The 69,196-nt window shown below is 44.9% G+C and overlaps 5 protein-coding genes across 6 annotated transcripts in view; 1 reads left to right on the top strand and 4 right to left on the bottom strand.

The window, feature by feature from the left end:
- The window catches only part of LOC140278500 (stonustoxin subunit alpha-like), a 4,935-nt gene extending 2,620 nt beyond the window's left edge, over window positions 1-2,315 (bottom strand). The window contains exons 1-2 of the mRNA XM_072373522.1: window positions 2,224-2,315; window positions 1-953 (exon numbers count right to left, since the gene is read on the bottom strand). The exon at window positions 1-953 is cut by the window's left edge and continues 517 nt beyond it. Of these exons, the coding sequence (XP_072229623.1) occupies window positions 1-953; window positions 2,224-2,299 (1,029 nt within the window). The 5' untranslated portion in view covers window positions 2,300-2,315. The remainder of the gene's footprint in view (window positions 954-2,223) is intronic.
- Window positions 2,316-12,088: 9,773 nt separating this feature from the next.
- On the bottom strand, window positions 12,089-15,854 carry LOC140278506 (uncharacterized). The gene is made up of 4 exons (XM_072373529.1): window positions 15,443-15,854; window positions 14,780-14,875; window positions 14,547-14,680; window positions 12,089-14,025 (listed from the first exon to the last, which is right to left on the bottom strand). Exons 1-4 carry the CDS (start codon window positions 15,625-15,627, stop codon window positions 12,605-12,607), a joined length of 1,836 nt encoding a protein of 611 aa, XP_072229630.1. The 5' UTR covers window positions 15,628-15,854; the 3' UTR covers window positions 12,089-12,604.
- Window positions 15,855-17,093: 1,239 nt separating this feature from the next.
- Window positions 17,094-51,834, bottom strand: abca5 (ATP-binding cassette, sub-family A (ABC1), member 5). The gene is made up of 38 exons (XM_072373511.1): window positions 51,650-51,834; window positions 49,561-49,713; window positions 47,036-47,228; window positions 45,752-45,925; window positions 43,936-44,033; window positions 42,926-43,152; window positions 42,701-42,842; window positions 40,470-40,658; window positions 38,976-39,123; window positions 38,713-38,890; window positions 38,003-38,061; window positions 37,583-37,869; window positions 37,104-37,223; window positions 36,869-37,007; window positions 35,471-35,561; window positions 35,234-35,373; window positions 34,032-34,151; window positions 33,736-33,937; window positions 31,687-31,853; window positions 31,472-31,599; window positions 31,202-31,339; window positions 31,002-31,115; window positions 27,983-28,153; window positions 27,784-27,897; window positions 27,552-27,683; window positions 25,701-25,769; window positions 25,512-25,603; window positions 23,916-24,039; window positions 23,712-23,829; window positions 23,531-23,622; window positions 22,659-22,834; window positions 22,265-22,340; window positions 21,773-21,867; window positions 20,233-20,352; window positions 19,994-20,146; window positions 19,614-19,693; window positions 19,472-19,527; window positions 17,094-18,980 (listed from the first exon to the last, which is right to left on the bottom strand). The coding sequence occupies exons 2-38, from the start codon at window positions 49,681-49,683 to the stop codon at window positions 18,840-18,842; spliced, it is 4,986 nt and encodes a 1,661-aa protein (XP_072229612.1). The 5' UTR covers window positions 49,684-49,713; window positions 51,650-51,834; the 3' UTR covers window positions 17,094-18,839.
- Window positions 51,835-52,019: 185 nt separating this feature from the next.
- asb3 (ankyrin repeat and SOCS box containing 3) lies at window positions 52,020-57,275 on the bottom strand. Of its 2 annotated transcripts, none has more exons than XM_072373295.1 (9): window positions 57,067-57,275; window positions 56,280-56,450; window positions 56,071-56,183; window positions 55,842-55,974; window positions 54,218-54,395; window positions 53,901-54,119; window positions 53,019-53,309; window positions 52,778-52,911; window positions 52,020-52,659 (listed from the first exon to the last, which is right to left on the bottom strand). In XM_072373295.1, the coding sequence occupies exons 1-9, from the start codon at window positions 57,266-57,268 to the stop codon at window positions 52,427-52,429; spliced, it is 1,674 nt and encodes a 557-aa protein (XP_072229396.1). In that variant the 5' UTR covers window positions 57,269-57,275; the 3' UTR covers window positions 52,020-52,426. The 2 variants fall into 2 exon arrangements, with proteins under 2 accessions (XP_072229396.1, XP_072229397.1); XM_072373296.1 differs by having other exon boundaries at window positions 56,280-56,447.
- A 734-nt stretch (window positions 57,276-58,009) lies between these two features.
- On the top strand, window positions 58,010-65,934 carry cunh10orf88 (chromosome unknown C10orf88 homolog). The gene is made up of 9 exons (XM_072373788.1): window positions 58,010-58,191; window positions 58,958-59,129; window positions 59,240-59,437; window positions 59,525-59,594; window positions 59,704-59,895; window positions 60,148-60,276; window positions 61,063-61,162; window positions 61,501-61,696; window positions 64,840-65,934. The coding sequence occupies exons 2-9, from the start codon at window positions 58,981-58,983 to the stop codon at window positions 65,036-65,038; spliced, it is 1,233 nt and encodes a 410-aa protein (XP_072229889.1). The 5' UTR covers window positions 58,010-58,191; window positions 58,958-58,980; the 3' UTR covers window positions 65,039-65,934.
- The last annotated feature ends 3,262 nt before the right edge of the window (window positions 65,935-69,196 follow it).

Genomic DNA, 69,196 nt, shown 5'->3' with positions numbered 1-69,196 from the left:
AGTCTTCTCTATGTCATCAAAGACTGTTTGCAACTCCTTCTCATCTTCCTCACCGGCCTTCATCAAGTGAAGTTTCTTCCCCATTGTCTCTTGGACTGCAGCTGTGTACATATGACACAGTTTTTGGAAACTGGTCAACCTTTCATGAATCTTTGGGAAATGATTGTTGTGCTCCAGACAATCATTACATCTCATTTTCAGCATCTGAAAAGCTTCCAGAACATCTTGAGCCTTTCTTCCAAGCCCAGAGCTGATCCGAAGCTCCACACCAGCAGCTGATGGATCTAAAACCTTCAGGGGCATCATCCAGACCTTCAGTGGAACAGCATTTTCTCCGTTTTCGCCCAGGAGTTTTGGAAGCTGTGTGTATGTCTTCACTGCATCTTCAAATGTTGCAGGGTTGCTTTGAAGGATGAAGTCTCCGTAGAACTTGCAGGTGAATTTATTAGTCAGAGCTTTTTCCTCCTCAGTCAGCTTGATGTCAACTTTACCTTCAACATTAAATGAGGGGATCTTCTTTATCACAGCTTTCATGTTGCCCTCGATCTTCTGAACATTGCCAGCGTCTTCCTTCTCACTGTCAAACACAAAAAAGGCATTTGCCCCATAAAGGATGCCAGTGACTATGTGTGTGGCCGAACTCTTCACAGCATCTTTTATCTCCTGGGTGATCTTTGTTTCAAGAAGAATCAGCTGTTTGAAGACGGTGGTCGCTTTGTACTGACACGTCACTCGACTGTGGTTGTGGGATTTCTTCATATCTTTCAGGTACTTTGCAGAGCCTTCAACTTCAATCAGTCCTGATAGAAAACTGGCTTTCAGGGAGGCATCAACATCCAGCAGAGAGGACTTCTCTTCAAAGGAGTCGGATGCAACGATTTCAAACCGACTACTGTGCTGATTGCTCTTTCCAATCATCTCTTGTAGAGTTTTCTCATCCCACAATGTGACACCTTTAAAACAGCAGATCAACTCATTTGTTAAAAGGAAACAACAAAGCCTCTGGATTTCAGAATGTTTTCTGAACAACTTTTATGCACTCACTGCACTGAACAATCAGTGTGTTTGCAGAAATGTGGGTGGATGAAACACTGAAACTGTGCTTAACTTCCGGTTGTATCGACTGTTATGTTTATGCACTTAGCAGACGCTTTTATCCAAAGCGACTTACAGGTAGGCATGTAGGGTAAGGGGGTCTTGCCTAAGGACCCCTACTGGAGGTAGCACCTTTAATGCAGGGGATTTGAACCCAGGTCTCCCACATGGAAGGTGTCAATCATACCACTACACTATCCAGTCCCATTAAGTAGACCTGCCTCAATGTTTGTGGCAGCTGGCCATGTAAGTCTCAAAAGTCTGAGGCAGTCTTTTGAGACCCGGTGGACGCGGTCCACTGCTAGTTTACAAGAGAAGCTGAAGACCACCACAAGGGAAGGTTCCATGAAAGTGGTGGGATGCCTGCCTTCAATTTTTTCTGGGACACAGACAACTCTGATGTTCTGCCTTCGTGATCTGTTCTCCTGGTCATTCACGTGAACACAGAGTTTTTCACACAGCCTTATGCTCAGCGCATTGATCGCATCATCCAGTATGACGACTCTGCCTTTAAACATCCTTTAAACATTCTTCCACCTCTTGGAGTTCTACCACATGAGATGAGACTGTGGACTGAAGTGCGGCAACCGTGCAGCAGAGCTCCGACAGTCAAGAAACCCCTTCAAATCTTCACAGGTAAGTTGCAGGTTAGCGCTGGTGTTAGCCCTAGCCTCTGTAGCTTTACCGGAGCTTTACCTATCGCTTGCTGCGGTCTTGCCCGAGTGGCTTTCTGCTCATTATTAAGTTCCACTATTTGCCAGGCTTTGTGACAAAGTCTTATACACAAGAAATGCGTGTATAGTTTGGATAACTTGATGATTTAAGTAAATAAATTTTGAAATAGGTGAGGAGCACTGGAGTTTGTTTCTTCACTCTGCCGTGACACCGAAAATTCTTGGATTTGTTTTTTCTTGTCTGTTTCTATTCTGCTTTCTTGTTTGGAGGGTTAGTGTTACAAGACTGCTCTGAGGATGCAGGATACATGTAATCAGATATAAATCTAATGTCTCTTTAGAGCAAATTTGCTATTTTTTTTAAATGGCAAATTAAAACTTTGAAGCACTTTGGCAGAAAGAAAAATGTGTCTTGTAGGAGTAAATGTAATATATCGTCGGCCTACCATCTTACCTGGGATAAGTTGATCCTTCTGAGCATTGTAGAGCATCCCTACGGTAAAAGGTCGACCCAGTGCAGCCACTTCCATCCTACCTGAAGTTATGTTTCCTACACAAAGAAAAACGTGTGATTGCACAAGTTTGATGATGACCATTCAGCATGCAGTATCCCTCATTTGATATTAAGAACAGAAATAAAGATGAGCGAGGTCTTTACTGAACCCGGCTGCAGAGTCTGGAGTATGACGCAGTCTGGTGCATTTGAGTCCAACCCGGTTACCCTGATTTTAATATTGTTCTTTTTAGTTTTTTGGTAGGATTGTTTCAGTTTGAGACATGTACACCATCATGGAACAAGCCTCTTTCTGTAGTTTAGAGCAGTGATGCAGCGGCGGGCGTCGATTACATCATCCCAGTAGACGAGTGTGTAGAAAGCCCTCTATAAGCCCCCCGATAGCCACCAATAACAACAACACAGCAGCTATGAGCTAACAGAGCTATAGCACACGTTCATTCATTCATTCTTCTTAAAGTATTGGTGAAATAAAGACAGATAATGCCTTATTTAGAGGCTGCATCCTCTAAGCCCCGTTCACTCCGTTATATGGATCTCCAGTTATCTAAATATCTTCTGAAGGACGCCGACTTTCACCAAACTGTTCTCGGTGAGTAGATGAACGTATTTCATGCCAGAAATAAGGTTTGAAAATACCGGAGTTCCCATTTAAGGCAATGTAATCATGTCTGAAAAGGGTGGCAACACCCATTCCGACATCCCACCATTCCGACATGGCTTTCCGTATAAGGAAATGTGCGTTACCTTCTTTCTGTTCATGCAATTTATGAACAGAAAGTAATTTATTAAAAACACAAAGTCTCTGCAACTGGAGGAGGAGAAGCAGAACGCGGTGGTTTTCAATCACACACTCCAATGCCACTTGTTTCATCCATCCATCCATTTTCTATACCGTCAATCCGTTAATCGGGTAGCGGGTGGGCTGGAGCCTATGCCACTTGTTTCAACTTCCGAAAATTTAATCCAGGAAAAAAAGGCTTGCAAATATGGACCGAAATGGCTCCATAACACGCACAACAAACCAAAAGAAACGAAAGTTAACTAAAAGAAAGCAAATAAACAGCATGAAGTGGTCAAAATTGGTTTTACGCATGCCTATATGCGTCTGGCACATGCGTCTTCGGGCTCTCCCTCGTTGGTTTGTGGATGAAAGCTATATGTTCAGCTGTAATGTCATGTAAAAACAATCTCTACATGACATTTACTCCCAGGTGTGACCAGTTAAGTCCTTAAGATATCAACAGGCTGTATAAAGCCTTGCGCAACGGCTGTGTGTTTGTGCCAAATGCGCAAAGCCCATCCGCGCTTCCCAAAATTGGAGCGAGTATTCATAAATCACGTGAAAAACGTTTTTACTGCATTTTGTTGTGTTTTACACGTTTTATCCTGTCATTTCTCTCCTCTCCTATTGGCAAGGCAAGGCAGAGTGCTCGCAACTGTGTCCTGTGCAGTAGCCGTGATATCTGTAATTGCAATTATTACTTTTGCATTTGATGACAGCGTGCAAAAGACACATGGGCTCTGTGGAGAGCTCCGCTCCAGCTGGCTGCTGACAGCTCACTGACTGTATTTCTGCTTAATCAGTTTCAGTCTCGCCAGAGTTACATTAATATCTGTATTTTTATATTTGAAATGTCAGGGGTTTTTGATAATAGATTATTAAAGTTTATTAAAGCTGTGGCCTCTGCATGTGCAGAGTTTGTGCGCCAAACTTTAGGGCGTATTTGCGCCGGCATATCATTAGTGCAAAATGTTTTTGGATAAAAAATAGGCTATTAAAAGGAACTGTCGGAATGGCGGTATGTTAAAAAAGAAAAAAACATACCGCCATCCAGACCATAGGAGGAAAAAACACCCCGATGATGAAATCTGGGTCTTGCAACAGTTTTTAGTGACGCACCTTGGTACGATGCAGCACAATAGAAAACTTGACTTGACTTGATCATTAATTAACTTGAACGGTGTTTTGCAGGCAGAGTTCAACATATTGCCTCAACCCGTTTCATCGTCCTCATTTGACGTTACAAACCGCGAGCTCGTTTTCCTCTTTTTAATTTGAGCCTTCTCCGCGCCACCCTTTCCATCTACTGACCGAGTGAACCGAACGTCAGGATGAGTCTGCAAAAATAAATAGATAAATAACAAACAAAACGAAAGCTGCCAGTGGGGGCGGCCCGGCAGTATTCAACCCACTGCCATGACTGCGCTATAATGAAATTATAGCGAAGGCATGTCTGATTTCGCTACAAAATACACTTGTTTTGGCCACAGCTGTAATAATTACGTAAGGTTGAACTTTCGAAGACAGATGTCTTTGGTATAATTACATTATAATGCAGTCATGGCAGTGGGTTGAATAGTGCAGTTGTGTTTCTGCATATTATGACCGTTTAATCCAGAGAAAAACAGACGGTTTTGCGCGACCGCTCAACGGGCTGACATGCGCGCTCCCGCGGGCGGAATTCTGGCAGACAATCCCTTTTTTTTTATGTTTATATCAACAAGATATAAACTGATGAAGATGGTTTAGGCCCAAAATACACCTGTGATATGTTCAGAGAACATAAACCCAGCAGAGTTTGGGTCAGCTGGTCCAGTCCAGAGTCCAGATTGAATCTGGAGAAGCAGCATTTAGCATTTAGTGGAGATTAAACTGTCACCAAATGGAGACATTTTTAAATCCAGGTTAAAAACAGTTCTTTTCTCATATCTTTTAACTTATCCAGACTGATGCTTGTTTTTATTTGAATTATTTTCTTTCTTTCGATTTATATTTTACATATTTTAATGCTTCTTCTGCTCCCCGCTGCAACGCTTTTATTTGATGTAAAGCACTTTGAATTGTTTTGTACATGAAATGTGCCACAAATAAACTTGACTTTGACTTTACCTGCTGTTCTTGTCGTCCTCGCGCGGCTGTAATCTCCGTCCGAACAGGAGGTTGTTTTACTTAATGTAGGATGGAAGCTTTCTCTTTGGTTCCCTTATCTTTATATTTCTAACTTATATCACTCTTAATGCATGAATAAAGGAGCGGAGACTGTTTTTACGCGTTGAGATGGCTTCTTTGCAGCGGTAAAATAACCGTGTCGCTTTGCCGTAGCTCCTTTTCATCTGTACCAGATTTTAACTTTCACTTTTCCAACAACGTCGCACTTCCTGTCTGGAAACTATGGAAGCATAATAGGATGGCAAAGTAACTCGAAACCAAATTCTAATTAAGCAAAACATACTCAAACTATGTTTTACTCTAAATGGTGCCTTACAGTCACTATAAAGAAGAATATATCAGCAAAACTGATGTTTATGCACATTCCAGTTTATCTCTGCTAATTTCCTTTCTCTCTTCAAATATCAAAAGACTGGAAAAAAGTGGTGAAAATAGAGAGTTCAGCTCTTCTGCTTTCTTCTTTGGATTCTTGGTGTTTTGAGCCACTGGTTTAAATTTAGTTTGTATTTGCTTTTTGTTCATAGTTACTCTGTTTCTTTTGTGTTCAGCTGTAACAACAAGACACCTTTTCCACTTTAAGATCAGGCTGAAACTTTCCTTTCTGGTAAAGCTTTTAGTTAGGGATGGCTCAGGTGAGCCTGAAACATCCCATAGTTCTGCTGCTATAGGCCCAGATTGCTGGGGGACCTCATCTGTCTCACCTTTCCTCACTTTCCTCTCTTTTTCCCCCTGTTTAATTTCTCAAATGATTTTCTGTCCATGTGACATTATTGTGGTTATTAACTTGTGTTTCCCTGTTCCAGCAGGTATCCTTTGAATGGTGTTATGGTGTTTTTCCCCCCTCTTTTCCCTCTTTTCTGTCTTCTCAAACCCCAGCTGGTCCAGGCGGATGGACACCCTTCCTGGTTCTGGTTCTGTCAGAGGTTTCTTCCTGGTTCTGGTTCTGCCAGAGGTTTCTTCCTGGTCCTGGTTCTGCCAGAGGTTTCTACCTGGTCCTGGTTCTGCCAGAGGTTTCTTCCTGAGTCTGGTTCTGCCAGAGGTTTCTTCCTGGTTCTGCCAGAGGTTTCTTCCTGGTTCTGGTTCTGCCAGAGGTTTCTTCCTGTTTCTGGTTCTGTCAGAGGTTTCTTCCTGGTTCTGCCAGAGGTTTCTTCCTGGTTCTGGTTCTGCCAGAGGTTCCTTCCTGGTTCTGCCAGAGGTTTCTTCCTGGTTCTGGTTCTGCCAGAGGTTTCTTCCTGGTTCTGGTTCTGCCAGAGGTTTCTACCTGGTCCTGGTTCTGCCAGAGGTTTCTACCTGGTCCTGGTTCTGCCAGAGGTTTCTTCCTGGTTCTGGTTCTGCCAGAGGTTCCTTCCTGGTTCTGCCAGAGGTTTCTTCCTGGTTCTGGTTCTGCCAGAGGTTTCTTCCTGAGTCTGGTTCTGGTTCTGCCAGAGGTTTCTTCCTGGTTCTGCCAGAGGTTTCTTCCTGGTTCTGGTTCTGCCAGAGGTTTCTTCCTGGTTCTGTCAGAGGTTTCTTCCTGTTTCTGGTTCTGTCAGAGGTTTCTTCCTGTTTCTGGTTCTGCCAGAGGTTTCTTCCTGGTTCTGGTTCTGCCAGAGGTTTCTTCCTGGTTCTGGTTCTGCCAGAGGTTTCTTCCTGGGTCTGGTTCTGCCAGAGGTTTCTTCCTGTTAAAGGGAGTCGTTCCTTTCCACAAGTCCCTCAGGCTCAGGACGGGAGATTGGACTGAAGACAAGTTTCGGTCCAATCTGTTGGTTTCCTTAGCTCGGATATTATTTTTGAATTGGCTCCATATGAATTAATTGGATTATGATTACAATGAATTGAATTCCAATTGGCTTGAATTGGACTTTATTACTTAAGTGCCTTGAGATGATAATTGTTGTAATCTGGCGCTTTATAAATAAAGTTGAATTGAATTGAATTGAATTGAATTCACCATGTGATTTTTTCAGTCTGTGGTTATCTCAGAAGCAAAACTGCAACGAGGCCAACCTGTAACCATGGATTTATTGACAGATAAAGTCATGGATGGTGAGATATTGGCTCAAACTTCTGTGGAACTCTGTGGTGTAACACCACCATTCACCCGTCCCACTTAGACTGCTGCCACAACATCTGGAGGAAACATCAGGCCATTAGTTACCGTGGCAGCTGTAATGTCCTGTAGACGCTGATAAGTTAATGATGATAACCAGTGATGTTTAACTTACTGAAAACAGGTAATAACTTACCAAGAGTTACCTTCCTCAAAAGTAATTAAGTTATTCAACCAAGTAAAGTGTCAATAAAATAATTAGTTAGTAGAAAAGTCCTGCTTTGGAACAACTTTCAGAAAACGTATTCCTTTTTTAAATAAAGTTGGGATTTGGGCCCATTTAAAGCTCAATATGAGGTGAAAAAAAAGAAAAACTGACTGGAATGAAAAAGCGGAGGAGCTGCAGTGTGAACTGCTTGGATGAGGCTGAGCTTCGCCACATCTCATCCTCTCAGTTTTCACCACAAGCCGCCGGTTTCTTTGTGCCGTGAGTTCTCATGTGGGTCTTTAGATTTCCTTCTCTGTTGAACCTTTTTCCACAGACTTGGCAACCGAAGGGCCGCTCTCCTCTGTGGACGCTCATGTGGGCTTTGAAATGAGGCCTCTGCTTGAAACTCTTCCCACAGATACTGCAGCTGAACGGCTTCACGCCGGAGTGGACACTCATGTGTCTCTTCAGGTCTCCTGGTTGGGAAAAGCCTTTGAAACACAGGCCGCAGCTGAAGGGTTTCTCCCCCGTGTGAACCCTCGTGTGTCTCTGAAGATTATACTGATTTCTAAATTTCTTTTCACATGCGTTGCAACTGTAGGGTTTCTCTCCGGTGTGGACTCTCATGTGCGTTTGAAGGTGAAAGTTTCGGACGAATCTTTTGCCGCAGAACGGCTTCTCTCCCGTGTGGCTCCTCTGGTGCATCTGAAGGTGTGTTTTCTGCACAAATCTTTTCCCACAAACGTCGCAGCCAAAGCACCGCTGCCCCCTGTGGGCTCTCAGGTGCGTCTGCAGATGCAAGTGGGAGAAAAACCTTTGTCCACACTCAGCGCAGCCGAACGGCTTCTCTAAGGTGTGGAGGGCTGCCTCTGGAGCCACTTTCTGCCCCTGCTCCATCGGGCCGCTGGGAGGCTGTTTTAACGGGTGAAGTCCAACAGGGCGCCGGCAGAGAAAGCGTCTGCTGGAACCGTTACGCTCAGCTGTCTCCAGACCACCGTCGCTGTCTTCAGTCTCAGAATCTGACTGAGATTCCTGGAAGTTCTCATCGTCAATGCTGACCTGAAGCCTGAAGCCTTTTCCTCGCTGTTTGGTTCTGAAGAAGTCGGAGGGTTTGGTTGTTTCGTGCGGCTGCTGCTCGGAGGTTCTGCCTCTCTGCTGCACTCAGCTTTGATGAACATGTGGTGAAGCTGTGGAAACTGAGGTTGCTCCTCCTCATCTTCACTCTTCACAGGAACAGCAGTGGTGCTGCTTTCAGTGTCCTCCTGCAGTCCCTCTGGAGGGCTCCAGGGTTCCTCCTGCTCCTCCTTAATGTGAGCAGGTTCAGTGTCCAGACTGGAGCTGCTGGACACGAAGAACCTCCTCTTTCACCGGGAGCTGCTGGACACGAGGAACCTCCTCTTTCACCGGGAGCTGCTGGACACGAGGAACCTCCTCTTTCACCAGGAGCTGCTGGACACGAGGAACCTCCTCTTTCACCGGGAGCTGCTGGACACGAGGAACCTCCTCTTTCACCGGGAGCTGCTGGACACGAGGAACCTCCTCTTTCACCAGGAGCTGCTGGACACGAGGAACCTCCTCTTTCACCGGGAGCTGCTGGACACGAGGAACCTCCTCTTTCACCGGGAGCTGCTGGACACGAGGAACCTCCTCTTTCACCAGGAGCTGCTGGACACGAGGAACCTCCTCTTTCACCGGGAGCTGCTGGACACGAGGAACCTCCTCTTTCACCGGGAGCTGCTGGACACGAGGAACCTCCTCTTTCACCGGGAGCTGCTGGACACGAGGAACCTCCTCTTTCACCAGGAGCTGCTGGACACGAGGAACCTCCTCTTTCACCAGGAGCTGCTGGACACGAGGAACCTCCTCTTTCACCGGGAGCTGCTGGACACGAGGAACCTCCTCTTTCACCAGGAGCTGCTGGACACGAGGAACCTCCTCTTTCACCCGGAGCTGCTGGACACGAGGAACCTCCTCTTTCACCGGGAGCTGCTGGACACGAGGAACCTCCTCTTTCACCGGGAGCTGCTGGACACGAGGAACCTCCTCTTTCACCAGGAGCTGCTGGACACGAGGAACCTCCTCTTTCACCGGGAGCTGCTGGACACGAGGAACCTCCTCTTTCACCAGGAGCTGCTGGACACGAGGAACCTCCTCTTTCACCGGGAGCTGCTGGACACGAGGAACCTCCTCTTTCACCAGGAGCTGCTGGACACGAGGAACCTCCTCTTTCACCGGGAGCTGCTGGACACGAAGAACCTCCTCTTTCACCGGGAGCTGCTGGACACGAGGAACCTCCTCTTTCACTGGGAGCTGCTGGACACGAGGAACCTCCTCTTTCACCGGGAGCTGCTGGACACGAGGAACCTCCTCTTTCACCTGGAGCTGCTGGACACGAGGAACCTCCTCTTTCACCGGGAGCTGCTGGACACGAGGAACCTCCTCTTTCACCGGGAGCTGCTGGACACGAGGAACCTCCTCTTTCACCCGGAGCTGCTGGACACGAGGAACCTCCTCTTTCACCCGGAGCTGCTGGACACGAGGAACCTCCTCTTTCACCGGGAGCTGCTGGACACGAGGAACCTCCTCTTTCACCGGGAGCTGCTGGACACGCGGAACCTCCTCCTGAGTCGAACGTCTCCACCTGCATGTGAGGGAAAAACTGACAGCGGGGGCCGACGTCACACCATCTGAAACCACTGCAGGGAGCGTTCGTTTCACCCTCTCAGGTGCTTTACTTCTTACTTATTTTGGAGAAACTTCCATCCATCCGATTCTCACATCCTCTTAATCCCATCGAGGGTCCTGGGGGGCCGAAGCTGATGAAGAGTCAGTCTATGGCAGCCTTAAAGAAGCACAGAAAGGAAGGAAGAGGGACAGTTTGCTGTTGGCTTTAACTCTGACACAGAGATGCTGGGGTATCTCTGCCAGGACCTTCCAGTTAGTTTGTCTTATTGTGTGTATATTTTAATACGATATCTAACTATCTGTGGGATGAAATAGCCTTTTTCTTTTTTTTTTTACCCCAGTGGGGTCAGATTGCTGTTGCCAAAGCGATGCAAATATTCTCCATCAGCTGCGGCTGTGAAAATAATAAGATGTAAACTTAAAATAACCAGTTTAACCTCGTTTAGTGACTTTCGGTCTTCAGTGAAACCCGGAGCTGTTTGCTTCTCTTCTTTCCACATTTCCTCACATGTATCCCAAATATGGCCAAATTAAATATGAAACCTTCATATTTTATAGATATATTCAGAAATAGTGGTAGAAATGCAGCTCTTTGGGGCTATGACGATACCAGGGTCCAAGACTCTTACATTGTGCCTGATATGTTCTTTGAGTGGCTGCAGAGAAAAAGTGCTGAATACTGTATATAAAGTGCATATATATGAAAATATGTACAATAAAGAAGTGTCTGTGTGAACAAGTGAAAGAGAAACAGATGTCAAACACTTTGTAGAACAGAGACAAGGTTAAAAAAAATCATTTGATCATTTCAAGCTATAATAATTGACATTTTTGGGCCTTTTTATACATTAAGTTCCACATCTGTGTATAAAGCAGTTAACTATTTAAGAAATAATTCATAATCCATAGTAGTGATATAAATGTGAATACTTTACCTGCCAGGAACGTCTTTCAGGGTGTTTTCCTTCCCATTAGCCTTCATTCAGCCCTCTCTTCCTCGTCTTTTTCTCTCTTTAATCATCTTCACTTTGCTCGCGCGCTGTTTTCTACTCATTCACGGACCATAAAATGTCTTCTCGGCACCATCAGCTGCTCTGAAAGACGATTAAAACTTCCGAAGAAACGACACAACACCAAAACACAAATCTATGCTAGTTCGTCCGTCCCTTATTTTGTCCCTCTTGCAACAAATGCGACCAAACGAAGGTTCCTATCTCCGTATTTGATCTAATTCTGCATCCCATCGCTCCTAAAACCGAATTCTCATCATTTATTAAAGTAAACAGTTTAGTTAATAACCTTTTTTTAAAAATCATTTAATTATCAGTAACTGCTACAGAGCATGAGATCCATTCAAAAGTAAGTTCTGCATTTTAAACCCCACAGTGATGATTGATGATGATTTTTTTCAGTGCACGACACACCTGCACAAGCGACTCATTTTTCTCCTCATATCAAATGTAATTTATTTCTGAAAGTACAAAATAATAAAACTTTTCCCACCAGAAACAAACCAAACCTTTGTGGTTTGATCAGAACTGGGAGCACCTGTTTTTCTTTGCTTCAGCCGTTTCAAATGTTCTTTCAAAGCGACAGTATGAAGAGTGGAAAATGCAGAGAAACAGGTTCTGCGACTGTTAACGAACGGATCAGCGCCTGTAAGGACAACATGTGGTCAGTTCCTGCTGCGGTTTTATTGGTGAATTATATGATGAATGACGTGGTCGTGAAATATCACAGAAAGTTTTCCAGAGAAATGTATTGATGTTAGCATCATTAATAAAAGTGTGTAGAGCATCAGCTGCAGTGCAGTCCATCTCTGGTATTAATTAAATAAACAGGATGGAAACACTGAAGATAACAATGAAAACAGTCTTTATTTGAAGCATCACATGTGCCTAAAAACAGGAAAAACCCATGAAAGAAATGCACTGAAAGGAGCCAGTGGGGGGGGGTGATCTCATCTATAATAACACCGTGTCGTCCTTAAGCTTCCAACAAAGGGAACTAAAACACTGAGCAACAGGTGTAAAGAACATCTGTAGCACCAGAGAAGAACAGATAAAACCTTCTTTAAGCATCCAAAACCTTTTCAAAGCGGAAAGCCACGCTATTGCTAACTGAGCTGTGATTGGGCGAGAGGCGGGCACACCTGGACAGGTCGCCAGTCCATCACAGAGACACACAACTCCCAGAGTACCCGGAGAACCCGCTAACTCCTCACGGACAGAACCCGGCTGGGAATCGAACCAGGAACCCTCTGTTGTGAGGTGACGGCGCTAATCATCACGCCACGGCGTGGTCGTACAGTCGCTGTGGCTCCTCTGGCATCACGCCGCCGTCCTCTCTGGGAGGAGGAGCTAACGCCCTCTGAACACCTGCAGCTTCCAGTTCAGCCGGAGCTCACTGAGCGTCTGTGCTGATGTGGTTCCCTGCGGTAACCGCGCGGTTACTCTCCTGCGTGCACGCGTGCGTGCACCTTCAGATTTCGATGGTCCGTATACCTTTTCCCACACAGGCTGCAGCTGAACGGCTTCTCTCCAGAGTGGACTCTTCGGTGTCTCTTCAGGATTCCGTGTTGGCTGAAGCTTTTGCCACATTCGTCACATCCGAAGGGTTTCTCTCCCGTGTGCACCCTCATGTGTCTCTTCAGAATCGCCTGCTGGATGAATTTCTTACCGCAGACGTCACAGCTAAATGGTTTCTCTCCCGTGTGAACTTTGACGTGTCGCTGCAGAGTCGCTCGGTGCTTAAATCTTTTGGCACATAAGCTGCAGCTGTACGGTTTCTCTCCCGTGTGGACCAGCATGTGCGTCTTCAGACCTCGCTGACGTGTGAATCTTTTACCACAAACGCTACAATCAAAGGGTTTCACTCCTGTGTGGAGCTTTATGTGAGACTTCAGGGTGACGTGATGTTTGAATCTTTTCCCACAAACGTCACACGTGAACGGCTGCTCTGCTGTGTGGACTCTCATGTGTGTCTGCAGGATGCCCTTCTGCCTGAAGCTTCTCCCGCACACATCACAGCTGAATGGTTTCTCTCCCGTGTGGACCGTCATGTGCCTCTGAAGGTTTCCCTGCTGGATGAAGCTCTTACCGCACTCATGGCAGCGAAAAGGTCTCTCTCCCGTGTGGACTCTCACGTGCCCCTTCAGGCTTGTCAGGTGGGTAAATCTCTGGCCACAAAGATCGCAGACAAATCGCTTCTCTTCTGCCTCGGCTGTCGTCTTTGGAGCCGAACTTTGCTTCTCGCCGAGACTTTTTGTATCAACCAAAGAGCTGGAAGAACCTTTTCCCGAGTGACTCGTCATGTGAATCTGAAGAGACCTTTTGTAGAGAAACCGTTTGCCGCAGTGGGAGCACCTGAAGGATTTTTTCACAGTGTTAAAGCCCACGTCACCGTTTTCGCCCGACTCCGGCGCCGGGCTCGCCTTCCCTCCATTCTCGCCAGCTTCGACTTCAGGTTGAGAGTCTGCCAGCGGTTCCTGCCAATCCTCCTCCTCCTCGTATTCACTGACTTCAGTCTCAGAAGAGTCGGAAGCCTCTGCATCTGAACTTGGTTGTAAACGACTGTCTGGAGCCGGGTTCTTGTGTGGTTCCGGTCCGGTCCGGGCCTCTCGCTCAGTGTCCTGCATGTGTTCAGCTGAGCTGCTGGTTGGAGGCTCTGCCCCTCTGTTGTCTTCGGGTTTGATTTGATGGAACTGAGGTTTCTCATCAGCATCATCGCCTTCACTCTTCACGGTGATGTCAGCCTCCTCCTCCTCCTCCTCCTCCTCCTCCTCCTTTACGTGAAGGAGGTCTGGACTGTGCTGCTCCAGACTCGGGCTCCATGGAACTTCCTCTTTCACCACCAGCAGCTGCTGGATGTCTGCAGGGATCAGTGGAAAACACACGGCCATTAACTTATCAGTTAAGAACATGCAAACCTTTCCATCTGACAGATTATTGAATGTAAATGCTGCTGCTCCACCGGCCCAACCCTCCACTTCCAGATGGCTGTGGGTAACGTGGCTGGGAGCACATTTTGGGACCATAAAACAGCTGTGGAGTGAGCTCCTTCCCCTCAGGTGTCTACTGAAACCCTTTAAATATTGGGACTGGATAGTGTAGTAGTATGATTGTCACCTTCCATGTAGGAGACCTGGGTTCAAATCCCCTGCATGAAAGGTATTACCTCCAGTAGGGTCCTTAGGTCCTACCTGCCTACCTGTAAGTCGCTTTGGATAAAAGCTTCTGCTAAATGCATAAACAGTTAAAATAACTAAAGCTTTGCAGTCTGAGCTGTGGTTGGGTTTCACCTGAAAGGTTTCCAGCTCCAGAACAAGAGGAACATTTCAAGTTCAATAAGGTGAAGCCAACAGAGGGGGGAGCATTAAACGTGTCACTTACCGGCGTCTGTCGGCAGCCACTCTGACCGAGCCGGGAACCTGCTGCGGTCATCGGGTGGAAGGTTCCTCCTTTCAGAGCAGTTTTCTCCAGAAATCAGGTCGCATTCGCCATTTTTCTCCCGCAGCTGACTGAGACTGGAACCACACACAACCAACACTTAATATCCAGCAGAAGGAAGGTCAGCAGGGTTCTGCTCCTTCTGCTGTTGGACTCACACCATGAAGTGAAATCACCTGTCTGCTCCACTGGAAACATCTGAGCCGGAGGCGGCTGCTGGTGCCACTTCAGAGGGTGGGGGAGGAGCCGGTGGTGTGTGAGCTCGCTCATAGCTGCAGAAATAACAGCAACATCAGGAGTGGGACTGCTACACGGCACAAAATCCATCACAACAGGCTTCATCCTGACGGAAAAACCCGGAACAAGAACTCATCAACGGACAGATACCGCCCTGAAAATCCAGCACATTCCCTGAAGGTCCTGCTGACCACCAGGGAACGTTGGGATGTCTCAGGGAACATTTGACCGATGCTCTCCACAGACCGCAGGCATCAAAGCTTTGGAGCTGCTTCATCAAATGTTCCCAGAACACTTAGTTTGGATCATTTCTGAGCTTTTAAACCTGTGAGACAGCAGATGTTTAACAGAAAACAGATGCTGTGAACTGGAGGCTGACATGAACTCTTTTGCTGTTTGCAGACTTACAAAAGAAAAAGAAAAAGCTTCAGCTGGATGTTGCAAATCTACCACATAAGTTTAGCAAAGAGCAATAACTAAAATAACGTTAATAACAACACAACAGACCAAATAAAACAGGAGTTTTGGTGCAGAAATCTGGTATTTTTCTTCATTCTCACATGAAAACAACAGAGGATGAAAACATGAACGGGTGGCATTACCTGTTCAGTAGAAAACAGGCAACCTGGACGTCAGACTGGAAACATTTGTCCCTCCTCAGTGACACCCACCTGGGAAAGGCCACACCAATGTTTACACACGTATTCTGTTGCTGTTTTTCCGCTCTTTGCTTCGGATCTGACGAAGATTCACACTCGTTTGCTTCTGTCAGCGTAAGATCCGCCATTTGACTCGTCCTCACAAGACAAACGATTTCGCCTAAAACAAAAAAAGCAAAGAGCTTTCAGCTTCACGTACTGTAGTAATGCAGCAGAGCTCCTGTCCTTTCCGACCTCAATTGTGTTCCCTCATGAAACTCAGGCGCCTGCTACGGTTCCTAGCACCGTTCTTTACCTGATATTAAACCCACTTTCACGTTATTTTACGGTGCACATTTACTCCAGGCTTTCCTATAAGAGCTTTTTTAAACTAAACACGTCTAATATGTAGTTGTATTTTATTAAATTTTAACCGGAAGTGTAATCGCTGATGTAGTTCCACAGCATGACCACAAGAGGGCAGCGAATGAACACGATGCCAACAACGGAGGCTGATAAACTGTCTTAATAAATTACATCATTCAAGTAAAAAGAGGGTAAAAAATTAGATGAATAAACTTTTCTTTTCTATAATCAGACATAACTGTCATACGGATACAAACTGTTGACAAAATGAGGGTTAACCTTTTAATACAAGCTGGTTTACTGTTAAACAGATTTCTGATAGGACGCCTCGCTCAGAATGAACAAATTATCTGTTAATTAAATCACAACATTCGAGTAAAAACAGAGCAAAAAATTATATGAATAAACTTTTTTTCTACATGAAAAGGTCGTAAAGAGAGCACAAAGTTTACGGTGATGACAAAGGTACTTCCGGTACTCACCGGAAGTCATCTTGTATATTGTAGTTCCGCGCTGTGACCACAAGAGGGCAGTAAATGAACATTATACCAATAACGGAGGCTGATAAACTGTTATAACTGACAGAAAGTCCCAGGCGACGTTTAACAGTTCATTTAAAGAATACAATAAATCAAAAAGTGAACACATATGTGCAGCTAAATGTATCTGCTAATTCTGCTGGTTTAGATTATTTAATGTTCCTGGATTTGTTTACCGCTGTGACAGCGAGAGGAAAGTTAGCATAATGATAACTATGCTAACCTATAGGACAGTTAGCATATAGACTATGCTAACCTATAGCACAGTTAGCATATAGACTATTCTAACCTATAGCACAATTAGTATAGAGACTATGCTACATGCTTAGAAGAGACATGCTAGCTCTACTTAGCATTCACATCCAGGGAAAATATACAAAATAAAAACTTGAATCAGTCTTTCTTTAATTTTGCGAGATATATCACCAAATCTCTTGTAGCTGTTGTAATAATGAATCAAATAGATTATAAACAAACTGCGTTGCTATAAAACAATTTAACAGTAAAATACCACATATTCAAGCTTCCTCCCACAGATCGTGCTGTAAAGTTAACTGATGACGTGTAGTTTGTCTCCACGTTGACTCTGTGGCGAATTAAGTTCTCAGAGACTGTTGTACTTGCATTCAAGAGGGCCTTAAACCTTTAAACTGGTTACAACCTTCACAAAGATAAAGCTAAATATAACTGCACAGGAACACCTTTGGTTTAAACATGTTTAATACATCAGAAAACTTCTGCAACCCTGGACCATGTATTTAAACTCCTATATCAATTAAATTAATAGCTTTTGGCTTTATGAAACTTTACTTAAAATATTCACATAAAACAGGCGAAAAAACTCCTTTAAATAAACATTTATTCATTAAAAGGTTGTGTATAGATCAAAAGTCCTTCCAGACAGGACGATACAAGAGGCAAACACTGCACACAACTAAACACGATCTTTAAAAAATTAAATTGGTGCACGGAAAATCTTACAAAGATTGCATAATACAAAAAAAAGGTTAGAAAACGTCCCAGAAATAGTGCAAATCTTACCACCACCAGGAAAATCAAATAAAACCTGCTCCGACGCCCCTTTTTCCAGAGGAAAAAGAACATTTTGGTCTTCTTGAGGTGAAACCTTATCAACTAAAATGTGACGCTGCTGGTTACATGTTAAACTGAGGCCTAACCGTTGATGTCACCAACAAGTTAAATAACATAAAAAGGGACCGTGAGATGAGTCGATGTTGTTCAACTGAGGGCAGATCCAGTGTTTGTTTGAGAAAACAACTTAAATGTGTGCAAAAAAACCAAGAATTTCACACTTTTCACATTAAAAGTCCCACTGAATCCTGAAAGTGACATTTTAAAAAACAGCAATCTGTGGCAGACATGGAAGCTACAGCATGAACACTTTGAGGTATCATCCCTGAACAAAGACACTGGGAAGAAGAAACTCTGCTAAATAAGTGAGTGTTGGATCGTTTCTCCTTTCAGGAACCTGAAGGTTCTGCAGCTGTTGGACGACAAGTCCAAGAAACCGGCTCCAACCGAGGCGGACGACACCCCAATACGTCAGTTTGTGTTGCGTTTCATCATCTTTTCCTGTTGTTTTAGGTTAGTTTGTGCACCCAGCAGCCACCGTGAGTGGAAAAATCTCCCTTTAAGCCAAAGATCTCACCTGAAAGTGATGAAAAATTACAATTTGCTGATAGGTATTGCACCGATGATGCACCTGCTTGTTTAAATGTGAGATTACGCAGAAACTTTACAGCACGACTAACACACACACACACACACACACACACACGAACTACGCCACGGTAAGAAAACAGCTGTGTGGTTAAAAGTGGCACCGGAGTGAGAGAGCGGCGGCAGGAAGCTCCTCAGAGCCGTCGCTGGGTTACAGACTCCTCGTGCTGGAGGCCCAACGTACATTCAAAACATCCAAAGAAGAGCCGGCTGCACCGCTCCACGTCCCGGGTCAGAGGGCGCCGCGCTACATGTACTGGTGCATATCTACACTGCGTTCCCGGGGCGAGCGGCGCCTGTCCAACAGCCGCCTGCCACACGCTGAAACCCTGCCCAGGCGTGGCTGGACGCAGCCTCAGAGGAAACTCTGAAAAGAGTGTGTGAGGGCCGGTGTGTGCTGCTTTGGTTCGATCATGGATGGATCTCAGTTTAGTGCTAAAAAAAAAAAACAGTGTCACAAACACAACAGACAAAAAAGCCTCGGAGGCGAGCAAAAAACATGCCGACAGTGACGACTCCTGCTGGATCACAAAGTGGAAACATGAGGAGGTGGCAGCATGCTGGCAGGTCCCTCAGTCAGAAAACACGGAGCCCCAGAGGACGAGGCTCACGCACATGCACACCTCAGCCCTGAGGCTGTCCCAGTGCGAGCTGGGAGTCTGTCAGAGCGGCGGCGGGCAGCCGGCGGCGAGCCTCACACGACGAAGCCGGACGGTTCACAGCTGGTGGACGATGCTGTCAGCGTGGTTGGCTGAGAGGGAGCCGTCCTGCCGAAGCCGCTGCCACTGGAAGGTTGTGCTGAGGGACCCCACCTCATCCTCCTCGCTCTCCTGCTCCTTCGCAAACTCCATGAAAACCTGCAGGGGTCAGAGGTCAGGAGGGGTCAGAGGTGGAGAGAGCCTAAAGCTCTTCTTCACAAACTGTTTCCATCTTCCTTTCTCTGGCTGAGTTGGTCGTCTTTGAACTTATTTTCAAGCTAATCTTGGCACGATTCTTGGTTTAGAAATGTTCTTAAGTACAGATAAACACTTTAAACCAGATAGTTTCTATCGTCTTTGCTCCCTCTGAAGCTCCTTCTTACAGCATCTCATCAGTTAAGGCTGTTTTTATCGATTCAAAGTGTGTCGTAACGGATCACAGTCCTCTTCCTCATCGCCACAGCCTTTAATCTCTACGGTTTAAACACTTTGATCAGCATTCAGCGACTCTTCTGACCTTTGAACAAACACTAAAACCTCTCAGCAGCACCTGATCAATGTGACTTTTATTGGATCAATAAGATGAGTGGCGTCAGTATCATTTGAGCTGTAGCTATCGGTGGAATCTCTGGAGCTCATTCAGCACCTACCTGCTCTAATGTTGACTGAGAGAAGTTGTACTCCTCAAAGTTGAAGGTCTGTTTGGCTGAAAGCAAAAGGAAGCATGAATTACATTAAATGGATTCATTCATCTGTGCAGCAGGAGGAGGAAGGAGGAGGAAGGAGGCTCACCACTCTCTAACTGAGAGAAGGACTTGGCCAGAGATCGGACGTCCTCCATGGGGATCTTGTACACCATCAGAGTAGCAAAGCTGTGAAGAAGGCAGCAGCAACACGGTTTTTACAGGAGCTTTAATTTGACGAATGTTTGGGTTTTACGTCGACTTTTTAATGAAAATCCAGTTTTGTATGAAATAATCTTTTTATATGGACTCAGCTCGGTGCTGCAGCTGTTTCCCTCTGAAGCTTCCAGCTTCTGCTGCATCCCAAACCGCCTGAACTCACCGTTTTCTCTCCTCCCAGCAGCAGGACGTTTGAAACGGTTTAACGGCGCATCTTAAAAGCTGCTGAGGAGGCGGTTTCCCTCAGGCTGACTGAGGCCTGGGACTCACCTCTCCTGCCGGGCGGCGTGAGGGAAGATCCGGCGGATCTCTTTGTGCAGCAGCGCCACCTGCTGCAGCCCCGTCAGCTCCTCTCTGAGTTTCACCTCCAGACTGTAACCTCGACCATATTTCCCTTTTAAATGTTGGATGGAGCCGATGCACCTGTTGGAGAGAGGCGGGCGGCGTTTAAGCTGCAGGATAAACCAGAAACCTGGCGAATCTTCCAGAACTCCCTTCTAAGCGCTAACCTCAGCTGGCCAGACACCATGATGGCAACGCGGTCGCACACGGCCTCGGCCTCCTCCATGTAGTGCGTGGTGAGGACGGCTCCTCGCTGGCGGTTCTTGAAGGCAGCACGAATGGCCCTCCTGCAGAAAGGAGACCGATCAGAGGATTGCTGGCTTTCACCTCCAGCTGGGGTCCTTAGAAAAGACCCCCAAACCGGGGGCTCACACCAAAGGCTCACAACCCGCTGCTTCTACTTCTTCTGCCGCCGGAAGCGGCCAAAGGGGCGGGGCTTATATGTATAGCAACTAGCATATATATATATATATAATAATCCATCCATACATCGGTTCCCTCTTTCACCATGGATCGTACTCTGGGCCTTCTTTGTGTTTCTTTGTGTTTGCGCTCTGCCGTTTTCTGCTTTTTTCCACCTTTTTATCCGCCTTTTTTCCACCTTTTTTCCACTTTTTTCCACCTTTTTTCCACTTTTTTCCACCTTTTTATCCGCCTTTTTTCCACTTTTTCCCACCTTTTTATCTGCCTTTTTCCCACCTTTTTTTCCGCCTTTTTTCCGCCTTTTTTCCACCTTTTTTTCCACCTTTTTTCCCGCCTTTTGTTCCACCTTTTTCCCGCCTTTTGTTCCACCTTTTTTCCCGCCTTTTGTTCCACCTTTTTTCCGCCTTTTTCCCACCTTTCTACCGCCTTTTTTCTGCCTTTTTTCTGCCTTCGGAATCCAGATCGGCCCTAATTGGCTGTCGTCGCGTCGCATCACTGCTCATTTGCATAAAGTTGAGTCTTTCTCAACTCTTGAAGCTCACGAAGCTCATGAAGCTCACAACGCCGGCCGCTCATCGACGCCAGCTTACATTGAAAATGAACGGCAGCTGGCCGCTCACGACGCTTTTGGTGTGAGCCCCCGGTTACGCCCCCTGCCTACCTGGGATATGAGTGCGAGTCGCTTGGGATAAAAGCTTCTGCTGAATGAATAAACTTAATATTTAGACATTTTCCTCCGGTTTCCTGCATCAAATCAAGCTGCGACACAAACGCAGCAATTTGTGCGACAGTAATAACGGTCCGTGTGAAACACAAAGTCGTGAACCGTTAAATTAGGAGCTTCTGACTTGTTTCGAAGTACGTGCACACTCCCAGGTGTGCACGTACAGGTGTGAACCTGCCCTGCAGCACCTGACAGCTGAGGCACCGCAGTTCACGACTTTGGTTTCCAGCCAACGCTTTGCTTCACAGTCTCTTGACATTTTTGTGGGCTTTTGATGGTGTCTTGATGCCTCAAATGGAGGTTTGTTTTTATTATGAAGGTGTTACATCCCACAATTACAGCCCAAAACTGCCAAATTCTCTGTCACTTATGTTTCTGTATTTATCAGACGCTTTTATCCAAAGCGACTTACAAATGAAGATATAACAGCTTTATAAAAAGCTAACAATAAACTACATCAGGGTCGTAACCACGGTGACAGGATACGGTCTGCTTGTCTGTGACTTTGTGCTGCTCCCTGCAGATCGTTTTGGTTAAATCTGACCCATAAAGTGTCTCACCACATGCGTTGTTTGGACTTCGGATCCATCCCTGCAGACGGTTCGTCCAGCAGGACGATCTGAGGATTCCCGATCATGCTCAAGGCGAAGCACAACTGTGAAATGTAAAATGTCATTTATTTATACAACAATCCATTTCGGTACCAAAGTGCTTTACGGCAGACAATAAATAAAGAAAAGAATACGTACAAAACAATAAAATACAGCAAAACTGAATAAGATAATATAAAAGAGTCACCATTCTACTGGGTATTAAAAGCCATCTGAAATAAATAGGTTTTTAGCCCTGATTTAAAGAAAAAACAACAGAGACATTCAACCTTTCAGACCACGACAAGTCAAAATGAAATGAAGGCAAAGCACAGGTTTGTTTTGTTTCTACAGAATGTTCTGTGCTGGTGTTTGGGTGCTGCAGCCGAGCTGAGCTGAGCTGAGCTGAGCCGAGCTGAGCCGAGCCGAGCCGGTTCAGCGGTGGGTTCAGACTGTTCTCACCTTCCTCTTGAGTCCTGCAGACAGGGTCTTTGCTTGTTTGTTTAAGTGGTCCTTCAGCTCCAGAGCGTTCACCACACTGACAACACAGTAAAAACCAAGGGACACATTTCTACCAGAACCAGACTCTTTTATTCGTATTATATTTACATTCAAATGTTCGTTTAAAAGCAGCAGAAAGATCCACCCAACTGTGATGCTCAGTATTTGGCTTTTTAACCTGTAACACCCACTTATGACTGCAGTTCATTTCTAATTAATCTGGATCTGGCGCAGTTTGAAGGGACCGGCTCAGGCTCTGTTTGGCATTAAGTGACTTAAATTAAAGTTTTTGTGGCACATCTCGTGCCCGGATGCTTTTTAAACCCCCAGGAACTGCTGACGGTGCAGAACTCACCGTTTGATGATGCCGGGGACGTCCTGTCCTCTCAGGCCTTTGATGGCGGCGTAGATCTCCAGGTGTTCCTGCAGAGTGATCCGGGGCCACAGAGTGTTCACCTGAGGACAGTAGCCCACGTGTTCCAGTGGATTCTCCACAGGACGCAGCTCTGTGCTGTAGTCTCCCATCAGCACCTGCACACAGGCAGGCAGAAAGACACGTTTCTGACCTCTTATTCTCATCTGTTTCGGTTGTTTTTCACACGGACACCAACAGAAGGCTCAAAATAAACTTCCAAAGCATGTTACTGCGCACATGAAGGACCAAACAGACTCAGATGGACTTTAATTTTGATGCAGACTTGCTTTTTTAGCCTCATCCTAAATAGAACTGTTCTGTTTCCTTACATCACAGAAGGTGACAAACTTATAAAAAGATTAGATATTTCTCTGATTTTCATCCCTCTTTTTTAGATGGAGGCAAGTAAAAGGAGTGACTTTTGTTCTATTCACTGTTTCTCTGTATTTATTAAAGTCAGATTTCTATGTTTTGGGTCTGAAGAAGAAATCAAATCTGGAAATCTGACTAAATCTTTCCCACGAGTCAAAAGAACTCGTGTTGTTCTGCAGCAGCTCGAGGCTGAAAGACTGGGTCCAGCTCACTTTTTCTTCAGAGAAACACACATTTATGAACTGGAAAATCCAAACGGAGGCTCTGAAACCGAGCTCAAACACAAAATGAACGGATTTACCATCTGCCAGACTATGAGCTGCTCACTCTCAGCCCAGAGAGTCTGATCTAACCCCCACAGGGAAGAGTTCGTGCAGGTTTGACTCACTCTCAGAGCACTGAGATTCAATCTTTGAAGAACAAAGAAGCTCCATCTGTACCTGGCCTGCAGTGGGGTCGGTGTCCCCGGACAGCATATGCATGACGGTGCTCTTTCCTGCTCCATTCGGACCCAACAGCCCCAGAACCTCACCTGCAGAAACAGCAGATTAGCTTCTTCCTAAAGCTCAGCTTCTGGGGTTCAGGAGAACATTTGTCACAGGAGAAAGGGACTAAATGCACCTTTGCGGACACAGAAAGAGATGTTCTTGGTGGCCACTTTTGTCTTCTTGCTGAAAGTGAAACCCTCTTTTCTGCCTTTGTACTGCTTCCTCAGGTTGCTCACGACCACAGCTGGTTTCTGACAGAGAAAAGGTACAAAATCAGCTTGTGTTCGTGGCTCATGGCGCAGCTGCTGGAGACAGATGGACTCTCTGTGATATCTACCTCCTGACAGGACTGGCAGGTGAGGGCCTCCTTCACTCTGGCCTTCTCCATTTGAACATCCTCGTCCTCGTTCAGCCCTTCTTCTGGGATTCGCTCCAGTTTGGGCTTCGACTTGGATGAGATCCTGTAAAGGTTGAGAAACCAGTGAGACTCACACTTTAACATGTTTTTCTTAATAAAACCCTCCCAGAGGCAGCTTTTCTACGTTTAGGCTTCATCACTTCTGTCACATTCTGATGAATTAGGCTCGTTTTTTTACTGCAACACAAAGTCCTTCAGCTCTAAGGACACATTACAGCAACTTAGGTTAGTTCTACATCTGCAAAGGGAAGTTTTTCTCACTGGTCTGCATACTGAGGAAGAGATTCCATCGAGCACCAGAGTCAATTTCAGGCTTTGGTTGCATTTCCTGATGGACTGTTGGACAAAGACGACTTTAAAGCTTTCATATGATCAGATTTATCCATTAACATGAACATTATCCATCCCAACAAGGACAGAAAAAGCCCTTTTGTAGGTCTTCCTGATGATATTTCATCTTAAGTTTGTCATTTCTTGGAAGTAACTCAGGTTGTGAACTCAGGTAAATCAGGTGCAGGTGAAGGAATCATCCTCCTGAGCTTTTTATTCAGTTAAAACATTAAATATGCCGACATGTGCAGGTAAACTGCACTCATGGAGCCATTTTATGGGACTTTAAATGACAGGAAGCAGCCTCAGGCATCATTTTCCTATTTGCATAAAGACGTAAAACAACCCGTCTGATTATATTTAGGAAGAAAATAAACCCTTGTTGTTGGCATATATTCAGAGGAGATGTGAACGTTTCCTTATTCTAAGACTTTCTGGCTTCAGCAGTAAAATTCTGTCACTTTTCAACTGCAAAGACAGCGTTGAGCTGACGATAATCTGATAGTTTGGGGGATAAAACGGAAGAAGAAGATCAACAGTCACTGATGTGACTAAATTTACATGGAATTAAGTCTGTGAACACCAAAAATACAAGAGACAGACATTCATCGGAGCTCCAAATCTGCTTTCAGACACTTATCAGCTTCATGAAAAGACCCCCAGGAGTAAAGCTCGTGGAGGAGCCGGAACAAATGATTCATGGACGTTACATAAAGTACGTTCAGCACTGAGTTCGTCCCTCAGATGCTGGTAAATACGAGGCTGCAGCTTTTTATTAAACACAGCCGTCTAATCTTTAGAAACACTAAATAAAAAGGGAATATGACGGCTTTCTATTGATCAGTGACAGAGTAGCATCTTCAGATAGATCCTACGGTTAGTAGCTGAATCGTTATCTAATCAAACTGAATAAAGAGTAAAGATTCAAGCGTCTGATATTCAGCGTTTTGTGATATTTTGCACACATTTTATACATTTTGGTGATAAAAGTTGTGAGTTTAACAAACTTAAACTGGACATAAAGTCTACTTGGTGATAAACTGCACAATTTCTGATATATTTAGCCTTTAAAGTCTGAAATAATCAGCTGTTATCTTATCTAGATCTAAAAATCAAACAAATCACGAGAGAATTTGGCCTGATTATGAGTGGCTCCTGAGTTTTAACCTGAAACCTGCTGGTCACCTGCAGAGCTGGTCGTTCTTCATCGCCCTTCCTCCGAAGCGGATCTCCAGCCAACGCAGCAGGAAAAGCAGAAGGATGCACTGCAGATAAGGCTGAGCAGAGACACACAAACACATGTTGGTTTAAGGGGAAACCAAGCTGCAGCCTTCATCCATGTTTGCACCAAATTAGGTTGAAGCGGAAACGCACAGCCACCACTGAAATGAGCAGGTTCTTCCACAAGAGGTTCTCCTCGTAGACGGAGGGGAGGAAGGTCGCCTGGAATGAATAAAAACACAGGTGACTCATCACTTCTGCAAGATTATCCTCCCAAAAGGAGAACCTGTTCAGATGTTGAGCTTCTGGCGTGAACTAAAAGAAAATGTTGTCATGCTTTAAAACCTGAAAACAACTGAAAACAAAAAGCCGTATTTTCCCGACTATAAGTTGCACTTTTTTTCATAGTTTTGCTGGTCCTGCAACTTATATATCAAAATATATATAATTTAACGTGTTTTAAAGGTTAATTCATGCTGACTGACGTGAACCGAAGGGTAAACACTGTTATCTGCAGCAGCCAGAGGACGCTCTGGGCTTGGGACGACGATCTGCTGCTCCTGTGCCGCTCAAACATTAACCTAAAGACTTCTGCAGATTACTAACTGCAGGTTGGACAATATGCAGCCAAAGCAGTCAGCGAGTGGCACAAACTAAGAGTGAGAGACTTCAGAGGGACTGGACACAAGGCAAAGGTTCATCTGACTGCAGACGGCTCATCGAGGGCTGAAAGAGAGACGGCGGGAGCTGGAGGAACGGCTCGGTTACGTCTCCACGCCCTGCCAGCTGGAGCCGCCGCTCCATCAGAGCACGCTGTGTCACAAACTGCCAGCAGACTTCCCAACCAAGGTCGGCGGTTTCCGGGAGTTCATTGAACACAACGAGTCACCGGATCAGATTACCAACATGGACGAGCTATGGCGTAACCACGCGTTCTTTGGGGGGGTCGTGTCCCCCCCCAATATTGAGAAAATACCAACCTGTCCCCCCCAATATACAGAAGAAAATATGTAAAATGCATGTTCTCCTTTTATGAACCCTGTCCAGGGATCGGTCTCTTGTTATGTCTTATTTATTTTCAGTGTATTTCCGTGTGTTACCGTGGTAACGGCTGCAATCGCTAACACTCCAGCCAATGAGAGTGACCCACCGGGCGCGCCGCCGTCTCAGCAGCGGCTCTCCTTATCTTTACGTTGGACTTCTACTTTTGACGGAGCAGATTGTACCAGAACAGGAAATCCAACACAGAATCAACAAAATAAACTTCCGCCCCCTTTCAAAATAAAAGAACTTAAAACAAAAATAACATTAGACTATTAGACTTTTCATTGTTAATGCACATTTTGAGACATTGACACAGTAGAAATGAACCTGGACTTAAAAGTCCTCAGCACATTTTCTGTTAAAGGAAAAGTCTGTAATTTGTTACATCATTAGTTGTCCTTATTAAAATATTTCCATAAACATGCTTTGGGTATTTGGTCGTTTTCCATTGGAAGCTGTCCTATTTGCTACAGAACTACTGGAAGAGCATAATTGTAATTGGTGGGTGTGTTTAAGGTCAGTAAACAGTAAGCAGCTAACCAAAACAAAGTGGGGGGGGTCAGTCACTGTCTCGGAGAAATTACACTATTCCTTTAGATGTGAACTTACATGGTCAATGTAGTCCTCTAAACTATGTTCTAAATGTCCAATTTTTCATATATAAATAAAGAATTGTAGATAATGCACTTAACAATTTTGTTTTTCTTGGACCCCCCCAATGGTTACCATGGTTACGCCCTTGTGGACGAGGTCTGTTCTTGGTCCTGATGCAACTTACAGTCCGGAAAATACGGCAAGTTAAAAAGTCTTATTCTCTGCAACCATCTATGAAAACAACTCTGAGCTGAGGGTCCACCGTTATGACCTCTGAGGAAACGGAAAACTCTGACACTGCCCTCGTGTTCATCAGTGTTTAATCAGTTAAATCACTCCAGTGTTGCACATTCGTGCCGAACCCACCTTGGTGATGCAGTTGAGGCAGCCCATGAGAGGATAGAGAGGATTGAAGAGACACAAGACATTGTGAAGGGTTCTGGTGAGTTCAGGGAAGTCGTTCAACAGCTGGACCAGGGTGGCCGACACCACGCAGATCTGTGAAAACCACCAACACAGACATTAGAACCGTCGCCTGCCACAGAAGAAGAAGAAGAAGAAAAACGAAGAAGAAGAAGCTGAAACGCTCTCGCCTCACCATCATGGAAATGAAGGAGAAGAAATCCCTGTTGCTCTGAACTCGCGTGAATCCAAAAGAAAGCACGTAAGTGAAGAGGATCATGGCCGGACCGAAGCCCACGGTACAGAGGACCTGAGAGGAAGGAAGAGAGGTCATGACGGGGGGCAGAGAGAGCGCCAGCCTCTGAGCCGCGGCGTGCGAAGGCAGCAGTACGCACCACAGCGGTGAGGTTGCTGGAGGTCAGCAGGTTCCCCGAGTGGAAGGAGAAGAGCAGGATGTTCATGGAGGACAGGATGACGTAGTAGAAGGGGATGTCCACCGCCGCCTGGCCACACCAGTAGGCTGAGGGTAGCAGGCCTGAGATGCGCAGCGTGGAGCGACACTTGATCTGAGGAAGACATTGAGTCTCTGAAAAGGCCAGTGCAGCAATGAGCTAAACAGGAAGAATCTCTGTCTGATGACAGTCTAGCATCTAGTTTTCCTAATACAAGAGAAAACAATGAAAAATGGGGAGCAGAGGAAGAACATGAAGTCATATTTTCCTTGTTTTAGTACCGCTGACTGGAGTCTATGAATACTGCCATGTGTGCAAGAGTCTGTTCCTTCAGGACTGGACTACAGCATGTTTCTCCAGTTTCAGCTTCTCTTCATTGGCTTCCTGTTAGATTCAGGATAGAATTTAAGGTTCTTCTCCTCACATATAAAGCTCTTAATGACCGAGCTCCATCACATCTTAAAGATCTCACAGTTGGATATTTCCCCAACAGAGCACTTTGCTCTCAGGCTGCAGGTTTCCTTGTGGTTCCCAGAGTTTCTAAAAGCAGAATGGGAGGCAGAGCCTTCAGTTATCAGGCCCCTAAAAGCAGAATGGGAGGCAGAGCCTTCAGTTATCAGGCCCCTAAAAGCAGAATGGGAGGCAGAGCCTTCAGTTATCAGGCCCCTAAAAGCAGAATGGGAGGCAGAGCCTTCAGTTATCAGGCCCCTAAAAGCAGAATGGGAGGCAGAGCCTTCAGTTATCAGGCCCCTAAAAGCAGAATGAGAGGCAGAGCCTTCAGTTATCAGGCCCCTAAAAGCAGAATGGGAGGCAGAGCTTTCAGTTATCAGGCCCCTAAAAGCAGAATGGGAGGCAGAGCCTTCAGTTATCAGGCCCCTAAAAGCAGAATGGGAGGCAGAGCCTTCAGTTATCAGGCCCCTAAAAGCAGAATGGGAGGCAGAGCCTTCAGTTATCAGGCCCCTAAAAGTAGAATGGGAGGCAGAGCCTTCAGTTATCAGGCCCCTAAAAGCAGAATGGGAGGCAGAGCCTTCAGTTATCAGGCCCCTAAAAGCAGAATGGGAGGCAGAGCCTTCAGTTATCAGGCCCCTAAAAGCAGAATGGGAGGCAGAGCCTTCAGTTATCAGGCCCCTAAAAGCAGAATGGGAGGCAGAGCCTTCAGTTATCAGGCCCCTAAAAGCAGAATGGGAGGCAGAGCCTTCAGTTATCAGGCCCCTAAAAGCAGAATGGGAGGCAGAGCCTTCAGTTATCAGGCCCCTAAAAGCAGAATGGGAGGCAGAGCCTTCAGTTATCAGGCCCCTCTCTGTGGAACCAGCTGCCAGTTTGGCTTCAGGAAGCAGACCCCCTCTCTACCTTTAAGATCAGGCTGAAACTTTCCTTTCTGATAAAGCTTATAGTTAGGGATGGCTCAGGTGAGCCTGAAACATCCCATAGTTCTGCTGCTATAGGCCCAGCCTGCTGGGGGAGCTCCCATGATGCACCTCTCCTCCCTCTGACATCATTGCTGTCATTAACTTGTGTTTCTCTCTCTCAGCAGGTATCTCTGGCCTGGTGTTACGCTGCTTGTTGTCCCCTCTTTCCTGTCCTCTCAGCCCCAGCTGGTCCAGGCAGATGGACCCTTCCTGGTTCTGGTTCTGATGGAGGTTTACAGGAGTGGGTTTAAACCCTTTCTGCACAGTCAGCATTCACAACATCCATTCAGCAGCTTAAAGGTTCTGCTGTTTGAAACAGAGTCTCTAAAGGAGAAAAGCGGCAGGAAAACAAGACTAAAACTAGTCTGTGGCAAAGACCAACTGTCCTCCTGGACTGTGCTCCTCTACAGACATTCAGAACACACTAAAGGGAGGGTGAAACAAAACCCAAACAGATATTTACAGCGATGTCAGGAGGCGGCTCTGAGGCGACTCTGTGGAGAAGCAAACAGGTTGTTAAGAGGTTCTGAAGTCGATCCACCTCTGAAGTACGGCTGCACAATTAATCGTATTTTGATTTTGGTGGCTATGATTAAATTAACCTGATCGTTAACGATATTTACATTAAAAATGCAGCTCTGCTGCCTGCTTCTAACCACATGTTCTCAACCAGTAGTCCACCAACCACCAGGGGGCGCCAGCATGGTTAAGGCTTCATTAAGCTGCCTGTTTCAGATTCAGGGAAAGTGACTTTAAACAAGAATAAATTTGCAAAGAGTGGAACAGAGTAGAGTCTGCCCCAGAGTAACACCACTAATTTATTAAATTACCTGAAAAAACATCACAAAACTAAATATGGGGAATGAAAGAAGGCCAAAGCTAAAGTTAATTCATAAATCCGTGTCCAGCGCCGACCCAGACGAACTTACAGCAGCCGGCACCGGGCAGAACCCGATCCATCCACCTCCCAAAGACACAGGAATAACAGCCATATCTTTTTATTTGGCCAAAGACGAGTCCGATCAATACAGTTAGTGCTTTAAAATGTTAAATTATTGGGTTTTTATTTTACATTATTTATCATTTATTCTAATTTAAAGTTTAATTTTCACTAAAAATTGTTGGTACATTGTTTTTTTTAAACGGTGCAATAAAAATCCATGTTTTTCCAGACATGATGAATGATCGTGATTTCAATATTGATCGAAATAATCGTGATTTTGTGCAGCCCTCCTCTGAAGGGGAGCAAAGCCTGGATAAAGTTGGAGAGGAGGACTCCCTTTCCTCCACTTTTCTTTACTTTTATAAAATAAAATCCTAAAACTCAGTCTGTTAACACAGCAGTGTCCTAAATGTCGGATTTCATGACTTCTGAGAGCCTCCCCCAGGCTGGAAGGAAAGCAGTCGACCTGCGTTACCTTCAGATATGAAGAACCCATTATAAGACATTCACATGATTCCACTGGAGTAAAATACTGTTGGGTTAAAGCTTTGCTTATTCACACAAAGCTAACCACTGTGAAGTGCATTAAAGACCGGTTGCACGCGCTCACCTCTCGATCTCGAGTGTGGTCCATTGCAAAATATGCCGGCATTCCTGCTGCCAGCATTCCCAGCATGATGGCCTCTATGTAGACCAGAGCGTAGGATGTAGCATCCGGGATTTGCTGAAGGAGGTCCCAATTAAAATGTTAATCTCTTTAAAAACCACAGAAACAGCATTTATAAGATTTGTCTTCTGGCAGATACTCACATAATCAAAGGGTTTGGTCCAGGTTCGGATCTGGCCGGTACCGTTCAGACCTCTCAGAAGCGCATTGCTCAGTATGTTGACAGCCATTGGTAACGAGTGGACTGTGGTGCTGTTAAAGGCAACGCTGTATCTAAAACCCTGTAAGCAGGAAAAGTGGGATTACAGCCACATGCTGGCAAATAAAAGTCTAATTAACACAGAGGGTGTAGCAGTCCTGAAACACAGAGCATTTCATCCCTAAATGTGTTCTAAGATCAGTGTTCTGATGACCTTGCTGGATCCTGTCACATTGATGGCAGCGCTGTGAGGAGCTGCAGCCATGTAGTCGGCCTGCTTCATCAGTTCCACTTTGATATTCTGGGACTCCAGGTTGTGGATGAAGTCAGAAATATCCGAGCCTGATGGTGCAAAAGCAGAAGTGTCGTTTAACAGCTGCACAGCAGAAATGATTCAGATTCATTCCTTCGAATCTGTGGCCGACTCACCCGAGGAGTTCTGAACCAGCAGGCTGGTGGCGTATCTCCGGGGCGCCTGGTTTCTTTTCAGGAGGTAAGTGGGCAAAAACTGGCGATCTGGTGAGTGGATCTGGATGTTTCCTGTTGCCAGAGAAACGACGAGGACGGCAGCGACAAACAGCAGGAACAAGACCAGACTGCAAAGGAAGAGATGGTTTCAGACGGCGTCTTAAAGCACACATACAGACTGCTGTTTCTCCCAAAAGGAGATCGGTCAGATCACGGATGTTGCAGCTTCACCTTTAGCTGGAGGCTGTTATAAAGAGAGTCTTTAAGATCACGGTGTTCAGTATTTGCTGCCTGACTTTAGTAAATAATCATCACTAAACAAGGATGGATCGCCTCTTTGCCATTCAAACAAAAAGGGGTTGTATCATGCTAAATGTGAATTTAGAAGGATTTTTACTCATCAGAGACAGGAAAATAATTCGGTTGACTCCATCCTCTGCACTATACCCCTGCCTGGAGGTTTTTTATTTACACCGACTTACTCAGCAGACTTTTAAACCATAGTTCAGAACAGTTAGAGACCCTGGCAAGTGCAAAAGTAATTAAAAGAAGGGCAGAGTTTCCAAAAGTACTAAATAAGTGTCTGTTAGGGTGTTTGGAGAGGAGATTTTCTCTAAAGAGAGGAGTCTGCAGAGGTCCAGCAGCCAGAGGAGGTTAATGAGTGAGTTGAACAAACGTCGTGTTCTGCAGTGTTCTGGACCAATAGGAAAGGATGCACCATACAGGGTGGCATTCTGAGCCAGATAAAGCATGATCCTACGCTGTAAAGTGCAATAAGACATATCAGGCAGCAGGATTAACACACCCAATGAGGATAAAATCACTCCTGCAGGCTGCTTTTTGGATTAAACCAGCTGAAATCCCAATAAAGCTGCTCTCATTCACCTATTGTTCTGTTTCTTTTGTCAGAAACTGGCCCGATAAGACCACATCTCAGCTGCTCTAATAAAATCCTGAATTTATCACACACACATATCACCATTCAAGCAGCTTAAAGCCAACTGTGCAGCGACTCCAGCTGTACTATGACCTGAAGCCTTTTCCACATCACTGAATCTCACAGATTTTAGTTACTATTCCTGCTCCTGTGCATGAATACTGGGACGAGGACGGTGGTTTAATAAAGCCTAATTTCAGCTGTAACTGGTTTCCTAACTGGTCTCCTAACTGCTCTCCTAACTGGTCTCCTAACTGGTCTCCTAACTGGTTTCCTAACTGGTTTCCTAACTGGTCTCCAGCCTGTGAAACCTCTGCAGATGGTCCAGAACGCGGTGGTGCGTCTGGTCTTGGATCAGCCTAAAAGAACACGTCCCCCCTCTGTTCATTGAGCTCCTCTGGCTGCCCTTAGCCGCCTGCATCAGGTCCAAGTCCCTGATGTTAGCTACAAAGAGCTTAATGGAACGGCTCCATCTACTTGAATGCTCTTGCAAAGGCTTCTGTCCCAACTGGGTCCCTCCGTTGGTCCCAGGATTGTCGTCTAGCAGCTCCTACACCACGCCTAAGATAATCCAAACTCTGTTCATGTGTCGTCCCACGATGGTGGAATGACCTACCGAGCGCTACCAGAACAGGGGCGTCCCTGTCTATCTTCAAGAAGCTCCTGAAAACCCAGCTCTTCAGAGAGCATCTCCTATCCCAGCACTTACCTTGTACTTCCCTCCCCCTTCTATCTCTGCACTTTATCTTTCTGCTCTTCCTTCTATGCCTGCACCCTATCTCTACTCTGTCCCCTCTGACAGAGTCGGACTCCTGGGTTCCTTCTATGTAGCTTATTGTTAGCTTTTTATAAAGCTGTTATATCTTCATTTGTAAGTCGCTTTGGATAAAAGCGTCTGATAAATACAGAAACATGTATCCCTGTTTCCTTTAGGCAGTGATGGGCTTTAACACCCCTCTCAGCCCCTTTATGTTTGTTGCTGTTAACATGTGTTCATTTCGTCTTCCCCTTCTCGTTTCTACCCTCTCGGTCGAGCCGAACTTGCATCTTCTGCCCTGACCGTGCACACTCACGTGTAAACAAAGGCCTTCCACTCCCGGCGCATGTTGAGCATGTGCAGCCAGGCCACGGTGCTGAACTGCTGCCGCCACAGAGCGTGACCGGCCACGACATCCGACTTGCTGTCTGAGAACATGAGCAGCCGCTGGTCTGCATCATCCAGAGAGGCGGTGTCCACTTCATCCTCAGCCTGCTCTCGATTAAACACGCTGTAGTCTGGAGGCACCAAACACAGATTTTACTCAGTCCAAGAGCAATCTGGATTCAATAAGTCTAACAACACTAAACTAGCATTTTGGTGTTCACTCACCGGCTTGATCCACTTCAGCCTCTGCTTCCAAACGGAGAAAAACGTCCTCCAGCGTCGTCATGGACACGCCGTAGTTAATTATTCCCAAATCAGACTGACAGTCGAGCTCTGAGAACAAGACTGTGAATGACAAACGCATCACTCGTCAAGAGCTGTAACCTGAATCCAAGGGCGTAACCATGGTGACCATTGGGGGGGTCCAAGAAAAACAAAATTGTTGAGTGCATTATCTACAATTCTTTATTTCTATATGAAAAATTGGACATTTAGAACATAGTTTAGAGGACTACATTGACCATGTAAGTTCACATCTAAAGGAATAGTGTAATTTCTCCGAGACAGTGACTGCCCCCCCACTTTGTTTTGGTTAGTTGCTTACTGTTTACTGACCTTAAACACACCTACCAATTACAGTTATGCTCTTCCAGTAGTTCTGTAGCAAATAGGACAGCTTCCAATGGAAAACCACCAAATACCCAAAGCATGTTGATGGAAATATTTTAATAAGGACAACTAATGATGTAACAAATTACAGACTTTTCCTTTAACAAAAAATGTGCCGAGGACTTTTAAGTTCATTTCTATTGTGTCAATGTCTCAAAATGTGCATTAACAATGAAAAGTCCAATAGTCTAATGTTATTTTTGTATTTTATTTTATTGCGTTTACTGTTATTTTATTGTTTTGTACTTATTCTTTTCTTTATTTATTATCTGATGTAAAGCACTTTGGTACACCGAAATGGATTGTTGTAAAGGGCTGTAGAAATAAATCACATTTACATTTAAGTTGTTTTATTTTGAAAGGGGGCGGAAGTTTATTTTGTTGATTCTGTGTTGGATTTCCTGTTCTGGTACAATCTGCTCTGTCAAAAGTAGAAGTCCAACGTAAAGATAAGGAGAACCGCTGCTGAGACGGCGGTGCAGCCGTTACCACGGTAACACACGGAAATAAACTCAAAATAAATAAGACATAACAAGAGACCGATCCCTTGACAGGGTTCATAAAAGGAGAACATGCATTTTACATATTTTCTTCTGTATATTGGGGGGACAGGTTGGTATTTTCTCAATATTTGGGGGGGACACGACCCCCCCAAAGAAGGCGTGGTTACGCCATATCCTGAACCTGTTTGGAGGTTAATGTCCAAACTGGAAGGAAGCAGAAATGACTGAAAGGTTAGCTCTTCAGCCTTATCTGACCTGGAAAGGTGTCCATGCTCTCAAAAGGCAGAGTGAACGTCAGCTCTGTCTCGTGTTGTCGGGACAGCTTGGCTTTGGCGACGTGGTGCTTGACCAAGGATGAGACCTTTTCAGCGTCACACCGCTCACTGATGGACATCCTGCAAGAAGACAGAAGAAGAAGCAGCAAACGTGGTGATGAGTTATAAGCTTGTAACCTAAGTTTCTACACTTCAGGATGTCAGAAGGGCTACTTGCCTGAGATGATATCCGACACCACACTTGATCTTGAGATACAATGACGAACCGACGCATTTGAGTTGTCCCTGAGAGATTACGGCTTTACGATCTGGAGAGTAGAATAAAGTTAGGTTTTCTCCTAAAGTCTGGCACTTTATCCTGTATTTAAAAGGGAACTCCGGTGTTTTTAAACCTTATTTCTGGCATGAAATACGTTCATCTGCTCACTGAGAACAGTTTGGTGAAAGTCGGCGTCCTTCAGAAGATATTTAGATAACTGGAGATCCATATAACGGAGAGAACGGGGCTTAGAGGATGCAGCCTCTAAATAAGGCATTATCTGTCTTTATTTCACCAATACTTTAAGAAGAATGAATGAATGAATGAACGTGTGCTATAGCTCTGTTAGCTCATAGCTGCTGTTATGTGGCTACTTGCAGCTATAGGAGAGCTAACGGAGGGATTTCTACACAGGCACTCTACTGGGACCACTTCATCCACACGCCCCCCTGCAGCACAGCTTATTCACTCCGGTAAGAACGTCCATCTTACTCAAAATCTGATAAATATCCTGCCATGTTGCACAAAACTATCAGCAGCAAACTCTGTGTGAAGTTAGCCGACTGTCACAGAGCACGGAGTGAATAAACTGTGCTGCAGGGGGGCGTGTGGATGAAGTGGTCCCAGTAGAGTGCCTGTGTAGAAATCCCTCCGTTAGCTCTCCTATAGCTGCAAGTAGCCACATAACAGCAGCTATGAGCTAACAGAGCTATAGCACACGTTCATTCATTCATTCTTCTTAAAGTATTGGTGAAATAAAGACAGATAATGCCTTATTTAGAGGCTGCATCCTCTAAGCCCCGTTCTCTCCGTTATATGGATCTCCAGTTATCTAAATATCTTCTGAAGGACGCCGACTTTCACCAAACTGTTCTCAGTGAGCAGATGAACGTATTTCATGCCAGAAATAAGGTTTAAAAACACCGGAGTTCCCCTTTAACCTTCAATGAGGAACTCCATTAAAAATTTTTAATTATTTCTTAAATTTGGGTAAATTATCGAGACATTTAAAAAAGATTTTTTAAAAACTGTAAAATCAGAGCACAGGGACCAGGACCTATAACCATGTTTTATTTTCACGATAACAAACTAACTGGACATTAACCGAGTGCCGATTCTTTCTGTTATTGAACCGATCCTCATGTTGCACAGGGACTCGAGTCCTGACTCACTTCTGGGAAGCTCTGAAACCGCAGAGCGATCCGTTAACTGAAGTCAAACTACGACAGTAGATCCAACCGTAAATGGTCAGATAAGTTGTAAACTGAAGCTTTAAAGTCATATTCTCAGAGTGGAGCTCTGACTGAATCGCTGAACTCGTCACATGCTTTGCTGTATGTAACAGTAAGTCCATACCAGCGAGGATGTCTGCCTCGTCCATGTAGTGAGTGCTGAGCACAATGACTCTGCCGGCTTGGCGGCTCTTCAGCAGAGACCAGACCTGGTGCCTGGAGCAGGGGTCCATGCCTGCTGTTGGCTCATCCAGGAGCAGAATCTGACAGAAAAGCAGCAAACTGATGTCATGGAGCCTGTCGGGCTGTTGGCTGAGTAACATGAACAAATAGAATAATTAAATTAAGTGTCCGGATACCTTGGGATCTCCAAGAATGGCGATGCCCACTGAGAGCTTCCTCTTCTGGCCTCCACTTAGATTCTTAGCCTGAGCTGTCATGATTTTCTCCATGTCCAGATCCTTCAGCACTTTGGTGACCTGTCAGCGAACAGAAAAATCAACCCACAGTCTTTTTTAGTTTGTTTGTAAGCTGGATGTCTGAATGGACCGTTGAAAATATAAAAACTGCTGAAAATAAATAAATTCTGTAGTCCACGACTGACTCAGTCAACAGAAACTCTGTGACTTATGGCTCAGATGAAGGTTTTATTTGCTGAGAGACTAAAGCAGAAGAGGAGTTTTCTCTGCTCCCAGTTATTACTACAGTTTCCATAGAGATGTGGGACTTTATAATGTGGCGAGGAGATAAAAATAAAGGTGTGATATGAGCAAAAGAACATCGAGAAACTGTCGGGGACATAGAGGCTAACAAATGAACATCCAGATAATGAAATTACCTCAGCATCAATGTCTGCTGGTGGGATTCCTTTGATGGCAGCAAATATCCTGAGATGTTCCTCCACAGTCAGCACATCAAAGATGATGTTGAACTGAGGGCAGATTCCCACCAGATGCTTCATCTCTGACCCATCTGCAATCTCTGCAACGGGGGAGCCGTAAATGGTGGCCGAGCCACTGGTGGGTTGGCAGATACCGCACAGGATGTTCATGAGAGTGGACTTTCCAGCCCCGCTGTGTCCCAGCAGAGCTGTGATCTGGCCCTCATAGATGTCAAACGTCAAGCCTGAGAGGTGGATGTGAGGAAACAGAGGGACGCCTTCATGAAAAAGCCACCCCAAAGCAGGGAGCAGACACGCTGTGGTGGAATATCTGCAGCACATCCTGGAGTCTGGAGAAAGAAAGTGCCCTGCACTCACCTCTCAGAGCCTCCACCATGTTGTCCTTGTCTTTATACACTTTCCTGATGTTGTTGATGCTGTCAGAGACAGAAAGAAAAGCAGTGAGGATAAAATAAACAAACCTCAGGGGTTACCCAACCCTAAGAGAAGCTCCTGAGCCAAAGCAGCAGCGCTTTGTGCCACTCGGTGCTTCACCAAGCTGCAGATGTTCTGTGGGAAGTATCTATGCTGAAAAATGCATCCACATTTAACTAATTAAATTAGCAAATATATCCGCCACACAAAAGCTTTCGATCCAAACCAAGTAAGAAGTAATGATCCAAACTGCAGCACCAGAGCTACAGGATACTGAGAAATAATCCTTAATGGTCATCTATCATCTCCTTTAACTGGTTTTGACACAAAACACCAGAGAAGAAAGCCTCCTTCAGCGGTGGGTTAGTTTCCTCTTCCACTGCTGCAGAAAAGCTCCCACTTTGTGTATCAAACTCTGAGGAAAGCAGGAAGACAGCAAAGCAGGAAGACCCAAGTGCCAAAATCCCTCTTACTGTGGGGGAGGAAAGCTTAGAAGGACCTGGCAGAGATGAGTCTGATCTAATGAATAAAATGACTCCTCATTCATGCCATTATATATTTTGTAACCTTTAAATCTGTAAAACAGCCCAAATATCCAGTAAAAACAACATTTTCAGAGTGAATGAAAGTCCCGACCAAGCGAGCAGTTTTACCGGATTGCTTCCTTCCCTCTGAACTCGGGGGAAACGGGCTCAACAGACTCGTCACCATCAGGAGTCCCGTTCAGCTCTGCGTCGTAGACTGAGCTGACTTCAACGTAGCTCTTTCTGTGTTTGGACCAATAGGACGGCTTCAGGAAGTAAAGCAAGGATCTGCTTATTCCAAACTCACCTATTTTTCAGACAGTGCATATTAAACACCACACATGATAAATATCAAATAAAGTGAACAATACACCTGTTTTTTTTAGTCTTACCAGGTAAAACTTGGTCTAAGTAGACTGCCAGCAGAAGGTAAAGGACGCAGTCCAGGACCAGCATGATAAGGGGGACGTACAGCGGATGAGGACCGTTAGCCAAAGAGGAGAAAACAGCACCGTCCCCCTGTGCCTCCAGGTAAACCACCTGATGTACAAACAGTATGTGAGACACAGATCAGGCTCTGTGGCTCCCGCTGCTTCACCTGAGCCGGTCACAAATTATCTTTTTCAAGCAGCACGAGCATCTAATGTTGTGTAGGGTCTGCGTTCTTTGGAGGGCTTTCACTGGCGTGGAGGAGAAACTATAAAAGTGCTTTAATTTCTGAACTAACTGTTGTGTTTTTGGCAGAAACAGCAGAGGCAGCAGCAGGTTCATTGGAGCCTAAATGGAGGCAAAGTGCTGCTGTAAAAACGGGGCTTTGCATCTGTCACATGCTGCAGGGCGGGCAGCGGAGCGTGATGCGTGTGGCGTGCGGCGTGATGCGTGCGGCGTGCGGCGTGATGTGTGCGGCGTTAACCTGTGATGCGCGCGGCGTGATGCGTGCGGCGTGATGCGTGCGGCGTGATGCGTGCGGCGTTAACCTGTGCAGCGTGATGTGCGCAGCGTGATGCGTGCGGCGTGATGTGCGCGGCGTGATGTGTGCAGCGTGATGCGTGCGGCGTTAACCTGTGCGGCGTTAACCTGTGCGGCGTTAACCTGTGCGGCGTTAACCTGTGCGGCGTGATGCGTGCGGCGTGATGTGTGATGTGTGCGGCGTGATGTGTGCGGCGTGATGCGTGCGGCGTGATGCGTGCGGCGTTAACCTGTGCAGCGTGATGTGCGCAGCGTGATGCGTGCGGCGTTAACCTGTGCGGCGTGATGTGTGGCGTGATGTGTGGCGTGATGCGTGCGGCGTGATGTGTGGCGTGATGCGTGCGGCGTGATGTGTGCGGCGTGATGCGTGCGGCGTTAACCTGTGCAGCGTGATGTGCGCAGCGTGATGCGTGCGGCGTGATGTGCGCGGCGTGATGTGTGCAGCGTGATGCGTGCGGCGTTAACCTGTGCGGCGTTAACCTGTGCGGCGTTAACCTGTGCGGCGTTAACCTGTGCGGCGTTAACCTGTGCGGCGTGATGCGTGCGGCGTGATGTGTGATGTGTGCGGCGTGATGTGTGCGGCGTGATGCGTGCGGCGTGATGCGTGCGGCGTTAACCTGTGCAGCGTGATGTGCGCAGCGTGATGCGTGCGGCGTTAACCTGTGCGGCGTGATGTGTGGCGTGATGTGTGGCGTGATGCGTGCGGCGTGATGTGTGGCGTGATGCGTGCGGCGTGATGTGTGCGGCGTGATGCGTGCGGCGTTAACCTGTGCAGCGTGATGTGCGCAGCGTGATGCGTGCGGCGTTAACCTGTGTGGCGTGATGTGTGGCGTGATGTGTGGCGTGATGCGTGCGGCGTGATGTGTGGCGTGATGCGTGCGGCGTGATGTGTGCGGCGTGATGCGTGCGGCGTTAACCTGTGCGATCCCAATGGAGAAGGCGCTGGGGGAAAGCAGGCAGAGAAGCCAGACCAGAGGCTGCGGGAAGTCCTTCATCAGCACGGTGAACAGCGACAGGCAGCCGAACACCACCGTCAGCATGGAGCCCACGGTGCTGGCAAACTTCGGCTTCTTGAACAATGGAGTCAGCATGAAGGAGAAAAAGATCTGAGGAAGAGGAGAGGAGAAGAGAAGAGGCACGAGACGACTAGATGAGACGAAAGAGTCACGGTTTCCTCAACAGTTATTTAAACTGTGCCTTTAATGAAAGATCGGGTCATTTCTTTCTGTGACAATTATCCACACAGTGCATCCATCCATCCATCTATCTATCTGTCTATCTATCTATCCATCCATCTATCTATCTATCTATCTATCTATCCATCCATCTATCCATCTATCCATCTATCTATCTATCCATCCATCTATCCATCCATCTATCCATCTATCCATCTATCCGACCCTGGCAGCGTTTAAAAAACACTGATCTTTAGTCTTTGGTGCCACCCTGAGATAAAGGTCGGGGAAACACAGCTGCTGACCTCTGACAGTTTCAGTAAAACACAGAAATCAATGAATACTTCTGAGTTCTGTGATTGAACAGTTTCTGACTCTGCAGAGCTGCAGCAGCCTCTGGCTGAACACACTTTGTTACTTGATAACTGTGTGTGTCGTGTCGTCCGTTATGTTGAGCAGCTTTCAAACCCAGCAGCTCCAGCATATCTTAATATGCTTAATATCTGTGGCATTTCTTCTTCTGTTTATCTTTTTTTCCATGGTTGGCATGGTAACTCGTAAAAAGTGTAAAAAATTTTTTTTAAAAAGTGTCAGAAATCCACTCAAGTGGCAGAACTTCTAAACTAATTCAAGAAAATCTCCCAAAAAATAGAATAATAATCAATGTTTTGCAGAAAAATGAGCCCAAACGTATCCGAATAAAACACAAAACGCACATAATATGATCCACTTTGTCACTATGATGCGACGCATCGAAGAAACTTTGTGACAAATCCTCCTCCGGGCAGATCATCGTGTTCGGAAAATGGCTTTTTGCAATGAATAATTAATCATTTATGCAACTTTTATGACTATCTCTATTTAATTAATCATTTTGTTATTAGGACACACGGCTATAATTAGTAACTAGTTTTCAAACAGGTTTCTTTTTAAAAATGGAGCAAATTTAAGTTAAAAAGCATAAAATATCTGACCAGAACAAAGCAGTATCCTGTACTGACATCATTCTGAATAAACAGGAACGTGAAAATGTAAAACGGGTAGAAGGAAAGTGTTGCTTTCCTTTCTCGATGAGCATCTTTCAAAACCAGTTTTAAGGCATTTTGCATAAACCCTGAACACAGAATCAGTGTTTAAATGCACTAACTGCTAATGTGAAGACTGCAGGAAGGTGAGAAACACCGACTCCTGGTTTCCTAACTGCTCTCCTAACTGGTCTCCTAACTGGTTTCCTAACTGGTTTCCTAACTGGTCTCCTAACTGGTCTCCTAACTGGTCTCCTAACTGGTCTCCTAACTGGTTTCCTAACTGGTTTCCTAACTGGTTTCCTAACTGGTCTCCAGCCTGTGAAACCTCTGCAGATGGTCCAGAACGCGGCGGTGCGTCTGGTCTTGGATCAGCCTGAAAGAACACGTCCCCCCTCTGTTCATTGAGCTCCTCTGGCTTCCCTTAGCATCAGATCCAAGTCCCTGATGTTAGCTACAAAGAGCTTAATGGAACGGCTCCATCTACTTGAATGCTCCTGCAAAGGCTTCTGTCCCAACTGGGTCCCTCGGTTGGTCCCAGGATTGTCGTCTAGCAGCTCCTACACCACGCCTAAGACAATCCAAACTCTGTTCATGTGTCGTCCCACGATGGTGGAATGACCTACCGAGCGCTACCAGAACAGGGGCGTCCCTGTCTATCTTCAAGAAGCTCCTGAAAACCCAGCTCTTCAGAGAGCATCTCCTATCCCAGCACTTACCTTGTACTTCCCTCCCCCCTCTATCTCTGCACTTTATCTTTCTGCACTTCCTTCTATGCCTGCACCCTATCTCTACTCTGTCCCCTCTGACAGAGTCGGACTCCTGGGTTCCTTCTATGTAGCTTATTGTTAGCTTTTTATAGAGCTGTTATATCTTCATTTGTAAGTCGCTTTGGATAAAAGCGTCTGATAAATACAGAAACAGAACAACATAAACAGCTCTGCTTACAGATGATATTCCATAGAGGAAGATGAGGGAAAAGATGACAAAGAAGTCACTGTAAGGGAACAGCGCTGTGAAGGTGCCAATGACGGCCATCAGGATGGACATGGCGGTCACCAGCGCAGCATAAAGGAGGCCCCATGACAACCTGCCGTACAGAACAGGAACTTAGCGATAAATACCTTCACATCAACAGGATACAAACATGCTGAACCGTGTGTTGGTCCTCACCAGAAGGCTGTGTTGTAAAGCCCCATCATGGTCATGGTGTCTTTGAGGCGGTGCTCCTTCTCCGCTGCGACGTTGACGATGAGGAAAGTGACAAAAGGTGTGAAAGCTAAGACCAGGTAAATGGATATAAGGGCATGAGGGAACTTGTGCACCTCCACAGAGCCTGGCTGGCCCATAATTACCGCCTTCAGATCCAGCTCACTCCACACCGAGCGCTTCGTCTGCATCTGCACGCCAAACGTGAAGCGTCAGCAAAGGAAAGAGCAAGAATACAGAGAAATAAGAATCACCTGTTGGAGATTTCATTCTGCTTCCAGTGAACTAGACTTTCTCTGATGAGGATGATAAAAACTAAGAGGTGAAACTCTGGGTGAAAAAAAACACAGACTCCAACTCAGGAGTCAAGTGTGTTACTAACCGGGGGCTCACACCAAAAGCTCACAACCCGCCGCTTCTACTTCTTCTGCCGCCGGAAGCGGCCAAAGGGGCGGGGCTTATATGTATAGCAACTAGCATATATATATAATAATCCATCCATACATCGGTTCCCTCTTTCACCATGGATCGTACTCTGGGCCTTCTTTGTGTTTCTTTCTGTTTGCGTTCTGCCGTTTCCCGCCTTTTCCCACCTTTTTTTCCGCCTTTTTTCCCACCGTTTTCCACCTTGTTTCCGCCTTTCTTCCCACCTTTTTTCCCACCTTTTTTCCCACCTTTTTTCCACCTTTTTCTCGCCTTTTTTCCGCCTTTTTTCCGCCTTTTTTCCGCCTTTTACCCACCTTTTTTCCCGCCTTTTTTCCACCTTTTTTCCGCCTTCGGAATCCAGATCGGCCCTAATTGGCTGTCGTCGCGTAGCGTCACAGCTCATTTGCAGAAAGTTGAGCCTTTCTCAACTCTTGAAGCTCTTGAAGCTCACAACGCCAGCTTACATTGAAAATGAACGGCAGCTGGCCGCTCACAACGCTTTTGGTGTGAGCCCCCGGTAACGGAGGCCTTTGCCTTTCCTGTCTCACCTGGATGATGGCTGCATCAATCAGAGACTGGAGGCGGATGAAACCAGAGTACCAGTAATTTGCAGCTCTGCAGTTCCCCGAGCTGCTGAAACAGTTGGCTGGAAAGAACAAGCAGAAAACAATATATTCATATATTTATATGGCCCATAAACACTTTACATGACAGCTGCCCACCCCCCAATACTTATGGGTGCATTGTTACAGCTTAACACAGAATTTATACCCAAAAAAACGTCTCAACAGGAAGAATTATTGTCAGTAAAAAGCCACCAACAGAGTTTTGAACCCTGCTGGAATCGAACATTTAAGATACAAGCTAAGTAAGAAGTAATGATCGCCGGAAACTGCAGCACCAGAGCTACAGGATACTGAGAAATAATCCCTAATGATTATCTATCATCTCCTTTAAGTGGTTTTGACACAAAACACCAGAGAAGAAAGCCTCCTTCAGCGGTGGGTTAGTTTCCTCTTCCACTGCTGCAGAAAAGCTCCCACTTTGTGTATCAAACTCTGAGGAAAGCAGGAAGACAGTTGAACACATGCAGGATGGACCCAAGTGCCAAAATCCCTCTTCCTGTGGGGGAGGGAAGCTTAGAAGGACCTGGCTCCAGAGAAAGAGTTAATAACATGCAACCGACCAAACTGGGATTTGGAGCAGCTGATTTTCTAACAAAAACAAAGCGTGACCATGAAGAAAGGAGACTGAAGAAGCAGCCTTTATATCAGCTGTCTGTGTTGTTGTGTGAGATGTCCTGATCTGGTAGGTGTGAGCCACTCAATTATTACAGCAACAGACAGGAAAGCTGTGTTTCATAGCAACAGGCTGGAGGTTTAGAAGATAAATGCACATTCAAATGTTTTCAAAGTCTTATAAAAGGTGAACAAACAGAAGAAGTGGAGTTCAAAGTTCACGGCTTTGACTTCTCAGGTTAGTTAAAGGCAAACGGTTTAGATCGACTCCGACTTAAAAAGCAGCGAGAGAAAAGAGACCTTCGTGCACGTGACACCTTATTTCTGCTTAACCAGGAGCTGGTTTAACAGGTTACCAGCAGGGATAAACCTGCAGTTACCTCTGTCCCTGTCGCAGTCTGAATGTTTCAGGAACAACTCAACGGCGGCCAGAATCAGTCTTATTTAAAGTTATTTCTTCAGATTAATCAATTCAAAGGGAAACAGAAACCTGTAACTAAATAAAATGTTTTGTGTGATCTGCCGAATGGTTTCAGAGTAGCAGTTTAAATAAACTGGTTTCCTAACTGGTCTCCTAACTGGTTTCCTAACTGGTCTCCTAACTGGTTTCCTAACTGGTCTCCTAACTGGTCTCCTAACTGGTTTCCTAACTGGTCTCCTAACTGGTCTCCTAACTGGTCTCCTAACTGGTTTCCTAACCGGTCTCCTAACTGGTTTCCTAACTGGTCTCCTAACTGGTTTCCTAACTGGTTTCCTAACTGGTCTCCTAACTGGTTTCCTAACTGGTCTCCTAACTGGTCTCAAAACTGGTCTCCTAACTGGTTTCCTAACTGGTCTCCTAACTGGTTTCCTAACTGGTCTCCTAACTGGTTTCCTAACTGGTTTCCTAACTGGTCTCTTAACTGGTTTCCTAACTGGTCTCCTAACTGGTCTCCTAACTGGTCTCCTAACTGGTTTCCTAACTGGTTTCCTAACTGGTCTCCTAACTGGTCTCCTAACTGGGTAGACCACATATAAAGGCTCAGTTATTTCCACTGCCATGCATCTGGAAACCAATCAACATACGTTTTATTCATCATTATATGAAAAATAACCGGAAAAAAAGAAATAAAAGCATGTTTTTTACCAACAGTCTCGGTGTAGTCGCTGGGTAAAGGAAGCTGGTTGTATGGGAAGCGCAGCCTGTAAGACGTGGCTGAGCTGTCCAAGAACACCACGCCAACGTAGCTGGACGGCTCGTACAGACTGGCGTTCTCCAGGTCTTCCTCACTGTTAAACATCTCCAGATGATCCTGCAGGACTACAAGCAGAAACAAATCAACCAGTGTGGATCCAGCCTGACAGTCAGTTACTGACAGAACTCTCCTAACTGCTCTCCTAACTGGTTTCCTAACTGGTCTCCTAACTGGTCTCCTAACTGGTTTCCTAACTGGTCTCCTAACTGCTCTCCTAACTGGTCTCCTAACTGGTCTCCTAACTGGTCTCCTAACTGGTTTCCTAACTGGTCTCCTAACTGGTCTCTTAACTGGTTTCCTAACTGGTCTCCTAACTGGTCTCTTAACTGGTTTCCTAACTGGTCTCCTAACTGGTTTCCTAACTGGTCTCCTAACTGGTCTCCTAACTGGTCTCCTAACTGGTTTCCTAACTGGTCTCCTAACTGGTCTCCTAACTGGTTTCCTAACTGGTTTCCTAACTGGTCTCCTAACTGGTCTCCTAACTGGTTTCCTAACTGGTTTCCAGCCTGTGAAACCTCTGCAGATGGTCCAGAACGCGGCGGTGCGTCTGGTCTTGGATCAGCCTAAAAGAACACGCCCCCCCTCTGCTCATTGAACTCCTCTGGCTGCCCTTAGCCGCCTGCATCAGATCCAAGTCCCTGATGTTAGCTACAAAGAGCTTAATGGAACGGCTCCATCTACTTGAAGGCTCTTGCAAAGGCTTCTGTCCCAACTGGGTCCCTCCGTTGGTCCCAGGATTGTCGTCTAGCAGCTCCTACACCACGCCTAAGACAATCCAAACTCTGTTCATGTGTCGTCCCACGATGGTGGAATGACCTACCGAGTGCTACCAGAACAGGGGCGTCCCTGTCTATCTTCAAGAAGCTCCTGAAAACCCAGCTCTTCAGAGAGCATCTCCTATCCCAGCACTTACCTTGTACTTCCCTACCCCCTCTATCTCTGCACTTTATCTTTCTGCTCTTCCTTCTATGCCTGCACCCTATCTCTACTCTGTCCCCTCTGACAGAGTCAGACTCCTGGGTTCCTTCTATGTAGCTTATTGTTAGCTTTTTATAGAGCTGTTATATCTTCATTTGTAAGTCGCTTTGGATAAAAGCGTCTGATAAATACAGGACAACAAAGGAAGTCTTTGACTGAGGGGTTTGTCTGAACCGAAAGGCGACTCTCAGACTTACGCATCTCCTGGGCCACCTCTTCCATGATGTGACTGGTGACGTTGGTGATGGGTGTGTAGCCCAGGCCTTTGATGGATATGTAGTATTTGTCACTCTGTAGCTCTCTTGTGTCGATGTCTCCGTAATAAACGTGGGGGTTCAGGGTGCTGATGAGGATTAGAAGGCCCAGGAGTAGCAGAGGAAGGATCAATTCCTGTACAGACAGACAGAACCTTTCATTCTTCCGTCTGTGGTTCAAAAATGATTCGTATTATAATCCTTATTATATACAATTATACAGATTAGACTGTTACTCATTTATTTAGCCAGTTGTTCAGGCCTCTGACTGCTGATTCATGCAGTAATATCTTCAACATGTTTGACTGAGCAGCTTATCAAAGGTAAGGGCCGGATCAATGGGCCCTTAACTGTAAAACGATGCCAGAGCTTCTGGCAGCAAATCATTTCTCTTCATATCAAAAAACAGCTGCCCAGGTGTGCCCTGCCTCTCGTCCAATGACAGCTGGGATAGGCTCCAGCCCCCCCACAACCCATCAGGTATAGAAAATGGATGGATCAAAGAGCAAAGTGATACAGCTGGACCCTGAGCAACAAGGTGCACCTGCAGCTCTGGCTCAGAACCAGCAGCTAAACATGATGAAAGAGTAAGAAGTTCTTTAGATTTCCACAAGCAAAGCTGCAGCTTTAACACCAACATCTGCATGAGGGGCTCGGGGGGGGGTTACAGAGACAAAGGTTTGTGACCTGCCTCATCAAAGAGAGGAAGAGCAGAGCTGAACGTGTGAAAGTGCATTTACAAATGTTTTAACTCAGTTCCAGAATGAGTTATAAATGTTTCTGCTTCTAACAAACTAAAGACCCTGCATTAAAGTTCATTTCATATTCAAAAGGAAATGGTAAAACAACAGTTTTCAGGGCTTTGAACAGCCCTAAACTTTCCTTGCTGCTGATAAAAAAGCTGCAGAAGGCTCCTCAGCGCCTCCCCTAAAAAGAGAAGCTTGCACAGCGGGACATTAACAATGCATGGAGAGCAACTTAAAGCCCAATAAAGAATGCATGACCTAACAAAGAAGAAATGGGAAGGAGCAAGCAGCTCAAGCTGTTTCCCAAAGTTCAAACTGAGAGGTACTGACGGCACTCGCGACCCCTTTTACAGCTGTTTCCTTCACAGATTGTTAGAAACAAATCTTAAAAATATTCCACACACAGACATGAGGTCTGAGGAGAACGGAGGTCTGACTTTAAGAGTTAAATACGAAGAGTAACTAAAGCAGTGAGATCATAAAAAGTGGGTTTATGTGAGGGTTAGACAGCCCAAATGAACTTATGAGTGAGGTCATCTGTCATCGCTGAGCAGGATAGTGATTGAAATCAATCATGAGCTGCTTGTGCAGCGGTTTGTGTGCCTCTGAAAGAGATTATCAGAGGAGATGTGCTCAGAAACGTGTGGTCGGTTTTATCTTTGCAGCTTCCTTTCAGTGTCTGAAAAATGTCTGTGTGTTTGCATGATAAATGAGAAAAAGGCTGAGGAGTAAAACCTATCAGGACGTTATTACTAGACCTCTGTGGCTTCTGTTTATATCTCATTCATAGCCTGATTTATAGCACATTTCATCCCAAAAACGTGGTAAAAATGTTGGTTTTCTGGCTGTTTTTTTCACATTTGTGGAATGATAATTCTTTTATAAAGATAAAAGATAAAACTTTTAGTCTTTGGGCTGTCAGGTCTGAAATAAGAACAAAAATATATAGAAATATAATAGTTTATACGATGATAAATGCCACTAAAATCAAATAAAAGTTTTTTTGCTTTAAAATCAAAGCTTGTGTTAATGTTGCTTTTCGGGTATCATTTTAATTTATTTCTAAAACATTTACTTCCTTTCTTTGTTCATTTCTTCTTCTTCTGCTGTAATTATTTCCCTTAAATCCAGATATTTCATTTCTTTATTTTTTAAACATTTCTTCATTTATTTTATCTAAAGAGGTCTTTCCTCTTTCCGTTACATTTCCATCTTTCAGTCTACGTCGTGGGCTCAGCTTTTCATTGGTTGGTTTAGAGCAGGGATGTCAAACTCCGGTCCTGGAGGGCTGCTGTCCTGCAGGTTTTAGATGTTTCCCTGCTTCAATGCAGCTGAATCAGATCAATGCATCATTAGCTGGTTTGTGCAGAACTTAACAATCTTTTGAAGGGATCCATTTCATCTGAATCAGGTGAGTTGAAGCAGGGAAACATCTAAAACCTGCAGGACAGCGGCCCTCCAGGACATCCCTGGTTTAGAGGACGGTGCCTGAAACTGAAAATGGTGAAACCGGTAGTTCCGGGACCGAAGCTGTGATTCAGACGACTTTGCGGGCCGGTTTGTGTTATTCTAAGCCGACCAATCACTGACTAAGAGAAGACAAACTGTCTCAGTCTGTGTTGGACGTTTCTCTCCATGTTTCAATGCACAGATCGACACTCGAAGCTGTCAAATATATCAATCTGACAAAAATAGACCCCACACAACAGATCTATGAAGCACCTGGAGGCTCTGCTGCTTGGTCCTCCATTTGATGAGCAGATTCTTGTAGAGGAGGCTTTTTGTTTGAGGCCAGACTCCAACGTCTCTTCTGTACAAAGGCTGCATACTGCCAGCATTCCTCATAACGCACGGACGGGAGGTCGTTTTACTCAGCTGCAACAAACAAAAGAGAAAATTACAAGCTGCAGAAGCAACACTGAGACTGAGTGAGTTATTGGACAGTCAAGCATCTCAAATGCTGCCGTTTTCTACAGGATATGTGGAGAACTACAACAGGAACGCTCATCAATGCTGGAAAAGGAAACGTAAGGACTGGATTAAGTGCAGCAAACTCAAATCATGTCCACCCTCTTTATCCTCCATGCTGAGGGAGAGCTGGGATGAGTTATGCTAAATTAGCTTGGACATGAAGACATTTCTCTCTGCTTCTTCGGTCACAGAAAAATAAAACTAATGACGTCCGACTGCAGCCGCAGAAAGTGAGAGACCCATCTTTCCGTCCCGTTTTGTCTGCAGCAGCTGTTATTTACTATCATACAGCTATGATTGATGCCAGCTCCACCGCTTTCACATGACTGAACGTGTCCAGAGTTGTAAAACCAGAGCTGACATGGCAGCACTTAGTGGGATCATCGTTAACTGTGTCGGGTTTAGTTGAGACAGATTTCCTAAAGATACTCTGGATATGCTGAACCTGAACCTATTAACTGAGGGAAATTAGATGGAAGCAGCAGCCACAACAGGAACAAATAACATCAGACACTCAGTTATTCCCACTAACTGTGATTTATGTGGATAAACATCATGAGGCTGAGAGTGAGCAGCCTCTGATGACACCTGTTTCTTTCCCTTACTTATTACAAACCTTAACAATAAAGTTTTATTCTACATCTTATATATAAGATAACCTTCCTTTAGAGTTATTCCAAACATTTAGAGTACGAATGAACTCCAGAGGGTCGAGGAGACGCCTCAGTTTGTGTCGGTGGGGGTCATGAACATTACTCCAGATTCATTTGTGAGATCCCCAGCAGTTACATGACAAAAACAACCGGGAGGTATTTATTTTGTTACTGTGATTTTAAATCAAACAGACCTAAAAAAAATAATAATTTACTTGGTAGCACACACAGGCGCACATCCACAGCAGAGTAATAAATAACCTGGCAGCTTCAGAGCCCTCCTACGTCCTCCTTTTGGTCTCAGACCAAACTTCTCTGCTTATGACTTACTCCAAGCTGACAATAATCATTATCAACCATCTGCAGAAGGGAGGAGAGCAGCTGCTGCTGCAGCTCCACAGGTCCTCCTTTAAAGAATCAGAGATAACATGCACCACACCTGTCTCAGCTTCCTCTTATAAGACTCCATCCTTTCCTGACTCTCTCAGGTTTTCTTTCACCCTGTGATTTATCTTTAAGACTCCCTTTTTTGGCCAATAGTCTTTAAGAGCGCACCACCAATGCTTGACCCTCTGTGTCCTTTCTGTGTGTGACTCATTAGCATTTCATCTCTCTGAACTCAGCACTCTCAATGCACACATGACAGCTTCCTCAGGTGGTGTTGATACACAGAAAACTGCACATAATCCACTGTGAACATGATATTACCTCAAAAATATATCAGATTTGTCATTTATTTCCCTTAAACAAACCAAATATGTACAGCTAGTGAAACTTATGTTAATATATTTAGTGATATCCATTCAAAGGAACCCTGCAGCGATGTGAAACGGTTAAAACCACGAAGGGTTCATCGAGTACATCTCATTTGGACAGCTTTCAGACATAGCTATCTGTTGTTAGCTACGACCTGGCGCTACCTTTCGATTATGTTGGTGACGCTGGCAAATATTTGACTTCTATGAAATTATGTTCGCTGCATTGTTTTGACACCGACTGCTGTAACTGCACAAATGCAATGTGCATAAAAATAAACCAGTAAAAATTAAATGTTTGTTTTTTTTACGAAGCTAACACGCTGAATAGCAACATAAGAGTGCGCATGAGCGAAGCTAGCAAGCTACAGCAACACAGCCGCGAGCTGTGGGGGGGAGGGTGCATCTGAAATAATATTTTCACATACTCACGTTTTAAATACATTAAGGCATATCCTTCCTCAACTTGTGAATTCACGCCCTATCCACAAAACAGCCAAGTAAACGATCTCCGTGTTTAAAACGTATCCTCTTCCAAATGTCAACTATAGCTCCCAGGAAATTGTGACGTCAACCAATCAGATGCGTCCTCGGTGTCAACGAGAATTCTTTTAACCAATGAGAATGTGGCCAAGTGGCTCTCATGTTTTACATGACAAATTAAGGAAATTAATGTGTAAACCCAGCAACAAATAAATAATAACAATATAAAGAAAGACTTTCTGCAAATGTATTAACTTAGTAGAAAAAAATACACAAAACAATAAACTTAACATTCGATTACTAATGCAACATGCCCGAAAATACAGAATAACATGAGTAGCAAAAAAATGCATAAAGACAGGGAAAAAAGGTATTTTAACATATTTTTAAACAGCTGTTCATACACACACACATATGTTATGTTATGATCTGTTTCTCTTTATATTTACACCTATTTTCCAACTCCATTCCTTTTTCTAGCACTCATGTCATTTCATAAAACACCACAAACTAGCAGCTAACTGCTAACAGCGCTACTATTATGCAATAAGAAACTGAGATGATAAATAATACCTGAGAAGAAACAGGCGAGTACTATAATCATTCTGAATTTTGACTACATTCATATAAAACTCTGTAAACATCTTACTCTGTAGCTTCTGTGTGTTGCTGTGAAATAAACATTTGAACAGATTCAAAGCAACACTAAAGGAAAACCAGGTGAGATTATAGAACATATCTGTGTTGGTGGGTACTTTGGTATTCAGTGATGTGATTTACAATCGGTAAAGGTGGTGAGAGTGTGCATGAAGGTTCTGAGATGTCCCTGAATTTAAGGAAGTCGTGAAGGGGAGAGGGAACAGGCAGCTGCTGGACTATGTTGGTCCTCATGAGTCGATCTGGTCCCAGCTCATCCCTGAGCTGCAGCCGGCAGATGTGGGAAAGACTGGGAATCGAGTCTAGGGAGAAGTGGAGAGAAAAGATTGCTCTTAATAGTGTTTATTACGCACAGACAAGATGTGATCTGAAGTGCATCTTCTGATAATGAAGATCATTCTGATCATTTCGATAATGTACCGAAATGAGCGCATGGTTCCCAGGTCTTTTCTGCCCGTCTTCGACCCAGAATAAGTTTTAAAGGAGGAGGCAGAGTGGACCAGTTTACAAAGTCGAGCAGGTAATTCAACACCTCGCTGTCTGCCTGTTCCAGCCTGGAGAGAAGGGAGGACATGGAGAAAAGGATCTCTGTACAGCTACTGGTTAAAGAAATGGTAAAAGTGTAAAACTGAGAGAGGCAAATATCAGACTGGCAGCTTACATGTGGGGGTGGAGCAGTAAGGCCGGTTCCAATCCGGTCCTCAGAAGCACAGAAAGCCAACAGGAAGCAAAATGCACTTGGCTCAGTGCCACACAGAGCATTTCCCTCAGTTCCTGCAGCTTGAAAACCATCTTGCCATGATGGTGTGGTGCAGAACGGTCCCTGGTTAAAGGGAACCATCTGTCCCTAAGTATCAGTTCCAGCAGGTCAGTTGTGTCAGTGGCCAAAGCATAAATCCAGTCCTCCTCACTCAGTGTTGCTCCTGCAGCAAGCAGCAACTTCACTGGTTCACTGAAAGAAAATGGATTTGAATTTAAAAGAGGGCCACATCCATCTTCTCGCCCCTGCCTGAGAGGCTATATAGTTGGTTCAGTTTGGTTATGGATCCACGAAAGCAAAAGTCAGGGTGAAGATTACATTAGGACTGGATAGTGTAGTGGTATGATTGTCACCTTCCATGTAGGAGACCTGGGTTCAAATCCCCTGCATGAAAGATACGACCTCCAGTAGGGGTCCTTAGGCAAGACCCCCTTACCCTACCTGCCTACCTGTAAGTCACTTTGGATAAAAGCTTCTGCTAAATGCATAAACATACACACATGTTGTCATTTAATCTGTAAATGTTCTGATAAATGTGTGTGAAACCATGAAATGACCTGCACACCTGCACGGTTTGTAAAAAAGAAAATGGATTTGAATTTAAAAGAGGGCCACATCCATCTTCTCGCCCCTGCCTGAGAGGCTATATAGTTGGTTCAGTTTGGTTATGGATCCACGAAAGCAAAAGTCAGGGTGAAGATTACATGAGTTAGTGTTAGTGTTGTCATTTAATCTGTAAATGTTCTGATAAACGTGTGTGAAACCATGAAATGACCTGCACACCTGCACGGTTTGTTGGCCGTACGACACAAGGCCAAAGAGAGCGGTGAACGGAGGCCCAGAGTGCCTGTGCAGTCCTGAGCATCGGGGCTGTAACCTTCCTTCAGCAGCAGCTCCATACTTTTGGTCTGATCACTGTGCACAGCCACATAGAGCGGACTCACCATCCCCTCGCTGCAGTCACATGCTCGATCTGTCACATCTATCAGCCTCCTGAGGACACTAGACAAAGAGAATTAAAAAATCTATAAAATACTTCTGACCATGAGAGACTCCCATTCTTAAAGGTTAGAAACCACAGAAGAAGTCACAGTCGGCACCTGATGTGGCCGAACTGTGCAGCAGCATGAATGGGAAGCTGAGGCCACTCCTGGCTGCAGGCCATGTTGGGATCAGCGCCGTGGTCCAACAGCAGAGCCACACAGGCCTGGTGGCCCTCCTGAGAGGCGATCAGCAGTGGTGTGGCCAGGTCAGCTGCCTGGATGTTCACACTGGCACCTGAAGAAGAATTAAAACAGTTCTTAGTTTGATTCCTTTCACTTCAGTGCTGGCTTAAGAGAGTAACTCCCAGCTGCCATCAACCGATTAGTTGCAGGTTTCCATTTTGAATGCTTATTAATGAGAGTCTGTGGAAATATTTGACGAATAAACAACATTAATGTTCATTATTATCATTATTATTCTGATGTATAAATGAGTTTATACATAAATAATGAAGAAGAAACTAACATTTTATATCTGCTTGTTCTGTTTCTGAAATGAAATTAGGTTTAAAACACTTCATCTTCCTCTTTTTCCTATTTTCTTCATGATTGTTCAACAAACTTTTAGGAAAGTTTAACATGTCCTGTCATCATTTTTAAAGTTTTTTTTACATCATTTCACATTATTGTGCCTCCATTATGATTCATTTAAGGTGTAACATGACGGTAACATGAATTCTGTCAGCAGAGCACTTGTTTCTCAACTATAAAAGAAGCAGTTAAATCCCTAAAATCAGTCAGTGGCTCCTCAGTGGACAGATCATGTCAACATCTCCCTGATCCAGGGGTCCCCTGTCAGTGAATGTCTTTCTTTGGCACAGAGGTAGCAGCTGCTCTATTATTCTGATGCATTGATGAAATTAAGCGAGGTTTAATTGAGGTTTGTGCCTTAGTCAATCATAGAATTTACTGTATGAATATTTTTTGGCAACTCGTTGGTGAATGTTTGCAGTTCATAAGATTTAATCTGCTGAAGTCAGACGGAGAAACTTGTGCTAACTGATGTAGCCACTGGCAAATATGAGGCCAATCAGGATAATTATCTTAATTAATCCTGAGTATTTGTTTAGTTACTTAATTCTATTTAATCCCTCGTAAAAAAATGATGAGGAAACAAGCCAGAGTTGTAAGATGTTTTTAATCAAATCTTGAGTTTCACTATCGATAATAGCTATACTGATATAGATGTATCCAACTATAAATAACTGACATTCATAAGATTTGTTAAGCCCCAGTTCTCCCACATCCAGACATTAAAGCATTCCTCATAGTAGCCTTGTTAGATAGCCATGTTTCACCTCACGTTTCTCTTCTTTGTCGCCGTTTAAACAAACCAGATTATTTCTATAATAATTTCTCTGAAAGAGCATTATGTAAACATAGTTACTTACATCTAATTACTGGTTTTGTTTCATAGTTCTTGGTACCAGGAAATATGAGAAGGTGTCCCTGTTTCCTGTTTCCTGCCTTAAACCACTGATTTCTAATTATTTCTTTATGAGTCCAAGTGAACATTCCAAGTTTGATCAAACTCTCCAAAGATGATCCATTTATCAGGAGAACGTAACAGACAGATGACCAGAACACACCTTCAGCTATGACTGTCATGTTCTCTGGGTGATAACTATGAAAAAAAGGCACACAAACACACATCAAGGCATGAAGAAAACTCTCTGTTTACCAGCATTAACAAGGATCTCCAGGCATTCCGTCTGTCCATACTGTGCAGCCACAAACAACGGCGAGATTTTGTGGTCATCGAGTGCCTCCAGGTTACAAACATCAACAAGAATACTCACAATTCCACTGTGACCCTGAGGGAAAGAAAATGTGTTCATTACTCGCTCTGACACCCCCCCCCTCCCCGAGGGGATGGAGATGGTCAGTTATCTGTGAATGTTTCCATTCACCTTGTAAACAGCTTGATGAAGGCAGGTCCAGCAGGATGCCGTGTGTGTTCTGTTGACCTCTGAACCTTTACTGACCAGCAGTTTAACAACATCTTTGTGCCCGTTGTCTACAGCTGGGTGCATTCAAAAAAGAAACTCATTTGGTTGTTTTCAGTGTGACAACATATGGTAACGCCAGGCTGAAAATGTGCAGATTTTTTTCTTAATACCTGCAAATAAAGGACAGGATAAGTCGTTAGTTAGCTGGTTGATGTTGGCCTGTGCTTTCAGGAGGAATCGGACCACTGCCAGGTGCCCACGCTGTGCTGCCAGGTAACATGCAGACTCCCCCTCGTGAGTCAAAGAGTTCACATAAGCACGACTGCCTCTGGAGGAGCCTGCTGCACACACAGGTGGAAAATAAAAGTCAGGTTAGATGTCAACCTGAAAAGCACATTCGACTTAAACGAATGTTTAAAACTGATCCTGCAGGGAACAGTTGCTGTAGCTTTCCCAAGCAGGGGATGTACTTCAGAGGCTGCAACCATTCAGGTGAGGGGGACTGATACATTTCATAAATCATATATGTCTCAAAGACAGAGGACACACCAGCATCCTCAGTTATAGCTCCTCCTGCAACTTTGTCTCCTGTGAGGACAAACACATCTTCCAGGAAGTTTTGCTCAGATCCATTTTCAATTCACAAGCACAGTAACCAGAACAGATGAAAGGAAAAGGGTCAAACTAGAGAAATGAGTAGAGCCTCTATATGTACAAAAACACATTTGAAGCACTTGAGCATAAAGATACAGGTTTACCTCGACTGAATTTTTTTAAAAATTGAGCAAAACCAGTTATTTGAAACATCTGCACCAAAAGCTCAGACACCAGTCTCACAGGGGTGCACAGAACCATGCGTCTCTTTGCTTTTAACATTCACACAAATTAGCGTTTCAGACTGAAAGAAGAGATGAGACTAAAGAAAGGAACGTTTCTGGTCAAAGCATTCTTTCTTACCGCCGACAGCAGATAAAATGTCCAGCACACACTCTTTGCTGCCGGCTGCAGCCGCCTCATGCAGAGCGTTCCAGCCGCGGTTGTCTCGACAGTCCACACTGCATCCTCTCCGGATCAGACTCCTCAGCTGTCTCCTGCAGCCAGAACGGGCTGCAGCAGCGACACTGGAGACCGTGTCCCCATAGCACTCAGTGAAGTCCATCCCCTGCTCCTGGAGCAGTCAGACACATTAGCTGTTTGAGCACCACAGAGTTAGAGAAGAAGCATCATTACAGAACAAATGACAGAGTATACGCGAGTATTGTGCATGTACAGATAGGGTAAAGATGTCTTAGTTTAGGACATATTGTAGGTCACTCTACCCTGTACATTTGTGATCAATTGATAGAAATGCTAGTCTGTGGAGACTTCAAGTTGCCTCCAATGATGCCATGAGATTATTACTGAGGAGACTGAGGTGGTGCAGTGCAAGTCAGGTGTTTCAAGCTGCAGGAGTCAACTCTCAAGACTGTTATTTGTAGTTTTAGTGTAGAAAATTAAAGTAGTAATATACCAATCCCAGTTGTGGAGCCTGTGGTACAGCTGTCTCCCTGTGGATGACTGATTTGTACAGCTTTCTGTATGTTATTTAATGTTGTGTTTTTGTTTTATCTTAGATTAAATTAAGTGAAATGAATTGAAAAGAAACCAGCAAATTCCACCAAGACAGAAAACATGAAAACACAACTTCAGTAACCAAGCTGTTGACTACAGAACGAGCAATGCCGAAGCTGAATAAACGAACTTCAAACATTTTTACACAATAAATAAACACTTTTAATAAAACACGACTCCACAGGTTGTAATTTTACTGAAATAAAAGCGCATTTCTTACCAAAATCGTCGCGGTTTGGATCATCCGACTCGTCGCTGTTTGATGACGTCACATGACAACAACCCACTGTCGGTCCGTCGCGTGCTACCCCTTCAGCAGCTGTACTTGGATGCTTCTTGTCGAGTTAGAACATTTTCGGCTTTCTCGCTGAAATTCTTGTTCAGCGGTATTTTTTAAACACTTTTGGAGGCATGAGAAGAAGGAAACACTGACAGACTTCCACCGACGCTTTCAGCCGGAGCAGTTTTTCGGTAAATGCGCCTTATTACTTCACGTTAGCAAGCTAGATTGGGAAATTCTTACATTTCTACATATCAGAGATATTTGCCGTCTCAATAAATTGTGACGTTCAAATCCAATCAGCTGTTAATCGCGTCTTTTCTGCTTTGACTAAAAGCAGGACTGGTGTTTTCCTGCACTTGATGTGTTGGACATCTTGCAATCACTACACATTCAATGAGATAATCCTTTATAAAGTTTATTTAAATGCGTAATAAAGAAGTAATTGTCTTAATTGGAACGTTTCATGTTCTGATTTATGATATGATCAGTTTTACATATCAAAATTAGTATCATGTAGCAATTTTAGGACTTACTAGTCATATTTTAAAAGGCCGTATCATGTAACAGAGGAATGTATGATAAGGACAGATCTGGAAAAATCATGTGTTTAGTGGAGTGATATGTGGAGGAGTCAGGCATCTTCCAGAGGAAAGGCTGCTCTGTTGTTCTGATTTTGTCTTTACACTCTAATTTATTTGCATAAACACACAAAATCGTGCAAAAATTGCATCTTATGCACCTAATGTAATAAAGGATGTCCCTAAAATAATATTTCATGACCTTCTTTGGCTAGTCAGGAGCTCTGTAATTGAACATACTAAAGTTAAAGTCCTGTCAGACTTTGAAATCAGAGTTTAGGTTCAAAAGGAAAATAAAGTTCTAACTTTTATGCTTGTTCTTTAACCCTTTTCTTCAATTATCTCCTTATTTGTGTCCTATTCTATGGCCTTGAAGGTTACAGTCCCAGCTGCAGCACCATGGTGGACGTTGCTGTGAAAGCCGAAGCTGCTTGGGTATGTCAGGCTGAGGGACATCACCTGGCTGACATCCTGCTTCCTGTTCACCTCAGTAGCAGAGATGATAATGAAGAAGAGCTCAGTCCCTCCGACAGAGAGGAGACAGATTGGTAAGAAGCTTTTTGCTTGTCCTTTTATATGAAAGCAGCATGTGGATTCTAGTTTTTCCGCTAGCAAAAACGACAAAGAGGTGCATTAACCTTTTATCTGTGCCTGGCAGGGTTGGTCCAGTGCTGTTGGAGCAGGTAGAGGAAGAGTCCCCCTGCGTCCTGATGCTCCACTGCAGCCACGGCTCCCCCGCTGCCATCAGCCGCCTGCTTGTCATCAGCGAGGCTCGAACCATGGAGGTGTACGATCAGACAGGAGAATACTGCGGGACGGTGCGAGGCACCAAGGACGACAGCATCCACCCAGACAGGTAGACTAATGACAGCCGGCAGAGCAGCAGCCATAAGGACTGACTTAGTCACATTGCATGATGGGATGTTTCTGTTGTGACTCACAGTGCAGACAGAGGTCCTTTCTACAAGAAGCAGCTGATCCTGGAGCATCCATCCTCAGCCTGTGAAGTGAAGGTGAGACGTTCAGCATATCTTTGTCGAACTCAACCCTTAGCATTGATATTTTCCTGTAACTCGTGTTTTAATGAGCTGGTTCTGCCTCCCTCTGGTCGCTCTGTCCCAGCTGCTCTCCCTGGCAGGTAGGAGCAGCGTTCTGGTGGGTCGCATCGTCGTGGGCCTTCAGCCGCTGCAGCCCAGCCCGACCCGCGGCCCCGGCATAGATCTGCAGCAGGTGCAGTGTCTGGTCGAGGAAATGGGAACCAGCTTGTCTCCCGGAGCCCAGAACCTCATGGACATGGTGCAGTTCCAGCAGAAGGTGGGAGTCAAACACCTGATAATTACTTTATGAACTTCTGCAGGTGATGTGAGAGGTTTGAAATGACTACTTATATATTTATCCTTGCCTGCTGAACATTAACATTCATGGCAAACTGTTTGAGTTTCCTGCAGCTGATTGATATCAGCCTATAGTGACAGAATAACTTAACAGCTGCTGACAGCTTTGTTCAGTACCCAGGACAGTAAATACATCATAAAACCCATCATATATTAACATGTTCTTCTCCAGAATCAGACCAGCTCTCTGGGCGGGTTCCTGCCTCTACTGATGGGTGGCGGAGCTTTGTCTACCTTGGCCAGAGGAGTCGGCATCCCCCCAGCAGCTGTCAGGAATCAGAACCCCCCTGCAGACTTCACGGTACCAGCAAGTGCGATCTCTTAAGTTCACCTGGAGCCGGAGCTTTAAATCAGCCACAAAATATAATACACAAAATTATTATGCAAAATAGCAAGAGTCCTTACATTGAATTAGATCAAATTTAACAACAGTTTACTGAGAAATCCTTCAAATTGGATGGAAAAAATATGTGAATGTATGAGCAATTTTCCACATTATGAGCTATTACATCACACAAGATTGAGAAACTAGTTTTCACACCCACTTTGATGGTTTTTTGCCTTATGTGAGAAGAGGAGGGGCCAGATTTACTAAGATGGGGAAACTTGCATGAGGCAGCAGTTCAGAAACAGCACAGATGGGGTAATAAGAACATGTCCATCTGTAAGAAACGCCTCCCTCAACCTTAGATGATGACCCTGCTCCATGTCTGAGGAGGCAGGAGACAGAAACTGTGCTCTTTGTGTTTCTTTTTAATGTTTCTCAGCGTTCTTTTCTAAAAAGCTGGTTCAATCAGTACGTTGTGGATATGATGTATTAGAAAATGTGATCTAAAGCTCGTAAAATTGCACTAGAAACTCACTTGGTTCAGAGGATATTCAGCGAATAAAAGCTGGTGAGATGTTAGAGGGAGCAGTACAAACCCAGTTATTTTAGTTTAACCTCTCACCTGTAGTAATGATACAGTAAAAAGCCTTTATCCACATCACTGGGATTCTGTTCATCTCTCAGCATCTTCTCAAATTTAAATCCAAAGAAATGACAAATGAGTAAAACGGTTTAAGACAGGTCTGTTTCTGTGTGTAGCCTCCAGACTCCATCACCTCCCCAGCTCAGAGTGGAGCCATGTCAGAGGGCTCCACCTCGCCAGACCTCCCACTGTCTGACATCATCACCAACAGTTCTTGTAAGATTCTCAATTCTCTCGGGTGGAATAAGAGCACTCGGTCATCGCTTTGTAATGCAGAAAAACACACTTTTTATGTTGTTGTTCACATCTTGGACGGTTCAGGCTGACCCAGCAGAGAGTTTCATGCCTGAAGCTGCAGCTTTCCCGTCTCTGTACCTTCGGAAAAAGGACATTTGAAAAAGTTTCAGTATCAAAAGTATCATTTATTTAGGAAATGTTCATCTGATTGATGCGTGACCCAAAAATCATTTCTACTGTTTCCTCAGTCTCAGGTTTTTGTGATCGATCTTAATTTTAAATGTTGAGGATGAAAACAAACTGTCAACCCTCTGCAGCGAGCAGTGAGAACGGCGTCCCGATGAACCACGCCCACCTGGCAGAGATGATGTCACGCTTCCTGAAGGGACAAGGCCACGGACAGGTGCTGAGCCCCGAGGTTCTGCCCATGCTCCAGAGCGTCTGTGGTCAGGTGACGCAGCTGCGGCTCGATGACGCCGCGGCGGAGAAAGAGAAGCTGAGGAACGGCGCCTGGTGAGTGGCGTTCAGAGAGTTTCGGCCATGTTTGGTGGGAAGGTTCAGCATTAACGAGCTGCTGTGCTCACATTTAGCTGCCAATAGAAAGGACTTTCTGTGCTTTTTGTGCTTTTTGTGCACAGCTTCAAATGTTCGTTAAGGAAAGACTTGAAGTCTGAAGCAAACTAGCTGCTTTAAACACACAGCAGGTGGGAAACTGTGCTCTTAATTCTTAATCTTAAGGGATGATTCAATATAACGTGTCCATGCTTTAATTACTGTGTGAGTAATACTGATACTTAATACTGGGGTATGAATGGATACCCTGAAGCTCTCATGTGTTGGAGCATTCAACAGAGAGTCCTTTTGTTGGATCCTAATGGCTCATTTTTGGACAAACTTGTCTAAAATATACATTTCTGTGGTATTTTTTTGCAGCAGGACTTGGTAAGTTAGTTTGTCTTCCATCTAAACAGTTTTCCACAGGTGTCTGTTTGAAATTAAATCAGATTTCAGGCAAGCAGAACTCACATCTTTTCAGGGTCTTTAAACATCTGTTGCTCAGTGCCAGTAAAGAGAGATTCATTAAAAAACTGCAGTTTGTTACCTGTTAAAAGAGCTCAGTTTACTTTGGGTCTGTCTTGGGGAGGTGGTTTGGGCTAATTTTACTGGAATTATAAATTGCGCTCCATTAACCTTAATTTGGCTTGAGTTCGTGCACTTTGCTAATGAACATCACACAGTGTCAAACGAGTTAAAGCTTTTACTTCTCGGAGTCGCAGCTGCTCCTGCTGGGACTCACGCCGTCCTCCATCTGGTCCAAGTGTTAGAAAACACACTCATTTGGTTGCATCATAGTCTTCTGCAGGATTAAGCAGAAATAAAACAGGTTCCATGTAGACCTTTATGTTAAATGCTGTGGGAGCAGAAAGCGTTTGTGTTTCCGCTGTCGCGGCCTCGTCTCTGCGGCTGTCACACAGTGGAGGAGCAGAGGATGAAACAATAGTTGTGTTTGTCTGAGGTCACATTGTTAGGTGGTAGTGTTGTGCTGCTGAAAGGGAGCAGACGCCCAAACGTTTCCAAGAACTTGGTGGTGAAGTATTCTCTGATCTCAGAGCTGCCTGGGCTGAAATGAGGAGTTTTACTGAAAACTGAAAGACGATAAAGTTGACAATCGTTCTTGTAACAGGTCTGTTTTGCAGACCGCAGACTGACTCAGGGACAGAGGAATGTGGGTTTGGTCAGTGGTTTGGAAGAGTTCATTTATCTGCTTTGTTGAATCAATCATTTAATTGTTGAACCAGACCAAACTGAATCCATTATTTATTCGCTAACTCTGATGCTAAAGCTAACACTTGACTCTCCTCTCACTCCACACATGACAGCAGTCTTTCATGCAGCTCCACAAACTGCAGCTGAATAAATCAGCCTCTTTGTCAGAGCTGAGCTGCACATGTGGGCTGAGGAAAACAATGGGCTGGGTCTGGCTCCACATCGAGGAGAGGACCGCAGCCGACGGTACGTCTTCTGCTCGTCAGCGCAGTTAAAACTCTGTTAGAGCCATAAAAATGGGCGAAAGTAACACCTATTCTTAGATAATTATTGGATCCACTAAAACCAAAAGTAGGATTCCAGTTTTGAAAGGAAATTTTAGGAGTTGTGATGAAAGAATTGTCTCTTATTGTTTGACTTTTGTCCTGGACTTGATTCGCTGTGTCACTTTTAGACGGAAACATGGAGCAGATTGTGTGTTGGTGGAGGAATAGATCGACTTAATTTTGCAGCAGAAACACAGAGGATTATGTTTCCTGAAAACTAAAGCCAGTTTGTGTTTGCATTAGATTCCCAAAGCCTGTTTACTGCTGTCTCTTCCCTGCTCTTTACACACATAAACACGGAGATCTCAGATCGTCTGAAGTCGGTCCTGAAGAAAAAACGTTTACAGGCAGGCAGTAAGTCAGTGTCAGAGATGGACGCTTTTGGAGATGATGTGACTAAGCTGCAGCAGCTGTTTGGGATTTTCATTTGTTTTTGCTGCAGCTACCAGAGCCACAAGTGTGTTGACGACCATTTAGGAGAAAAAGAAAAGAATGAATCAACTGGGGCTGGGTGATATGGCCGAGAAACAGAGTTCAAAGTGGATATGGACTCATTGGAAATGATTCCTCTAACGTTACCTGCTGTGTAGCGGCTGTTGGTGGTCTTTAGCATCTGGTGGGGAGACCTTTCTCCCCCTGGGCTGGATGCCTCTGTCTCAGATGCTGAAACAGATTAGTGGTGCTGCTGCAGCGGACCGTGAGTTGTTCCAGGTCTGACTCTGGAAAACCAAACCAGTTCCAAACAGCAGGAGGAACTGGGACTCTTCTGGGAACAAACTTTTCCCTGCATGCAGAGGGCCGGGCAGTGCCTGAACTGCACAGGCCCAGAGGGGGCAGCAGTGGCAGTTAAAGAGAAAACTGATACCAGCCATGAAGGCATCAATAGTTTTTTATACTCCCCTGGTTATATGCTGGAGAAACTGTGGTAAAATAGGTGATCACACACACAAATTCTGGGACTGTCCAAGCATAATATCAAAGAAGAGAAGAAGAAGAGAACTGTAAAAAGAGAAGTGCCTGCAAAACGTTTGTTCTACTTACCGGTCAGTGATTTTAATGCAGAGGAGAGGTATATTTAGCATGTTTTATGTATATTTGTGTCGACTCACCAACTCTGACAGAATGGAAGCAAAGACTGAAACAAGTTTACATGATGGAAAGAAAGACCGCGACATTGCAAATGAAGATGGACCTTTTTAGGTGCAGATGAAGGTTATTTGAATGGTTCGAACCTTTAGGGTTGATCCAGACTTAAATCACACTTGTGGGCCCTGACCCATGCTTATGGGTACATTCATTTGTGTGTATTTTCTTGAATAGATATTTTAAATATATAGATATATATCTATATATTTATTTATTTTTGTCCTTGTTTTTGTCCTAAACCTCAAAGCAGAAGAGCTGCTGGACTCAGCAGGACTTTGGGGGAGGTGATGGATGTGAATCTGTCTCCGGCTTCTCTTCTTATTTTACTGATTCATTCAGAAATCTTGTGGTTCATATTTATGATTAACCTACAAACCCCAACCTGAAACGTAACCATTTAACACAACTCGTTTTCAGGGAGTTGGACTCAGCCATGGAGCGCCGCCTGGAGGAGATGGAGAAGAGGCTGAAGGAGCACATGGACCGTCGCCTGGACGCTTTGGAGCAGAAGCTGGAGAAAGCTCTGCTGGGCGCCCTTAACCACGGAGATGTGAGCAGATCAGCGGGAGAAGCAGCTTCCAGCGGACCATCGGAGCAAATCACCCCAATGCACTGAGCTCAGATCAGCTAAAAGACTAACGCAGCATGTAACCTGGAGGCCTTACTGCTCTTGGTCCTCCTTAAACCGGACCTTAGTGTCAGAGTGGACATGAATGCTAACAGAAACACAAGAGAACAAAGTTGTCAGATTATCTGCTACGTTTTTAACAAATTAGACCTGAAATATCAAAGTGAACCGGTTCCGAATGCAGCGTCTGGAACGGTCTTTGCTCAGCGTTTCTCTTCGGTAGAAAAGCAAGAGAACGCGGCACCATTTTACTGCTTTTTCATTAGTTTGTGGACATGAAGCAAAAATTCTTACGACAAATGACAAGTGCACAGATTTGGTTTTAAGGAAAGTGCAAAAAGTCGAAGTGTAACTTTGGGAAAAGCAGAGCAACAAGCAGAAAACACGCTGGGTTACTGTGGGCGTTTGGTCTTCTTCGTGTTTTTCACGTGATGATGATTTACTCTCAACACCAGCAGAATGCGCTCTTCTTCCAGTTGAAATGTAAACACTCCCGTTGTCACTCTCAGGGTCACGATGATGATGATGATGATGATGACCAAGTGTTCTTCTTCACTCTCCGTACTGTAACTGCACCTCAGCTGCAACTAATGATTATTAATGTACAAGGAAACCTCTTCAAACTGAAAAGTATTAAGTCTGAAGTAATGCCTGCATGAGAGACTTAAACCAGTGAAATTTAGCTTTAAAAGTGACTAAATGGAAGCAGTTCTTGCCGACACTGACGTGTTGTGAAGGGACCGATCGCTCGGTTCAGGTTAGCATGGAAACTATTCCTAACAGGAGTGAGAACAGAAGGTGTAACTGTATTTTGATATTGCACTGTATTGTTTTAAATGATTTAAATGTCTATGAACTATTAAAATGACCTGTTCTGTTGTGCTGTGGCTAATAAAAATGTATTTATACACACGCATCAGCATTTTTATTACCCAGTAACCAGCTGTTTTTCCTGCAATAAACTGTACAAGAAATCAGGAACAGATTCCAAAATATGAGGTTCAAATTCACGATTTAGAAGGTGGGTCAACAGAAAAAAATCATTTTAGACTCTTCAATGCTTTGAGATGACAAAACAAGTAAATTTGGGGTGTATTTCACATGCAGCACCTGTGGAATATAGTTTGGTTTCTTAGTATCAGTTGCTTCAGTCTGAAATACTTAATAATTGTTCATGCTGATTTATGGGCATCATGTAGACGATGATAGTGGACTTATACACCAGAGTAAGTCATGGAGTTCCTCAGGGTTCTGTGCTTGGACCGATTCTTTTTACTTTATACTAATATATAATCCTGAAACATCCCATAGTTCTGCTGCTATAGGCCCAGCCTGCTGGGGGAGCTCATCTGTCACACCTTTCCTCACTTTGCTCTCTTTTCCCCGTTTAATTTCTCAAATGATTTTATGTCCATGTGACATTATTGTGGTTATTAACTTGTGTTTCCCTGTTCCAGCAGATATCCTTTGAATGGTGTTATGGTGTTTTTCCCCCCTCTTTTCCCTCTTTTTTGTCTTCTCAAACCCCAGCTGGTCCAGGCGGATGGTCACCCTTCCTGGTTCTGGTTCTGCCAGAGGTTTCTTCCTGGTTCTGCCAGAGGTTTCTTGCTGAGTCTGGTTCTGTCAGAGGTTTCTTCCTGGTTCTGGGTCTGCCAGAGGTTTCTTACTGGTTCTGCCAGAGGTTTCTTGCTGAGTCTGGTTCTGCCAGAGGTTTCTTCCTGGTTCTGGTTCTGCCAGAGGTTTCTTCCTGGTTCTGGTTCTGCCAGAGGTTTCTTCCTGGCTCTGGTTCTGCCAGAGGTTTCTTCCTGGTTCTGCCAGAGGTTTCTTCCTGGTTCTGCCAGAGGTTTCTTCCTGGTCCTGCCAGAGGTTTCTTCCTGGTTCTGGTTCTGCCAGAGGTTTCTACCTGGTCCTGGTTCTGCCAGAGGTTTCTTCCTGTTAAAGGGAGTCGTTCCTTTCCACAGTCCCTCAGGCTCAGGACGGGAGATTGGACTGAAGACAAGTTTCGGTCCAATCTGTTGGTTTCCTTAGCTCGGATATTATTTTTGAATTAGCTCCATATGAATTAATTGGATTATAATTACAATGAATTGAATTCCAATTGGCTTGAATTGGACTTTATTACTTAAGTGCCTTGAGATGACAATTGTTGTAATCTGGCGCTTTATAAATAAAATTGAATTGAATTGAATTTATACATGCTTCCATTAGGTAACATTATTAGACAGCATGGCATAAATTTCCATTGCTATGCTGATGATACTCAGCTGTACTTAAGTATGAAACCAGATGAAACCAATAGGTTGGTCAGACTACAAGCCTGTCTTAAAGACATAAAGACCTGGATGACTCAGAACTTTCTGCTTCTAAATTTGAAGAGAGTAAAAACAAACTGAAGTTGTTTTTACTCTAGATGGTATTTCCTTGGCTTCTAGTTCTACAGTGAGGAACCTTGGAGTTATTTTTTACCAGGATCTGTCATTTGACTCGCATATAAAACAGGTTTCTGCCTTCTTTCACCTTCGTAATATCATTAAAATCAGGAACATCCTGTCTCAGGGTGATGCAGAGAAACTGCTCCATGCATCTGTTCCTTTAGGATTGAACTACTGTAATTCCTTATTATTGGGCTGTCCCACAGATTCTCTGAAAAGCCTCCAGCTGATCCAAAATGCTGCAGCCAGAGTTCTGATGAGATCTAACAGCAGAGATAATGTGTCTCCAGTTTTAGCTTCTCTTCATTGGCTCCCTGTTAGATTCAGAATAGAATTTAAGCTTCTTCTCCTCACATATAAAGCTCTTAATGACCGAGCTCCATCACATCTTAAAGATCTCACAGTTGGATATTTCCCCAACAGAGCACTTTGCTCTCAGGCTGCAGGTTTCCTTGTGGTTCCCAGAGTTTCTAAAAGCAGAATGGGAGGCAGAGCCTTCAGTTATCAGGCCCCTAAAAGCAGAATGGGAGGCAGAGCCTTCAGTTATCAGGCCCCTAAAAGCAGAATGGGAGGCAGAGCCTTCAGTTATCAGGCCCCTAAAAGCAGAATGGGAGGCAGAGCCTTCAGTTATCAGGCCCCTAAAAGCAGAATGGGAGGCAGAGCCTTCAGTTATCAGGCCCCTAAAAGCAGAATGGGAGACAGAGCCTTCAGTTATCAGGCCCCTAAAAGCAGAATGGGAGGCAGAGCCTTCAGTTATCAGGCCCCTAAAAGCAGAATGGGAGGCAGAGCCTTCAGTTATCAGGCCCCTAAAAGCAGAATGGGAGGCAGAGCATTCAGTTATCAGGCCCCTAAAAGCAGAATGGGAGGCAGAGCCTTCAGTTATCAGGCCCCTAAAAGCAGAATGGGAGGCAGAGCCTTCAGTTATCAGGCCCCTAAAAGCAGAATGGGAGGCAGAGCCTTCAGTTATCAGGCCCCTAAAAGCAGAATGGGAGGCAGAGCCTTCAGTTATCAGGCCCCTAAAAGCAGAATGGGAGGCAGAGCCTTCAGTTATCAGGCCCCTAAAAGCAGAATGGGAGGCAGAGCCTTCAGTTATCAGGCCCCTAAAAGCAGAACGGGAGGCAGAGCCTTCAGTTATCAGGCCCCTAAAAGCAGAATGGGAGGCAGAGCCTTCAGTTATCAGGCCCCTAAAAGCAGAATGGGAGGCAGAGCCTTCAGTTATCAGGCCCCTAAAAGCAGAATGGGAGGCAGAGCCTTCAGTTATCAGGCCCCTAAAAGCAGAATGGGAGGCAGAGCCTTCAGTTATCAGGCCCCTCTCTGTGGAACCAGCTGCCAGTTTGGCTTCAGGAAGCAGACACCCTCTCTACCTTTAAGGTCAGGCTCAAACTTTCCTTTCTGGTAAAGCTTATATATAACCAAAGCAGTGCAGAAGTTAAGCGAGTACAAATGCCACCATCTCAGGCCTTAGCTTGATGCCAGGCAGCTGTGTGCCTGAGACAAAGACACAAAGTGCGTCACACATTACGGAAAGATGACGCCAAACAACAAAATGATGTGCAGATGTTTCTTGGGCATGACTGGGAGGACAACCCAGGTGATGTTGTTCATCCATACTTTCTGGAGGCAGCAACAGGCTCTTCGGGGCTATTGCAGCACATATATCAGCGTGTTGGGTATGCAGAAACCTGACTTCCAGCAGCTGACCTCCTGCGTGAAC

This window comes from Leuresthes tenuis, unplaced genomic scaffold, assembly GCF_036924035.1.
Source record: "Leuresthes tenuis unplaced genomic scaffold, fLeuTen1.0.hap1 SCAF_20, whole genome shotgun sequence".
In the NCBI taxonomy this organism is placed as follows: Eukaryota; Metazoa; Chordata; class Actinopteri; order Atheriniformes; family Atherinopsidae; genus Leuresthes; species Leuresthes tenuis.
The sequence above is the reverse complement of the archived record's forward strand: the minus strand, read 5'-3'. Positions and strand labels throughout refer to the sequence as shown.

Coding starts and splice junctions, on each gene's coding strand:
- LOC140278506 (XM_072373529.1), bottom strand. CDS start 15,627: ATGGCGGATCTTACGCTGACAGAAGCAAACGAGTGTGAATCTTCGTCA. Junction 14,681..14,779: donor GTTTCCAGTGGAGCAGACAG/GTGATTTCACTT, acceptor GTGTGGTTCCAG/TCTCAGTCAGCTGCGGGAGA. Junction 14,026..14,546: donor GTGGCTGCCGACAGACGCCG/GTAAGTGACACG, acceptor TGATCCCTGCAG/ACATCCAGCAGCTGCTGGTG.
- abca5 (XM_072373511.1), bottom strand. CDS start 49,683: ATGAGGAATGCTGGCAGTATGCAGCCTTTGTACAGAAGAGACGTTGGA. Junction 37,870..38,002: donor CATGGTGGAGGCTCTGAGAG/GTGAGTGCAGGG, acceptor TCCACCTCTCAG/GCTTGACGTTTGACATCTAT. Junction 24,040..25,511: donor AAGAACGACCAGCTCTGCAG/GTGACCAGCAGG, acceptor CAACCTTTACAG/GATCTCATCCAAGTCGAAGC.
- asb3 (XM_072373295.1), bottom strand. CDS start 57,268: ATGGACTTCACTGAGTGCTATGGGGACACGGTCTCCAGTGTCGCTGCT. Junction 53,310..53,900: donor ACGGCCAACAAACCGTGCAG/GTGTGCAGGTCA, acceptor ATTTTCTTTCAG/TGAACCAGTGAAGTTGCTGC. Junction 52,660..52,777: donor GGAACCATGCGCTCATTTCG/GTACATTATCGA, acceptor ACTTCTCCCTAG/ACTCGATTCCCAGTCTTTCC.
- cunh10orf88 (XM_072373788.1), top strand. CDS start 58,981: ATGGTGGACGTTGCTGTGAAAGCCGAAGCTGCTTGGGTATGTCAGGCT. Junction 59,595..59,703: donor CCTCAGCCTGTGAAGTGAAG/GTGAGACGTTCA, acceptor GCTCTGTCCCAG/CTGCTCTCCCTGGCAGGTAG. Junction 61,163..61,500: donor CATCATCACCAACAGTTCTT/GTAAGATTCTCA, acceptor AACCCTCTGCAG/CGAGCAGTGAGAACGGCGTC.